Consider the following 65,000-nt stretch of genomic DNA (forward strand, 5'->3'; position numbering starts at 1 on the left):
GCAAGGCCCCGCTTGGGGAGCACAGGGAGCTAGTAAAAAACCTCAGCGGTGCTGTCTGAGGGTGTGTGCTCGTTTGCATTAAAGCAAGCAACTTGTAACCCATCCCGTGCCTGACTGAAAATGCATGTGTAATGCGCTATGAGTGTGCAAGTGGTCTGCTGTCCATAGTGCGTACCCTCGAGGAACTGGGTGAGCACGCTCAGAGGAAACATTCCCCCGTGCTCCCAGCACTGCCATAAAGAATGCCGGCCTTCTGAAACTTGCAAGCAAGTCTTAGAGGGTTTTTCTCCCTGACCGACTTTATGGTATCATTCCCACCATACTGGAGAGAGCAAATCTTTTTCTGTTTGGTGGTGAAAGCAGCTTGGGGAGCGTCACTGAAGTGCAGCACTTTTTTAACCTCAGGTCTAAAGTGCCACTGGTCCTACCATGGAATACATCCTTCCTCAGGCTTTCAGCAAACGGAAAGGATGCATCAAACCCACCCCACAAACATGTCCTGCGCTTTTTTTATCTTTCCTGGAACGTGGGGACATGACCCTGCTGGGCCATCAGGGCCACCTGCCTGGGAGCCAAGATGGTGCCTTTACATTCCAGGCTAAGAACTTACCTTCTTTTTTTCCTTTTCAGTGACTTTAGAGCCATCCTTAGGGAGGCTGGTTAAGCTGGTTTACTGCACAGCTGGTCGCCAGTGGAGGGAAGCGGTAAGCTCTGCTATCGCCTTTGGTGTTTACTTGTTACTGTGTTGCTCATTTGAGTGATCTTACCATGCCCTGGCAAGCAGAAGCTATCACTCCACTTTAGGCCTTGGTCTAAAAGCCATGCAAAGCAATATTGAAAGTCATTCTGAGATGTGGAACAGGCCCCAATGTGCATTTTATAAAAGTGCTTCTTGGCTGCTCTTTACCTTTGTATGGGTGTTTTTCCCTTTTCTCCAGACTGTTGAAGCTCTGAAAGGCGCCAATGAGCTGCTCTCCCTCAGTTTGCTCCTTTGCCTTTGGGGAGTGCGTTTCATGTTTTCTTCATGGCTTTGCAGAGGAGAAAATCCATGAATACACAGCCTTGCTTGAATTGATCTTGCTGGAAAGTGGTTGAAAGCTTATTGCTGCCCCATCTTGCAAATGGCATACATTCTGGTTCTGATTTGATGGGCAGCGTGTCGGCTTGTCGGATAACTGTAGAACGATTCAATTGCTCAAAGCAGCAATGCTGATAGGGAGAGTTTACGTACTTCCTTGCACAAAGCAGTTCTGGGCTTTTTTCCCTCTGCGTGTGTTTCTGTGCAGACATGTGCGTGAAACACAGGTGTCTCTCTGTGCCACAGGTGGGACTGATGACAGCTTTTCATTTCATTTCAACTAGAATTTAAACAAAGATTGTGCCTGCAAAAGAATTTGAGCAGCTGTCCTTGTTTCCCAGAGCAAGCATCCAAGCACTGGGGAGCAGTTTGCAGGATCAGAACCTGAGCCTGCTCTGGGTGGTAAATCCTCAGGAGAGGAAAGAGAAACCCCAATTTTTTCAATACAGATCTAGTTCCCTTAATATTTTGAGCAGCAGAGGGGGGTGAGATGGGGCGGTGTGGTGACAGGAGAGGGACAGGAGAGGGACAGAGGAATGAAGAGAACAGGGGTGGATCTGGGCAGGGAGTGGAGGAAGGAAACCCCTGCTGAAGAGTCAGCAAACCATGAAGTATTCCTATGTGCTAAATTTCATCACACTAGCCTGTTTCCACAGCAAAGACTCCAAAGTTGCCCAAAGAAACAAGGAAAAGAGCAATTGGTACTAGTGATGGCAAACACGATGGAGTTCTTGGCAGCATGAGGAAATAGATAACTACTGTAGGAAGTTCAATGACCTAAACTGATGGAAATAAATCTCTGAAACATTTAGGGCAGCTATTGCGTAATTTTTATGTCTGTCTGACTATATATCGATCGATCGATCAATCGATCTTGCAGAAGACCCAGTTGCAAGACCCTACAGTAATATACCTCTGTTCCTGGTAATAATACTTAGCCCTAAGACTCGACCTTAAGACTCAATATTAAAACTCAACCTTAAGACCTAACCCTGAGACCTAAATTTAAGACTTAAGCTAAGACTTAACCCTAAGACATAATCCTAATACCTAACCCTAACACCTAACCTAAAGACCTAACCCTAGAGACTGAACTCTAAGACTTAACCCTAAGACTTAACCTTAACACTAAACCTTAACACTTAAACCTAAGACTTAACCCTAAGACCGAACCTAAAGACTTAACCTGAAGACATAACCTTAATACATAACCTTAAGAATTAACCATAAGACTGAACCCTAAAGACTCAACCTTAAGACGTAACCCTAAGACTTAACCCTATAGACTTAACACCAAGACTTAACCCTAAGAACTAACCCTAAGACTTAGCCCTCAGACTTAACCTTAAGCCTTAAATCTAAGACTTAACCCTAAGACTTTATCCTGACTCAGTTCTAAGACTTAACCATAAGACTTAACCTTAAGAATTAACCTAAAACTTAACCATTAGGCCTATCCCTAAGACTTAAACCTAAGAACTAACCCTAAGACCTAACCATAAGAATTAACTCTAAGATTTATCCTTAAGACTTAATGCTAGGACTTAACCTTAAGATTTAATCTTAAAACAGCCAGAAGACATAATCCTAATACCTAACCATAAGGCCTAACTCTAAGACTTAAGCCTAAGACTTAACTCTAAGACTGAACTCTATAAACTTATCCCAAAGACTTAACCCTAAGACTAAATCTTAAGACTTAACCCTAACACCTAAACTTAAGATTTAAGCTAAGACTTAACCCTAAGACTTAATCCTAATACCTAACCCTAAGAGCTAACCTAAAGACCTAACCCTAGAGACTGAACTCTAAGTCTTAACCCTAAGACTCAACCTTAAGACTTAACCCTTTGAATCTATCCCTAAGACCTAACCCTAATACCTAGCCTAATGACTTAACCGTAAGACTGAACCCTACGACTTAACCTAAAGACTTAACCATAAAACTTAACCTTAAGACTTAACCCTAAGACTAAATTGTAAGACTTAGCCCTAAAACTTAACCCTACATATAACCTTAAGACTTAACCCTAAAACTTGACCCTAAGACTCAACATTAAGACTTAACACTAAGACCTAACCCTAAGACCTAAAATAATGACCTAACCAGAAGACTGAACCCTAAGACTTAACATTGAGACTTAACCATAAGACTTAACACTAAGACTTAACCCTAAGACCTAAACGTAAGACTTAGCCTTGAATCTTAATCCTACGACTTAAGCCTAAGACTTAAACTTAAGACTTATACTTAAGACTTAAACCTAAGACTCAATCCGTAAGACTTAACCTTAAGACTTAACCCTGAGGCTTAAGCTTAAACTTAACCCTGAGACTTAATTCTAAAACATATCCCCAAGACAACTCTAAGACTTAAACCTAAGACTCAATCCATAAGATTAAACTTAAAAATTAACCTTAAGACTTAAACTTAAGAATTAAACATAAATCTTAACGCTGACACTTAACCCTAAGACGTATCCCAAAGACTTAAACTTAAGACTTAACCCTAAGACTCAAAGCCTAGGACTTAAGATTTAACCTTAAGACTGAACACAAAGACTTAACCCTAAAACTTAAATTTATGAGTTAACCTTAAGACTTAACACTAAGACATAACCTTAAGACATAACCAGAACACTTAAATTTAAGACTTAACCTTAACACTTAACCGTATGACTTAACCTTAAGATTTAACCCTAAGACTTAAATTTAAGACTTATCCTTAAGACTTAACCCTAAGACTTAAATTTAGGTCTTAACCTTAACAGTTAACCCTAAGACATAACCCTGAGACTTAAACCTAATACTTAATCTTAGAGACTTAACCCTTAGACTTAACCTTAAGACTTAACACTAACACTTATAATTAAGACTTGAGCTTAAGACTTAACCTTGTGACTCAACCTTAAAAACCGAACCTGAGACTTAACCCTATAGACTTAACATTAAGACATAACCTTAAGACTTAACCGTAAGACTTAACTCTTAAGATTAACCTTAATTCTTACCCTTAAAACTTAACCCTAAGACTGAACTCTAAGCCTTAAGCCTTACACTTAAACTTAAGACTTTATCTTAAGTCTTTACTCTAAGGCTTAACCCTAAGACTTCATCCTATCTTAACTTAAGACTTACCCCTGAGACTTAAAGATTTTAACACTAAGAATTGACCCTAGGTCTTAAATTTAAGACATAACATTAAGACTTAACCCTAAGACTTAACCTTAAAACTTAACCCTGAGACCTAACCCTAAGACTTAACATTAAGACTTAACCTTAAGACTTAACCAAAAGATTTAACCTTAAAAATCAACCCTAAGACTCAACCTTAAGACTTAACCCTAGGACTTAACACTAACGCTTAACCCTGAGACTTAGCCTTAAGAAGTAACCCTAGGACTTAACCCTGAAACTTAACCTTAAAACTTTAACATTAAAATTTAAGACTTAACCTTAAGACTTAACCCTGAGATTTAACCTTGTACGACTTAACCCTAGGACTTAAATTTTAGACTTCACCCTAAGACTTAACCCTAAAAGTTAACCTTAAGACTTAACCCAAAGACACAACACTGATACTTAATGTTAAGACTTCACCTTAAAACTTACCCCTAAGACTTAACCCTGAGACTTAATCTTAAAGATTTTAACCCTAAGAATTATACCTAGGTCTTAAATTTAAGACTTAACCCTAAGACTTAACCCTAAGACTTAACCCTAAGATATAACCCTGAGACTTAACCCTAAGACTGAACCCTAAGACTTAACCTTAAGACTTAACCCTAAATCTTAACCCTGAGATTAACCTTGAGACTTAACCTTAAGACTTATCCCCAAGACTTAAAATTAGGACTTAAACTTATGACTTAACCATAAGACCTAACCCTGAGATTAAATCTTAAGACTTTAACCCTAAGACTTAATAGTAATACTTAACCTTAAGACAAAACCCTAAGACTTAACCCTAAGACATAAACCTAAGACGTAAACTTAAAGATGTAACTATAAGTCTTATCCTTAAGACTTAACCCTAAGACATAACTCTAAGACTTGATCTTAAGTCTTAACCCTAAAACTTAACCCTAAGACTTAACCCTAAGATTTAACCATAAGACTTCACCTTAAGACTTAACCTTAAGATTTAACCTTAAGACTTAACCCTAAGACATAACCCTGAGACTTAACATTGAAACTTAGCCTTGAAACTTAACCCTGAGACTTAACCCTAAGAATTATCCCCTGTTGCGACGGAGGGAAGACACAGTCACTCAATATGAGTGATCAGCAGACTTCATTTATTGTCCCTTACAGTCACCTTTTATGCCTTGTTATAATTAGCTCATACATATTACAAAAGTTAAGCTCATTATTGGTTAGTTGCCTAAATACCAAGCCCGCCCCTAGTTTCTCTTCTGTAGTTATCTGTTCCCACCTGCAACATTCTTTTCCCACTGCAGTCTTCCTGTTATTGTGTAACTTTTGCTTTACTTCAGATAAGCTGAGAGCGATGTGCATTTTTGTCCAGCCAGCTGGACTATGTCTATGAGACCCTTTTCAGCTAGCCAGTTATCCACAATTCCCCCGTTTTTATTTTGGGCGACATAGGCTTGGTTGACCATTTTCAATAACAGTGTTTTAACACAGGAAAATACACAGCCAACTTATAAAATCTCAGTTCAGAAGGATAATTCCAGAAATACTTGAAAAATAAAGTTAGCTTGAAGCTTTAATTTAGATGCTCTTTCTGTTCCAGTGATATAAAAAGTTTAAAAAATTCAAAGGTAATTTTAAAGTTCTGAACATGGACTAATGCAAGCTCAAAACCCAAAAAGAAACCAAACTGGTGTTTGACTAGGAATATTTGCAAATATTGTAGTGGAAAATCCCTGACCATTAACAATTTTCTGTCCAAATAACAACTGCCCTTATGCAACCAACCAGTCCATACATTTTCTGAAGAATACCTCATTGATATCAAAGAATTAACAAAGGGAAAAAATTAGTTCTAAGCTATATACATTCATAAGTGGATTTTTCAACAGTTACATACAGATTTACACACTAAGCCATAATGGCTTGTAGGTGATACACACAGGAAGAGTACCTTGCTTATCTGTCTGAATGTCTATGCTAAATTTGACAACTATGCCACAAGCCAAGCCTACATGGGTGCTGTATGTTATGCACGTTCCTTAACAAACAGAAGTATAATAGACAAATCCCCAAGATCTAGTCCCCAACCTAATTATATTATTTTGTAGCCAATTAAGGAAATTAACACAAATGTGCATATCTACGTGTGCACACACCTTTTAGTTCAGAACCAATCCGTGATAAAAGGCCTTAGCCTTATGGCATCATCGAATCTTAACAAGTACAGTAATTAAAAATGCAGTCTTACTGTAAGTGCGATTTATGCTGACATTCCCTCAAATGCTACACGTGAGTATTTCTCACTCAACTGCCTCAAGTTAAAATAGTAGTATTTGTTAATATGTATTGAAAAATCATTAATTCTCTACAATAGCAGTTGACTTCCATAACACTATGTAAGCAAAAGAGGCTTAAGATGGGTTTTCTGAATACTAACAATTTATTTTAGACTGTCTAAACTCAGGTCTTGAAAGATTTCACTCTGCCAGACATAGAAACACTGTTGCACTCCAGTTGTGATATCCCTTTTCCCAAGTTGTCACATGCACATCTCGCTCAAGCAACATTATTGTTAAAGTTTCTCTTTGCTACATAAATGCATATTGCACTTGTAGATATAAAAGACAGCACCCTTACTTAGATTATTATCTTATTACCTCATAACTCTTAGTATACCTTGTATCTCTGATTTCATCACTTCAAAAATTCACCAGGAGCAGATAAAACCACAGCATCAGACTAAACTACACCTTAACTGCTGATTCAAATAAAGGCATTCTCTTCAGATATGCCTAATGTTTACAAATAATTTTGGCTGGTTTTGATCAAAAAACTATTATTACAATAATGATCAAAAATAATAATCCCGTTTGCAAAATGCCTTTAAGCCAGCCTCCTAGTCCCAACCAATTTCCACATTCAGAATACAGCATAAATACAGAATACAGAATAAATTATCTCCATCAAGGCAAAAAGGCTTCATTTTAAACACAGAGATGTTTGCTAGTTCAAGGCAGAAACCCATTTCTTGTAGAGGACATCTGAAGCACTTTTTTTTTTTTTTTTTTTTTGTGGGTTTGTAATCAATTCCGTATTTTTCCTTGAGAAGCTTAAGCTGTTCCTCTTGTTTCAGGAGTGTTTTCAACTCTGATTTGTCGAATAGGTCCGTATTTCCCAAATATATCATACATTTCCTCCGCTGTGATTTTATACGGCAGGTTCCGAATATAGAGGATCCGATTGACCTCTGGGGGCAGCCAGATGTTAGCTCGCTTGGCCGCTTGCATCGCCATGGCGACGATCGGAGGGGGGGGGGGTGCCGCCTTGGAGAGAAACCGCGGCCGGGAAGGGGCCTGCCGGGCTGCGCGCCGCCGCTCGCCGCTGCCGCGGGGGTCCCGGATGCTATCCCATACGCTAATAACCCGGGTAATTCCTTTCTACAATCTATGTCCTGAACGCTCCGCTTTTCTAAAAAGCATATGAGCGAATCGTACGTCGCTTGTCTCTCCACACCTTCGTCAGCGCTGTTGCAGCCTTTGCGAGACTTCGGCGACGTGTGGCCGGCGGGACCCTCTGTAGGTGCTCCCGGGTGCGGGGACTGTGCCCTTCTGCCTCCTGCGCTGCTTTCAGGACTGGTACCCGAATCTCCGTCGAACCGTGGCTCGCAGGTTCAGCCCTCTCTAGGGTCCCTGTTCGGGCGCCATTTGTTGCGACGGAGGGAAGACACAGTCACTCAATATGAGTGATCAGCAGACTTCATTTATTGTCCCTTACAGTCACCTTTTATGCCTTCTTATAATTAGCTCATACATATTACCAAGCCCGCCCCTAGTTTCTCTTCTGTAGTTATCTGTTCCCACCTGCAACATTCTTTTCCCACTGCAGTCTTCCTGTTATTGTGTAACTTTTGCTTTACTTCAGATAAGCTGAGAGCGATGTGCATTTTTGTCCAGCCAGCTGGACTATGTCTATGTGAACTTTTTCAGCTAGCCAGTTATCCACAATCCCCAAGACTTAAACTACGGACTTAACCTTTAAGACCTAACCCTGACTCAACCTAAAGATTCAACCTTAAGTCTTAACCCTGAGATTAACCTTGAGACTTAAACCTGAGATTAAACCGTAAGACTTTAACCCTAAGTCTTAAACTTAAGACTTTAACTTAAGACTTAACCCTGAGATTTAATCTTAAAACTTTAACCCAAAGACTTAACCCTAGGACTTAACCCTAAAACTTAACCCTAAGACTTCACTGTAGGACAAGGCCTCAAGGACAGGAGTCCAAGTACTGATAGCCTGATGAACAGAGACTTGCTAGAACCTGTAGGGCACAAGCCCTGGGAACCAAGGAACAAGCCAACTGCAGACCCCTGAGCCGTTACAGCTGAGGAGGCAGCCAGGCGGACAGAGAAACAAGTAGTCGGATAAGGGAACGGATGGTGCCGATATGTAACTTTGTTAATCAAGAAAGCCGCCTAGAAAGAAACTCCTTAACTTTGGAATAGAAATTATTGCTATGTCAAGATAAACTAGTAAGTTCCTATTGTTCTAACGGTGTGCCTTAAATGTCAACCAATCAGTGTTTTTTACGCTTAAGATTTAACCAATCAGTGTGTAATATGTAGAAAGTAGAAACGTATACAAGTGTAAGAAAATCACTAATAAACCGACAACTTGCTTGCATCAAGCTGCGTCCCGTCTCTTCATTCGCTGCAAATTGGTGACCCCGACGTGATCTGGTGAAGGATCTGATGTGGAGGGACTCTCGAATCGCCTGACTGAGCAACATGCAATGGATCCCACAGAACTTTGAATGATCCGCTGAAAGGAAGCGGGAGCCGGCCTGAAATCCCTCCGGAGTTGAGAGGTGAGCTGTGGGAAATCCGTAATGGGGAATCAGGTTTCGTCCCCAGAAAGAGACGTTTATGAGCTTATGAAAGGTCTCCCTAACAAACATGAGAAAAGTATTTCTGAGCATGACCTTAAAGCAATGCTTAAGTGGGTGCAAGTAAATATGCCTGCAGTGACTGCAACTACAATTTTCACGCGGGAACTTTGGGACGACACAGGGGTGAAATTGTGGGATTCTGCGACAAAAGGCAATACTGAGTCCCACCATCTGCTCTCTTCGTGGAGAGTTATTTTTGAGACTCTGAAAGCACAAAAAGAAAAGGCAGAGGAAGGAGAGGAGGAGGAGTCGCAAGCTCCTATAGCCCTGTCCTTATCAGCCTCTAAATCACAGTGCTCCAAACCCCTGGGTATCAATGCAGTGGAGTATCTGCCAGAAAAAGATCCCTTTGACCCAGGACTGGTAGAGCCTGAACAAGAACCTGATTTATACCCTCCTGATCTACGTGATGTGTGGGCAAAAATAAAGAAACAAGCCTTAAAGGAGGGGGATCTAGAAATGGCTAAAACTATAGTTGCTCCGGTCTTGTATTCTCAGGGTCGGGCAGGGGGAGCACGATGGGGGGCTCTTTCTTTTTCGGTTGTTAAAGAACTGCGCCGCACGGTTACGGAACGTGGTATTTCTTCTCCCTGTTTTATAAGTCTGTTATCTTCTGTGTTTGATGCTTATATCATGACTCCTCATGATTTGAAATCTTTAGCACGATTGCTGCTAACCCCGACTCAGTACACGTTATGGGAGTCGCACAGGAGAGGGGGACTGCAAGCACTCCTGCTCACGTACGTTAACCATAATGATGCTGCATCAGCTGCGCTGGCAATAGAGCATCTTGCGGGCACCGGTGCACGTGCTGATCCGGTAGCGCAGGCTCAACACTGCCCCCGTGCGGCTCTCGAGGCAATTAGAGAAGAGGCGAAAAAGGCTTTTTTCCAGGTTCCTGACGTACAAAAGCCACAAAAAGCCTTTACTAACATCACTCAGGAGTCTCGAGAACCTTATATGCAGTTTATTGGTAGACTAAAACAGACTTTGGAACGTCAAGTAGATAATGCGGAAGCTCGGGATATATTGTTAACAAAACTAGCTGTTGAAAATGCTAATGTTGATTGTAAAAGGCTACTGAAGTCTCTTCCCAACCCGAACCCCACTCTGGTGGAAATGGTGGAAGCATGTAACCGAATCGGTACGGTTGACCACAAGTTTGAAGCTATGGCTGCTGCTTTTGCAGCGATGCGTGGTGTGGGGAATTGCTATGGTTGTGGTAAGCCTGGTCATCTAAAGAGAAATTGTCTTGCGCGGGCTGCGGGGAATAAACAACAACCTCCTGGTCCTGGAGTTTGTCCGACATGTCAGAAAGGGCGTGATTATGCTAATCGATGTTGACCTAAGTACGTCTTCCAGGGACAACCGATACAGGGAAACCGACCACGGAGCGCGGGGCAGCGACACGCGCAGACACAAGTGCCACAGCTGACATTTCAACATCCTTGGAGAGAAGCACCGACACCTCAAGTCTCTGTCCAGCAACCTCAGGCAGCGCTGGATTGGACCTGGCAACCTCACACACAGTAACACTGCTCGATTCCTTGGTTCATTTATTATCAACAAATGTCAAAGGACCATTACCCCCCGATACACAAGCTCTGTTAATTGGTAGATCTTCCACAACATTGTCTGGTCTCTTTGTTTTACCAGGTGTTATTGACTCTGACAGGGTGGACGAAATCAAAATCATGGCACGGACTCCATTTCCACCTTGTACGATACCTCAGGGTAGTCAAATAGTGCAATTGATTCTGATTCCAGCAAGGGTAAACTCTCTTACCACTGATCATCCTCCGCAGAGGAGAGGAGGTTTTGGATCCACAGGGTTACCTCACATTTTGTGGGTACAATCCATTTCTCCACAGTGGCCTATGTATCAGTGTACCCTTATTTACAATGACCAACAAATAGCACTGAATGGGATCATTGACACTGGAGCTGATGTCACAGTAATTTCTCAAGCCAAATGGCCTCCGCAATGGCCACTGACTAATGTCTCTCAGACACTGGCTGGGATAGGGGGGACCGGTAACAGTCGTCAGAGTTTGGAACTAATTCGAATTCAAGGACCAGAGGGACATGTGGCTTCTGTTAAACCTTTTGTGCTGCCTGTCCCTATGGTTTTGTGGGGATGTGATGTATTGTCACAATGGGGAATGTCCATCCGTACACATTTTTAGATGGGGCCATTGAAGTGCGTGACACCCTAAAAATAACCTGGAAAACTGATGTTCCTATTTGGGTGGATCAATGGCCCCTTCCTTTGGAAAAACTTCGTGCACTTCAAAACTTAGTCTCAGAACAACTGTCCCAAGGACACATTGTACCTTCTACTAGCCCATGGAATTCACCTGTTTTTGTTATTAAAAAACAAACTGGCAAGTGGCGCTTGCTCCATGATCTTAGAAAAATTAATGATGCTATGGAAGATATGGGAGCCCTCCAACCCGGGCTCCCATCCCCGACTATGATCCCTCGACATTGGCATCTAACTGTCCTAGATCTTAAAGATTGTTTTTTCAGTATCCCGTTACATCCAGATGATGCCCCGAAATTTGCCTTTTCATTTCCAAGCATCACCATGCAAGCTCCATTGCAGAGATATCAGTGGGTTGGACTGCCACAAGGTATGAAAAATAGCCCTACAATGTGTCAATGGTATGTTGCAAAAATACTCAGTCCTGTCCAAAATGCTATGCCTACTGTGTTATTGTATCATTATATGGATGACCTTTTAGTGGCAGCACAACATCACGAAGTCATGGAGAAAGCTGTAGCCCTTGTCACAGATGCCGTGAATTCGGCAGGTCTCTCTATAGCACCAGAAAAGGTCCAGAAGTTTCCCCCTTGGAAATATCTGGGCTGGCGAATAAGAGCACACACTATTGTTCCTCAACCATTGCAGATCAATACCAATGTAAGAAACCAGCATGATGCACAAAAATTACTGGGAACAATAAATTGGGTTTGACCACTATTGGGAATTTCTAATACAGACTTGGGTCCTCTGTTTGACCTACTAAAAGGGGACACTAATCTTTGTTCTCCACGTAATCTTAACTCTGAAGCAGATACATCTTTACAAAAGGTTGCCTCAGCTATCGCTTCTCGACAGGCCCACCGATGGGCTCCTGAACTACCTTTTTACTTGATTATTTTAAACCCTGCTCGACAGCCTCATGCCCTGATATTTCAATGGGACCTTCAGAACTCAGACCCCCTGTCGATTACTGAATGGATCTTTTTACCTAACCAGTCTACAAAAACTATTTTGACACAACATGAAATGTTTGCCTCTCTGATTGTTCAAGCTAGATCACGCCTGTTAACCTTATCAGGGAAGGATTTTGTCTGTATTTGTCTACCAATAACAACAGTATACTTACAATGGCTTTATCAGCAATCAGACACCTTTGCTATGGCACTTGCTGACTATACAGGTCAAATAACTTCTCATCCACCTTCACACAAACTGTTTAACATTGACTTTCGTCTGATGTTAAAACCCAAAAGAAGCAAACAACCCTTACAGGCATTTACTGTCTTTACAGATGGATCAGGCAAATCACATAAATCTGTTCTCCTATGGTGGGATGATCAACAGAGACAATGGGACTCGGACATAGAGACAGTCTCCGGTTCACCTCAAATAGTAGAACTGAATGCAGTTGTTCGTGTTTTCCGAAAATGGAATGTACCACTCAACCTTGTTACTGATTCTGCTTATATTGCAGTTGTTGTTACACAAGCCGAAGCTTCTGTGCTGCGGAATGTTTCACATTCACAACTTTTTACCCTGTTACAGGAACTTATTTTCCTTTTGGACTCTCGATCTGCACCTTATTTTGTTATGCATATTAGGTCTCACACCTCACTACCTGGTTTTCTTGCAGAAGGCAATCGACGAGCTGATCTATTGACGTTACCAGTTCAAGTATTGCCAGACCACATTGCACAAGCTAAACTAAGTCACTCTTTTTTCCATCAAAATGCTGGAGCTCTTAAACGACAGCTTGACCTTCCTTCTCAACAAGCGCCAAATATTATTGCTGTCTGTCCTGATTGTCAAAAACATTCTTTCCCATCAATTGCTGCAGGAGTTAACCCTAGAGGATTACAAAGCCTACAATTATGGCAAACAGATGTCACACATTATTCTGAATTTGGTAACCTTAAATATATCCACTCTTCCATTGATACATTTTCAGGTGCCTGGTTTGCCTCTTGTCACACAGGAGAAAAGGCACGAGATGTTCGTAGACATTTAATGCGTGCTTTTGCTACTTTGGGTATTCCCTTAAAGATAAAGACAGATAATGGTCCAGCTTATGTTTCAACAACTATAAAAACCTTTTTTGCCCTATGGGGTATAACTCATATTACTGGCATTCCTCATTCCCCCACTGGTCAATCTCTCATTGAACGGTCTCATCAGTCGCTAAAACATCTATTACAACAACAAAAAGGGGGAATGGGAATGGCTATTCCAGAGGAACGGTTACAGAAAGCATTGTATGTTTTTAATTTTTTAAATTGTTCTTTAATAGATAACAACCCCCCGACAGTTCGACATTTTACTGCAAATACCTTCTTCAAGGCACGGGTTAAAGCCCCAGTATTGGTTCGAGATCCAGAAACAGGTAAAATTATGGGACCATATCCTCTTGTTACATGGGGAAAAGGTTATGCTTGTGTCTCCACAGAAAAAGGACCCAGATGGATCCCAGCAAAGAATGTACGACCTTTCCGTGAACCTTTACCGCAGACAACTGATACCGACACCGACCCTACAGAATGAAATAAAAACTGTGTGAGGATTTCTGTTTTGCATTAATGTCAGGTAAACAAATTCAGGATGTAGCATCTAGATTTCACTTTTTACAGCGCTTGGAACGGACAATATCGCCCTGGATTAAACCACTTAACAAAGGTAATACGTTTGGACCAGTCCAGATCCCCAACGCACTGACGGCACCACTAGCAGATATTATCTTCCGTTACATCGACTTTCAACGACACTGTCATGAACCAGATTGGACAGCGTCTCGATTTCTACAGTTATGTTGCTATGAACATGGACCATCTTGTCGACCGTGGATCAAGGTTCATCGTGAACTCTGTGATCACGATCGCTGGTGAGTTGTAAGACTAAGGGACAGATGGGGTCATTGGATGTGTTCTGAGTGTAATAATCAAATATTAAGGTTTAATCGTATACAGTGGGCTGAACGTTTTATGGGAAAACCTCTTTTGGAATTAGAGGGAGTTACAGGGTTAGGTTCTGAGATTTTGCCAAACTTAGTTTTTGCAAATTTTTTATCATTGATTGAAAGCCTAGAAGTACGGGCTATTGCACAGTTGTTGTTTCAATATATTGTATTAGCAAGCAGAATTTATAATATTAACAAGAACATTACTGTAGGATTAGAGTGTGGACAATCAATTGCAGTGCCTCGGTCATGGACAGTACGACCAGAAGAATGGCTGGTTGTAAAACGACGATGGAAAAAGAAAAAGAGAAACAAGTGTTGTCAGTAATATGGATAATGATGTTCATACCTGGACCTTGGCCTATTGAAGGTGGCTCTTATCCCCCTTTTCTACCAAAGGTAAATGTTTGGGTCACGTTGGCGAACTTGACTGGACAGGATACTCTGTGTCTTGCTATGGCCACTCCGGATCAGCCTTTTCCCACATGTCTTGTGGGCTTACCATTAGATGAATGGCCTATACCTAGGGACCTTCAAAGTCTTTTTCCACCCAAAAACGTATCAAAAAATGTGACAGACAATTGGGATGTATGGATACCCCATCTCCCACTGGCCACTTTGGAACCACAAGAAATTGAACTCCTTGGTTCTGTAAAAATGGATTTTTGCATAAAATTTAACTACATGGGAAAGAATCAATCTAGGGCATGGGACGTTTCCCCTACTCATCCTGTTTTTAGAAATGCAAGTATCTGGTGTAATTACACTGCTAACGACTTGTCTAAATCTAGCAATGCTCCGCTCTCACTACCTGCTGGAGTATTTTTTATTTGTGGTGATAGAGCATGGCCTGTCATTCCTTCTCATATAAAAGGAGGTCCGTGTAGCTTAGGGCGACTTTCCGTCCTGACTCCTAACACATCTATGATTTTACAACATTGCTACTCTCGAAGGACAAAGCGTGGCGTTCATGCATTTGCCTCCGACTGTGATGATAACATGCAATTTTGGTCCTTTGGCCAACGCTTTATTGCATCTCTTCTGTTGCCTGGAGCTGCTGCAGGAAAGGCTCTGGCAACATTAGATAAGCTTGGCTGTTGGCTTGCCAAACAAACTAATGCCACAAGCAGTGCCCTGTCTGGTCTTTTATTAGATGTTGATAGTGTTCGCCACGCGACATTACAAAATAGAGCTGCAATAGATTTTTTGCTTCTGGCACAAGGTCATGGTTGTGAAGAGTTTGAAGGGATGTGTTGCATGAACCTTTCAGATCATTCGGAATCAATTCATGCTAGCATCCAAAGATTGAGGGATGGAGTTTCTCGCCTTCAACAAAGTGATACTTGGGATTGGTTAGATAAACTGTTCAGTGGTTGGGGCATTTCAGGATGGTTAAGAAGTTTAGTGAAGATGATTATATATGCTTTAGTTGCTTTTTTGTTTGTTTTATTACTTATACCTTGTCTTTTACAATGCTTACAAAAATTAATAACTCATTTGATTTCAGGGGTTCTTTTTGTGCAACAGGAAGGGGGAGATGTAGGACAAGGCCTCAAGGACAAGAGTCCAAGTACTGATAGCCTGATGAATAGAGACTTGTTAGAACTTGTAGGGCACAAGCCCTGGGAACCAAGGAACAAGCCAACTGCAGACCCCTGAGCCGCTACAGCTGAGGAGGCAGCCAGGCGGACAGAGAAACAAGTAGCCAGATAAGGGAACGGATGGCGCCAATATGTAATCAAGAAAGCCGCGTAGAAAGAAACTCCCTAACTTTGGAATAGAAATTATTGCTATGTCAAGATAAACTAATAAGTTCCTATTGTTCTAACGGTGTGCCTTAAATATCAACCAATCAGTGTTTTTTACGCTTAAGATTTGACCAATCAGTGTGTAATATGTAGAAGGTAGAAACATATGTAATTGTAAGAAAATCACTAATAAATGGACAACTTGCTTGCATCAAGCTGTGTCCCGTCTCTTCATTCGCTGCAGCACCTTACCATCCAGACTGGGTGGAAGCAGCTCCCCAGTGTGGCTCAATGCCCTTTCGTCCTCCACAGCCGCCATCCGGTTGTATTCCAGGGCCACATTCCCCGTGTTGGACAGCATGGAACTGAAAAGCAAGAAGGAGGAGTGAAAAGACAATGACCAATAAATACAAAGCAAGTAGAAAAGTAACACTGTATGGTGAGCTTCTGGTACCCCTTCCTTGATGCTCAGGAGTATCTTTGTCCCCAGGTAACTCTGCCACATCTAGACCACTGCCCTGGGCTACCCAGAGACAAAGTGTTTCAAAGTTTGGAGGTTAAAGAGGAAAGGGCAGGCATGGTGCCCAGGAGACTTAATCCAAGGGTCTTATTCTGGTCTTTACATCTCAGTTTGACATTATTTTGACTGCAAACCTGTCCTCGAGCAGATGAGGACAGGCAACACGCAATGGAAGCAAATCCATGGTTGCTGTCAGCAGAAAGGCATGGCAGAATTGAACCTTTCCTGGCACGCCTTGGCAGGACGGTGGCCACCATCTCCTGCTTGGCTTTACGTGCAGATACGCAGGCCCCAGCACCCTGCCAGGACTTGGACAGGATGAAACAATACATGATTTGTTTAAAGAGAAGAACAGCAGGTGAGACTGAACACAAAGCCCTAGAAGGGACTCGAGTCCACATGTGAGGCATCTCCAGGCACCCAGGATGTGTGGAAGCTGAAACCTCAGAACCAGCAGGCAGCAGCACACACACCCCTGCCCCCACCCCCCGCCAGGCCTAATCACCCAGTTAGAAATTAGAAGAGGTTTATTAAGTGGCCAAACAATAAACATGTCAGTGTTTTATTTTTTGCCTTTATTGGCACTTTATTGCCTTTATTTTCACCAGACCACGAGTAGAAGGAGAAGCAGAGGCCACCAGAGAGCACGGCACAGCTCCGGCGAAGCAGGCACCAGGTCAGCCCTGGGCAAAGGCAGCTCCCACGCACGGGTCCCTGCCTGGCCTCTGGCTCTCACGTGAATGTCCTCGTCTGGAAGGGCAAGGTCTCCTTGCACTGAATCGTGTCCGTATCCAGCTTGAGCTCAGCGTAGTCGACAACAGCACTGAGGCAAAGCTCCACCTCACGGCTGCTCTCCTCCAGGACAGTGTGAGCTGGTTCTGGGTCTGTCTCGATCACCTCCAAACAGGAAAGGGAAGAATCACTGAGCAGAGCCTAGAAAGCCCGGCTGAGCAAGAGGAGGCTTTTGGCCTCCAAGATCAGCCACGTACAGGGGCTAGAAAGGACCATTCCCATTTATTTCCCCGGGAAGGTGACAAAATTTAACCCTTCCATTACAGTGTTTGTTTCTACCGACTGAACACCATAATCACCACCATGACTGAGAATACACCCATGGGGACAATGACTGGGTCATAGGTACCTGTCCCTGTGTTTCAACCCTGTAGAGTGTCAGACCTTTTTCATGGCCCGCTACAGATCCAGCAGGCCTCTAAATTAGGATTAAGTTCCCCTGTGGGAGTTCTGTGGATGGAGAACCCCAAGACTGAACAAAACCAGAAAGCACCTTTTCCCTCTTGTCTTAGCGGGAGGTGCTTTCCAGACACCATGTGTGGGGCAACAGCCACGCTGGTGAGGGCTGGGGACGGGCATTTTGGAATGGGGACGAACTCACTAGGAAAGCCTCCGACTGCTGCTGCTGATGGGGAAGAAGTGTGGTTTACAGGTCTTAAAAAGGCTCAGAAACTAGGGAGGAACACGTGCCAGGTACGTGTGTGTGGCACTTTCTGGAGCGATGCTTCTCCAGACTGCTGCACGACTGCCACGCAGCACCTGGGCTGCTCCACAATGAGATATCCCACACAACATGGGCACCACCACCAAAATCTCTGCTATCGGTGTAGGCAGAGCTGACAGCTCACCCGCCATGTGCCGGTGGGCTGGCCAGCGCACACACAAGAGCACTAGTGTGGCTCTCCACTCCAAAACAAGAGTCAGAGTGCAGCGCCTTAAACTCCTTGTTGGTGAAAAGGCACTGAAGTCGACGAAGAAATTTTAACACCACAAAACGTGATAAAATCGTAAAATGTGCCCTCCCGTTCAACACAGGTTGCAACACTTCAGCTTTTGGCAGAGACCGGTAGTTTGCATGTGGCTAAACGTGTCTTGTCAAAAGACCTCCCCATTTTGTGTTGGTGTCACAGGTCACTGCATCTGCCTCTCCCCCAAAGCGCACTGCGGGTGAACCTCACGGGTGGATTAAACGTCAGGAGGACGCAGGAGCTGCTCAGCCAGCAGAGATGGTGGCCTGCCAGGGTTTTTTTGTAGCAGCTCCGTTAGCTTTTCCTGTTTGCGTTTCTTACCTTCTTCTTCACAGGCCACGTGGCTCCTGGGCCCCTCATGGTGGTATCCACCCACTTGATGGTGCGCAGGCAGTCATCCCAGTCTTTAATCTGCTCCGGCGGCAGCGGGAAGGTGATCCTAGCCACCTTGCACTTCACAGGGTGCATTTTGAAGGTGACCGCGACATCCGATTTCAAGGTCACTGTGATGGCCTTAGCACAGCCAGCATGGAGGTGTCCCACCTAGGGAGAACCAGAGAGCCAAGACCTAACTGGAATCACTAGCAAGGGCAGGACTGACAGCAAAGAGATCGATCGATGTGGTGAGCAGCTGTGCCAGGAATCTGCCTCTTACCGTGTATTCATCTGGGGTTTGACAGAGGAAAATACAAAAGATGCCACCTCCCGTAACACTGAGCCTTTTCTGTGGGGTTGACAGCCCCGCGCCAGCTAAGCCAGGGATTGCAGCTCCTTTGTGGCACTGAAACAGGCTCTCACCGGTACGTGGTGACTCCCTGCCAGCTCCTGGGAACCCGCCGGGCAGGGCTGGAGCAATGGGAAAAGGCAGAGCCATCCAAACTCACCTTGGGGGAGAAGTGAAATGGGGTGTCTGCCAGCCACTCAAACCGCATCGCCTCCGTCCTGCTGCGGTTGGTGATGGTGAAGGTCACGCTGTAGGGTTTCCCGATGTGACAGTCCCCGAACGGGATGTGATTCACTCTGGCAGCTGCTAGGAATGAGAGCAGGAGGTCTCAGTGTGCCTGAGGTCCATCCGCCCCCCTCACTTCCACAGAGACAGGCGTGGCCAACTCTTCCTTGCTCCAAGCCTTCCTCCCTGGGGAGACGCAGTTCCCCATCCTACCGCTTCCATGGAAGCGCCCTGCCACATCCCTAAACCCGTGGCTGTGGCTGTGCAGAGCCACGCAGCACAGCATGCACTGCCCCTCTGCACAGAGCCAGCACGCTCCCAGACCGCCAGGCCAGGGGGTGACAGCACAGGCTGTGTATATCGAGGGCACAAATCATTAGACACGGGCTTCATCTCCATAGCATACCATGGGCTGGCAGCCCTCCTTTTGGAGATACTCAGCTGAACGCGGGTATCTCTGACCCTTCCCTGCTAGCCTGCAAGCTTCTCCCTTGACAGACGATCTTCTCTTCTGCTCTCAAGCTGCCTCTTAAGCCTCTGCAGGCTACAAAAGGCAGCAGGATCTGGCTGCTAAAGCTGGACCGCAGGTGCGTGGCACAGGGTGAGCAGAAACGTCTGTTTTCCTGTTCCTTGATCCACCTGGGCAGCCTTTCCTCTCTTACCCTCAATTACGTCTTCCTCTAGATTGCCCTCAGCATTCTCCTCCTCCTCACTGTCTGCCACCAGTCCGTGGATGTTATCTAGCGTGAAGTCATCCTCGTAGCCTTCGCCCACCAGCTGAATGTCGGTCTCCTCATACGGGTTGTTCACCACCGACAAGTGGATCCTGCCTTCCACACGTTGGGCCAGGGTGGGTTTGAAAAGCACGTCAAACTCTGCTAATTCCCCACGGAGCAGGACCAGGAGAGCGGTGTGAGGCTTCCTCTCTGCACAGCAATGAAATCAGCGACAAGTGATACAGCTGTACCGCTGAAATATTTCTGTGGGGCGTAAGGGGTTGAAACCCAGCTACCTCTAAGCACAGGTTCTCCCACCAATGGTGCCAGACCCTCCTCCTATGTTCACAAGGCTACGACAGCACCACGCGTATCACTGCTGAAGTGCCTTAAACACAGGTTAACACCCAGCGCTCACTCAAACTGCAGTCAGTCAGCTCCTGCCACACGTAAAGCTGAGCCAAAGAATGGGTTTGGCTTCTGTTGGCTGGCTGTGGGCTCAGGGGCTGCCTCCATTCAGGCTGCTACTCCCACATGCAGCAAAGACCTCAGATGGTCCGCTGAAGTGGTGACAGCCCCCCGCAACTCAACCCACCATGTCCAGAGGAACAGAAAAAACTTCCAACCACTTTCTAGGAGGAAGCCGTGCGCAGAGTCCACATGAAAAGCTGGGGGTACGGAGAGCCCCAGCGAAGAAACAACATCTAACATTTGGCGGCTGCTTGGCCAAGCCAAGAGCAGGGCACACATTTCTCCCCTGTGTGGATGACCGCGCTTCACGCTTACTGGATTTACCTCCTGCAGGAGAGTCCTCCTTCACGCCCCCAGCTTGGTAGACGCATTGTGTGGTGGGCCTGGCTTTCAAGAAGAAAACTCCCGCTTCATCCAACAGGTCTATCGTCAACTGAGAAAAAGGAACACAGAGCACAACCACACTGCTGTGGGTACAGGGTGACACGTGGGTTGGCACCGTACTGGTGCTGGTCCAGCACGGGGCATCCAGCATGCTTCCCCGCTTCAAACACAGCTCTTAGCTAAACTTACAAAGTTCAAGTAAAACTAGACAGAAAAAAGAAGCGTTCAGAGGCGCTGGGATACAAAAGTAATGAACAGAATTTTTCATTAAAGTGTAGTAAAATGGGATCAAATACAATCTAATGCAACTAGGACATCACACGTGCCCACCCGAGAATCAAAGCGTGAGAAGAGAGATGGGGGGAAAACACCCCATCAACTTTCTTGCGCTGTATTTAACTGAAAAGGATAGGCTAGTCAGAAAAATCGCATTTCCAAGAGGAACTCTCTTCCTGGAAATTACAAGTCAGTCATTTGCTTAAAAAGAATTTCTGAGAGCTGTTTCCAGGTCTGCCATGCTTCCTGGGACCTTTTCTCCACGAGACAAGCACTTGTTCCCAGACCAGAGTGTTCCCTGAGCAGGTCCTCACCTGGACAGGTAGGGTGCCACCATTATGAAGGACCAGAGGGAGCTTTTGTGAATCACCCAGCAACAGCTTCTTAAAGACCAGCAGAGGGTTCCCTCTCTTACTGTGAAGTACTGGGCGCAGGACTGTCACCCGAGGCAGAGTCCCATCTCCACTGACACCGAAGGTCAGGCTTTGCGCTTTAATTGCTGCAGGGCTGCAGGAAAGGCAGAGGAGAGATCGTGACGGCCGGCACTAACCAATTTCCCACCTGGCAAGCAACAAAGAGGGGCCACCCACTGCATTTTCCCTGGCTGGTGCTCCTGTACCCCACGACACAGGTCTCCTCCGCCCCCCTCCTCCCAATCCAATCAGGGCCATTCACAAGAGCTCTGAAGAGCCAGAGCCTTCCAGAGTAGCAGTAAAAGAACATGTCACTGAATTGAATCATGCAGCACAGCAGGTAAATAATGAGGCGAGAGGTGAGACATGGCAAATTCACTGGCTGCGATGATATGAGACACATGCAAAAAGCACGAGCGCAGCATGGAAATAGTATAAAAGCAAGAAGGGAAAAATAAATGGCACCATCAGTAATGATTATTTCCAAGGACGCTAAAAAAGGAATTGCGTACTAGAGCAGAAAGCTGACTTGTCCTGACTCAGCCACTAAACGGCTGGGGAAGAGCCGGTCAGAGCCCTGGTACACACGTCCCAGGACAGGGGAACTGGGCTCCTCTTTTAGAAGGGCTCCAGTCGCTCCTTTGACAGAGAATAGCTTAACATACCCCAGGTAATCACATACAATCATCTCATTTTAACAGAAACAAGGAGGAAATAATGCACGCTGGCTGGCTGGCACAGAAACGGCTTCATCTAAACCTTTGTCCTTGGAAAGCCCCAGCTCAACTGTTGCACATCTCCATTTCTTGCTGATTCACTAACTCCCAGCTGGCCACCAAATGCTGCACTGCCTTCACAGTCACTCGCAGAGGCTAAGCTATAACCCCTTCTCTTTCTACTCTGTCTAGTAGTTACCGCCTCCTCTATTCTCTAATGCTAAGCACTCTGCCTAAGGCTACCGAGAGCATCAGGGTTAACAAGAGGTCGGGGTCCTCCCAGAGGAGGGGCAGCCATCAGGCAGGTCCCCCCGCCCAGATTTCACAGGGGGAGTTACCTCGCCAGGACATCGAGGGAAGCCTCAAAAGTGCACTGGTAGCTCTGCATCATCTGTGGAGTGAAGGTCACCGTAGCAAAGGCGTGGGAGCAGCTGGGCACGCACATCTGAACGGGATCCACCTTGAAAATGTCACTGATGGGGCTGTGAAACTTGGGGGAACCCACAGAGCCGTGTTAGGAGGAAACATCCTTCAGTGTTCCGTACGCAGTCTTATTCTTATATGCGTCACCGGGAACAGCCCCAGACAGCGTGTCTCCCTTCCTGCTTGCCCTGGGCAGGCTCCTTCCATCGCAGGGGTGACTCCAAAGCGGTGCTGACCTTGCACAGGGAGCCCAGGAGCGCAAAAGCTGGCTTTGAGCACTGGGCAGCCACCCCAGCACACAAGGGAGGGGGGCACTGCACGGAAACCCCGCAACTAACCTCAAACTGGCCTTTAAAGAGAAGGAAAAGGCCAGGGAGCCTGAGGGAATGGTCTGCTTTGAGCCCAGGCACGTCAGGCCAGTAAAGGCCCCCTCTGAGCGGGCTTCCAAGAGATGTGCAGAAGGGTTTGGGTCTCCCACCAAAGACCCAGCCAGAGCGGTGAGCCAAAGCCTTGCTCGAGACGTGCCAAATTCAGAACTGCCACCCTGGCACTGCTGCTCCCCCCTGTAGCCTGACCTGCACGGAGCTGGACTAGGGCGGGCAAGAGGAAGCAACGAGTCTGGAGAACAAGGCAGCGCAGCCTGTAAAGAGCAACGGTCACCTTGGCCTCTTGTTCTTACCTCACCGGCGATGGGTTTGATGGAAAGGACCACATTGCAGGGGACTTTGTTGACATTGTGGATCTCGAAGCGAGCTGTGGCCCGGTGCCCAACCCGAACGTCGGTGAAGATAAACTTGTTCTCATCTCTGACATACACACCCTTGTCTCGCATCGTCTGCGGGGTCTGGCAGAGGTTGACGTTGCTGCAGATTCGATGCTCCTCAAAGATGGACTCAATGTCATCAACCACAAATGCTGCGGAGCAGAGCAGAGGGAGGGCTGAATGCTGAATTCCTGATGAATTTTTCGGGACCCTGCTGGCCTCTCGGAAGGCTTGATAAACCCTTTCTGCCCAGGTCACTGCAAAACCCAGCCTTGGGCGGGGAGTCGGCTGCGAGGATGGAGCTCAGTCCCAGTCAAGGAGTATTGCTTTCCTTTTATCCTTCCATGCATCCCTCCCAGCCTCTCCCCGCTGGCTGACTTGAAAAGAACTGGAACCTCTGAGGATTTTAGGGTTTAGCTTCAAGGTCAGGGCGCCTCTCTAACCAAGCAATAAGTTCAGGTGCTGACCAGCAGCAGGTCTGGCTGTGGGAACCTGTGGACGGGGCGTACCTGGGAGGCAGGACTCAGCCAGCAGGGTATAGGGGATGCCGAGGGGATTGTCCTGGGGGTCTCTGTCGCTGATATCGATGCGCAGGTGCTCCTCGCACGTCCCCAGTGATTCCGCAGAGCAATCCACCGTGATCATCTGCTGGCCCCCAGGAGGGATGGAACCAAAGCCAGGGTACACCGTGAACATGCCTAGAGTGATGCGAGCCTGCAGAAAGAGTCCCAGGAGAGGCTGACGTCCAGCAGCCCAGCCTTGAGCATCCCCAGCAAGGAGTACGCCACCCCTCAACCTCCAGCCAGGCCGAGCCCCCAGTCCCAGGGCAGGGAGGGATGACTCCACGGCCCAGAGGCAGCCCCAGGACGAGAGGGACAAGCCAGGAGGAGCTGCAGGCCTATCCTGGCTGGCACAGAGGACGGAGTTTGGGTGTAAAAGGTGAAGGTGCTAGCTGGGATCCTCCAGCCTCAGGGGTAAAACAGGAGAGCAGAAATAACTGTGAGAAGTGACGGGAGGGAAGGGAGGGGACTGGGAAGACGAAAACACAAGGTCATCTGGTATCTATGGAGTGGGACTTCAAACAGGAACGTGCCCACATCTGTGGTATTCACAGTCCTATTTTGGCTAGCAGCCACCAAAACACGGGACCTGCTCCTCTCTCTTGACCCCACAACTCCAAGTCTGAGCCAGAGCACGGGACTGTCAGTGCAACTGAGCAGCTCCTGCCTCTGCTTGTGGCTGGGAGATGACGGACCTCCATCGTGCAGACCATGTCCCACCCCACGGTGATGAGCCCCCATCAGCGTCCTCCCCCAGCACCCGCAGCAGTGTGTCTTGGGGAGCGGGAGCCACCCACCTGCATGGAGGGGCTGGCAACCTTCTGCAGCGAGCGCTTGCTTTTCTTGGCTGAGGAAGTCCTTTGGTGTAAGTTCTCACTCTTGCCAGAGTGGGCAGATTTCATTTGACATCCACTAAGAGGAGAAAGCAGAAACATCCATCATGCTGAGCCCCCACCCTGCCTTCCTCTGAAGCCAAAGCTGACCTTCCCCTCCCCACAGAGGAAAGCCTCCCTGCCCCTCACAGCCCCGGCGGCACCTCCTGCAGCTTACAGACAGCTCAGCTGTATCACCAGCTTTGCCCGACACACGGGGACACTGAGGCACTTTTCCACTCCCTGTTCACAAGCAGGTGACGTGAACTGGACAATAACCCAGGTGTCTGGGCTGCCTGTCACACACCAGCCACGCTTCGTGCCTCCTCAGGCAGGACAGGTGATGCAGGTCTTCTCTCACCTTTTCTCTTGCAATCGGGATGCGTCCTGGTCTGCTCGGTAGATGAGGAATTTAAAGTCAAGGCTGCCTTTGTTCTCCAGCATGAAGGTGCAGGTTTTCCTGCTGCCCTTCACCATGGCACCGAAGTTGATGAGCGAGGCGGGGTGAATGCTGTACTTGCTGAACACAGCTTTCGCCGACACCCTCACTGGGATGACGGCGACGGTCTCGCCTCCTCCGCAGATGCTGGGCTCCATCACCTGCAGCCAGAGGAGGGCTTGGTAAAACCAGCAAAGAGGCCAGCCTCTGACTCTCTTCCCTGATCCCATCCCAGGTCCCCATCAGCTCATCCTCCCTGTTTCAACGCCTCCTCCGGAGCCAGACTTTCAGCTCCGCTTAGGAAGCATCACAAATGTTTTCTGAGACATTGCTGTCACCTACGAGAATTACCCAGCTAAAGCCCTCCTTCCAGAAGGCACCTGTCCTGCTCACGCTCCCAAGACGTGCTGTGCCACCGCTGCCTGGCTGGGGCAGCTCACCTGGTAGTGCAGGATGGGTTTGTCCTCGATATTCACTTCCGTCTTGGGGTGGAAGAACACCTGGACCTGCACAGGGCGCCCGGAGGCAGCCAGCAGGCCCTTCTGCGGCTGGATAGTGAAAGTGGCTTGCCAGGTCTGGTATGGTGGTGCCTGCAGCTTTCAGCTGGAAACTGGGGAGAAAGGGAAGGAACAAAGACCTCTGCAGTTAAAAGTACAAGTGCCACCAGCACAGCCAGGACTTGACATAAGACCATAAAAAAATTAAAAGGGAAAGAGTCCAGCTCTGCTTGGGGAATCTCAGATCTTGAGAGAGTGCAGACCATCATGAGTGTTGCAAACTAACTTCGACAGCCAATTTTCTCATCCCCTCCTTTAAAGAGTCATAAAGAGAAAGGAGCTGCCCCTCAGAGGAAGGCAATGGATCTCAGCAGTGAGTGGCTTCAATTTCAGGGCCTCTCCTTCTGGTTCCTGCTCAGCTGTGAAGGACTTCTGGTGTGGGGCTGCATTCTCCCTTAAAGTCTTTGAGATTAGGGAGCCCGGGCTTTTTATTTAACCAGACCACGAGGCAGCCAGCACGGGAAGCGGTTCTAGCCATGGGCAGGAGGAGAAGGCAGGCCTGGGCAGATGGTGGCACCACGCGTTCACAGACCAGGCAGCTGGACCCACCTGTACGCAATCTCGTACTTCCCCTTGTTCCTCAGAGTCAGCACTTGCTTCGCATCACCCAGGACTTTCAGGACTCCAAAATCCACGGTGCCACCTGCACCTGCAGAAAACCCGCAGAGCCAGGCAAGAAACGGGGAGTATTTGTGAGCTGCTACAGACCACACCAAGTGACAAGACAGATATTTCAACACTTCCAGGCCAATTTCAATTGGCCTCTCAATACTGAAATGGGGCTTATAAGAAAGGTGGGGACAGGTGTTTCTTGGGGGGCTGTAGTGACAGGACAGGGGGCAATGGCTTTGAACTGGAGGAGGGGAGATTTACATGAGCTGTTGGGAAGAAATTCTTCACTGTGAGGGTGGCGAGGCACTGGCAGAGGCTGCCCGGAGCAGCTGTGGCTGCCCCACTCAAGGCCAGGTTGGACGGGGGTTGGGGCAACCTGGGCTAGTGGAAGGTGTTCCTGCCCATGGCAGGGGGGTTGGGACAAGACAATCTTTGAGGTCCTTTCCAACCCAAACTGTTCTATGACACTTGGAGTTCTCAGGCAGCCCAAAACCCTTCTCAGGAAGTTTCTGTTCTTGGAAATTTGCTTTAGCTACTTTGCTGCCCTTGCTCTTCTTACTCGGAGAATATCTGCAGGGTTTAGCAGGTGAGGAGCTGGGTTTCTGTCTTCTTGCTTCCAAGCACTGATCCAACAACTTTATGTGCCCTGCTGAGCCCTCAGGAGCTGCCAATTGCTCGCTCACATCGCTGTGGTTTCTAAGCCCCCAGACCAACCTGCACACTGCAAAGCTCAGGGGCGAGAGACTCGAGGCTGGCTGTGCCCTGACAGCCCTTCACTCCACTCAACTTGCAGGATACGCGCTTTATGTGACCGGGCCACGCTTGCATGCTACCCCATCCCAAGCGCTTTGGTTGCTCACCTGCCAAGGCAAGGCAACGCACCCAGACTGCTTTGTTTTGGGGCGTCCACTGACCTTTAGGAATGTTGATGATTGGAGCAACATCATAGCCCTCTGCAGAAACGAGGATATTTTCGGTCTGGACAATCCCCAGGATGTTTTCTGCATCTGAAACCTGAGGCAGCGAGAAACGAACAGTGCTTAGACCGTTCTCTTAAATTCTTTTGGTAGACAACATACGAGTCCTTGTCTCTGCTGGCTGCTTCCACCATGGCCTCCCCTGCTTGACAAGCACTTGTGGATTCCCAAACTCTCCCAACCTGCTCATCTCACGGGCTGACCCAGCGAGATGCTGCTGCAGTAAGAAGCCCTACCAGCCCAGCTCGGCACTCCTTCAGCAGGGAGTGCTGCCACGGAAGCACCCGGGGAGACACAGCGATGGAAAAACAATCTCAAGAATTGTGAGGTGTCCCAGAGCAGGTGGCATTGACCGTCAACCCTCTCCCCTTCAATCACCCAGCATCCTCACTGAAGTGCAGCCCCCAAACCACGGGGAACAAAAGCCCAGGGTGACAGCTTGTTGCTCTCCGTTAAGAGCCCCGGACAGGCTCCAGCATGGGCGCAGGGAGCACGCCGAGGTCTGGACAACCAAACAACAGCATTCAACCACGCACAGCGGCAAGGTGGCTGTAACGCGGGCTCAGGACACAGCGCCTGGTTGTCTGGGCTGACGCAGATGCTCAGGGATGCACCATGTGCTCTGGTGAACCCAGGCTGAGGCAGCAGAAGTTGGGGTCACAGCAGCCTTGTGTCCCTCAGGTGCAGCTCTTCCTGGCCCGGCAGCACACATGCCCCCTGAAGCTCAGCTATAAGAGCAAGTTCCTTGCCGCTAAGGGCCTGCCCCCCCGGCGATGCGGGTAGAAAGGAACCTCGGGAAGGCTCATCCTTTGTCCCCCTCTTTGCAGGGAACCCTTCAAGCACAGCCTCCACCCCAAAGATCTCGTTGCCCTGCCAGGGAGGGCACAGTCCCCCTCACCTCCAGTCGGATCTTCTTCTCAATGTTGAGAGCCTTTGTGGGCTTGAAATACAGATGCACGTCAAACTCCGTGCGCGGACCAACGATGCCCTCACGTTGTGACACGGAGAAGTCCTCGCCCAGGTTTTCCAGCCCACAGAGCCGCCAGGCCACAGGCAGCAGGGTGCTGTTTCGCAGGACCAGGGTCTTGCTGTCCTCCCTGCAGAGGCAGAAAGACACCCTGCACCAGCTGCTCGATGGTCAGGATAGGCCTTGCAACTGAATGCATCTTGGAGCAGCCCTATGCATTAGTTTATATATATATCTTTATCTATACACATCCAGTATTTATAGTATCCATAACATTAGTTAAATGTCTTCTCTGTGTCACAAGTCTCAGAGGTGAGGTCCTGGGGAAGGGCTGGGTGCTAACGGTGTATCCAACAGAAGGGACATAAGGAGGAGCAACTGCACTGCTCTCCGAACCAGCAGACGAGATACAAATGAATCAAGATGCCCATTGCACCACGTTGCTGGGGGGCTACAGAGCTTGCGGCTGTCCTGAGAGAACCAAGCCAGCAAGGAACGGTGAGCAAGAGACCGGGAACTGCTGGCAGAAAGAGGGACGCCAGCCCAACATCCAGCCTGAAGGGCCGTGCAGCCAGCCAGAGAGGCTGAAGGGGAGCTCACCGACAGCACCCGTCCCCAGCAGAGGGGCCGCGGGATGACTGACCTGTGCAGAAGCAGCCTGTTGAAATGCACGTGCTTGGGGCTGACCCTCAGCTCCACCTTCACCCCCTGGCAGCACAGGGGGAAGACCACCGGCTCTGGGTTCTCCTTAATGCGGCAGACGAGCTTGTCTTCCACCAGACCAGCTGAAGTGGGGTACGCCCAAATGCTCAGCTTCTAGCCCCGTCCCCGAAACAAGAAATACAGAAGAGCACTCAGTGAGCAGGAGGAATGGCTCCTGGGCACTTACACCAGTGCCTGCCCTACCTGCTGTCCCCTACCTGCTTCTCGTTCGGTTTCAGCCTCATGCTGGGAGGTTCTACAAGGAACGTGTCCGCCTTGAGATCGCGCTCAAAGGAGAAATGCGCCTCTACTTCCAAGGGGGTGACGTTGAGGATGGTTATCGTCTCACAGTTGCTGGGATAGTCCAGTGCCTTGTACCTGTCCGCAAAAGGGGAGAAGGCTGCAGAGGAGACCGTCGCCTTCATCCCACACCAAGGAAAGCGCCATGTCCTGGCAGCGGGAGGCTGCACTGCAAGACCATGTTCCAACAAGCAGGCCAAGAAAAAGGATCATTTTCAGGGGCACACTGGGTGCTATGTGTCTCCATCCTTGCGTTACTTTGATGTCCACCCCTGTACTTGGTGCCTGCAGCCCAGACACGTGATGATGCACAGGCCACTTAAAGAGCATTTTACAAATTAGAAATTCAAAGATGCCTGGAAAAACAGAGGTACTGCAGGCACGTGGGTTCTCCCCCTTTCTTTGTTGGGTTTCCTTCCCTGCAGGGTAGAAAGAAATGCTCTTGGAAAGAGCTTTTAAAAATAGTTTAGCTTTTGTCTTCCAAAACAGTCACGAGATTGCCTTGTATTTCACAGGTTAGCTCAAGGTCTGAGGGAAGGAAATAGAGAGGATTCATTCCCAAGAGGAATGCTGAATTTAAAAAAAAACGTCCCTTCCCTCGGGTATGGAGCAGATTTGGGAGTTAAAGGGTTAAAAAGCACAAACAGAAACCCAAGGCCATGCAGCAGCCTGACTAAAGATCCTCTTTTGGTTTTTGAACTGTTTTGATTTCATTTGCTTGGGTTGTCAAAATACCACTAGCTCTCCAGAGCTCCCATGAAGAGGAGAACTTAATTTCTAATACTGAAAAAAAAAGCTATGTTAAAAATAGAAATGCGCCAGCAGCTACAATGGCAACTTTTTCAGGCAGACTTTGTCCAGCATTGAGGACGGGGAAACAGAATTTCCATTTTCATTCCTCTGCAGATCCCCCACGCCCCCATATCGGCAGGTCGAATCATAAGGCCTTACTAATATTACAAACGGATGAATGTTTTACAAAACCATCAGCAGAGTAATTGCTTGTTCAGTCCACCTGTAGAGCTCAAAGCACTTTTAAAAAACACCATAAAGTTCATTTCGTAGGTGGCGAAGCTGAGATGTGGCGGGGGGACACAAGCTGCTCCAAGTGACCTTCAGGCTGGAAGCAGCACATGGCTCTGGCCACCAAGGCACCCACCAGGGAGGAAGATCAGCTCCGTCTCTCCCCTGCTCCTCCAGGACTCACTTGCCCATCATCTGCTCAAGTTCACACATCTGTGGCCCTTCAGCCCCCTGCATCTCCCAGGCAGGTCTCCACCTGGAAATACAAAAGGCATTTCAATTTCAGGTCAGACTGTCTAGGTGATATTTCCATGCATTTCTACAGAAGTAAAGAAGCTAACAGACAAAAAGCCCAGATCAAGCCATATTAGTCAGGCTGATTGGTTCTACCAAGTTAGATCAATAGTGATTATGAACAAATGGACCAAGTGACCAAAGCCTGAGGCTGAGAATACCACTTTTTGAGATGTGGTTTCTTTTCACTGTACTACCCATAGAACTGGAGCACTCTGATAGAAGTATCTGCATTTGTAGAAGCCTCAGAAGCATCTGACCCGCTAGTAAGTGTGTATTAGAGAAATGAAGGTAGTTCTAAATTAAACTATGTCAACAGAAAAGTAGTTGATAGAATCCCTCAGGTTGAAGGAGAACTCAAGGCACTTCATAACAAGAACATTGAACCTTTAGAACAAGTGAACCTTTAAATATTATTACTGCACCGTGAGTTTACAAGAGTGGATTAGGACTATTTCCCAGAAAAATGTGTCTATTTTATGTCTGTTTCACTTCAGGATTAGCCTTTATTAGTACTGCTCTGCAACTGCTAGCACTAAGAATTTAACCCAGTTTTTGTGCCAACAGGTTGTTTTAGCCTAACTTTCACTACAGGTTTTCAGTTTTGTATAAAGTGGTTACAGGGGAAACTGTTTCTGAGTTTGGCCATTTGACCAGCAGCCTCTGATATGGAGAAATAGTGTGAAATGGGGACAATGGACACCGACTGTGATTGCATATGTCTGCCCAGGAATGTGGGTATGGTGACTGGTCATGGGTGCGGTGTCTGGTCACATAGGCACACAGCTCTGAGGAGACAACTACAGTTTTGAGGAGACGCCTGCCCCTCTTCCTCTAACAAAAGGGGAGATGGGGAGATGCCTGCCCTTCTTCCTCTAACAAAGGGGCTATTTAAAAAAGAATGAGAAAAGGATGAGAGATATTCCAATGCTATCTAGAGGGAGGGAGTGCTAAGTCTCCTTGCTGGAGAAGATGGGATGGTCACAAGAACATGAATCACCTACAAACCTGCAAGACCACCACATTCCAGCAAACGGACTGATAAGCTAAATTAACGTACGAAGCGGGGTTTAGGTAACGAATATGTATAGGCGTTAATTGAATATTCATTTGTTTCATTGTATAAATGTAGGATGGTTCGTCACTTCGGGCATGCACGCTTGTGGAGGAGCGATCCCCCGTGCATCTGCGCGCAATAAACATACCTACTTTATAACTTTCGAGTTATAGAGTCTAATTCTGCACGTCAGCCTCAAAAAGACTGACTGAATTTTGCTTTTTACAACTCAGAAAATTAAGAACAGGAACCAGTTTGTTCTCACACCCCCACCCCCACCCCCCTTTCATCCCATGATACATTGTCACTTTGCAGCGTTGGACCAACATTTTTGGAGACCTTTAGCGTTAATCCATTGGGGACAGTATTGGGCTACTGGACAACCAATGCAAATATTAATAAACCAAGAGAAATCCTTAGATTTGATTTGTTGAGGGTCATTTGTACATAGGAGCTACATCTCCAAAATGTGCTTTATTCTACCAGACAGCTTCCCAGCAGTTAGTGAAACCCTTGCCTAGAATGGTTGCTTTACATAACTGATCTATTAAAACATGGAATGTGCGGCGAATGAAGAGACGGGACGCAGCTTGATGCAAGCAAGTTGCCGATTTATTGTACACAATCATGAGTTTATATATGTTTTCAGAAGCTGCGTGCTTTAAACAGATTGGTTCTTTAAGCTAAGAATTACATACTAGGCAATCCTCGATTGGTGGTTAACTACCAGCAATCAACAGCAAGGTGTTACCTTTCCTTGGCGCCATCCTTGGCTCCATCCGTCTCCCACTCCCCTGTGCTCTGCAAACATGCCTCATCATGTTAATTGTTGTCTAGACAAGCTCGAGCACATTCCCCTCAGCTAACTGATTGCCACGCATGGTCCTAGTTTGCAGACCGCTCCTGCAGGAATGCCTGTAGAGTTGTGGCACTGCATGACATCTACACGGGACGTGCTTCAAAAGCTACGACCAGGGAGCCTCCTGGCTTCTCAGCAATGCAAGCTCGGGTCAGGTCCTCTGGCCCATTTGCTTGGCATTCATGCTTTATGCCTAAAAAAAGAGGCAAAACGCTCAATGTGGCATTCCAGCATGCTAGTAATCAATCAAATGTACTTGGTAGTAACATTAGAAGAGGCAATCGGGTCACCAAGCAGGTAAGCCCTGCCTTGGCTTAGGCATTTGGATGGTTTTCTCTGACGTGTGTCAGAGCAGACATCTGGCTACACGCCAAATAGCAATGCAGAAATACCGGGGAGAACGTTTTCACTACATCCGTGCTCAGACTGTTCCCCTTTTCACTGCAGGCTCTCTCAGGAGCGCATCTCTCCTTTCTAGGGCTACCCTGGGTATGGCGGGTGAGGAAGCTACACGCAGGCAGGCTCCAATGGCTGACTCAGCTCCCGCTGGCTCTGGAGAGGTGGGTGGAAGAATCAGAGTGAGAATCTGGGCTGTAGAGACCAGAAAGGCTTTGCTGCTCCAAGGGGTCAACAATGGATTCTTTTTTTGGAGATCAGGGAGCCCAACCCAAGCCCATCTGATGTGGAGAAAAGCTGAATTTCTTCAGGATTTCTTTTTTTTTTTAACTTCCACCTGTGCAGCACAGCCTCCCTGGCTAGTTCCAGTCCACTGGCCAGCTGTCGTGTGAAGGCTGGCACTGCTGCACAACGATCCTGTCTGTCTTGCAGGCTGTGAGATTTTGGCCCAGTGCAGCAGGAGGAACTGAAGGGGGTCAGCGCTCTCTGGCTACAAGCCACGCCGACTGAGCATGAAATCTCTGAATGCTGCAGCAACATGTTTACTCCTTGGTTAACGGTGTCTGACAGGCTGAACAGAACTTTGCTTCTCCACGTGGAGATGCAATGCCCTTTGAAATGAGTAATCACAACCACATCCCTAAATCAAGCGCATTGTTAATTACTACTGTTGCACAGGATGTTTGAGATCGTGTCTTTCAACAGACACAGGCTTGAACGTCCTCTGCCACAGCAGCAGCTCTAGAAGGAATCTAATGGTTTCTAGCCTGTACGGTGCAGATGTGCTGCTCTGCATGGTACAGCTATGGTGTCACAGACACTGCAAAACCTGCTCTTGTCCTGCGCACAGTTCTAGTGCCTCTAAAATTCAGTCAGACAGTGTAAGTTTTAGCCAGAGCTCATTTGAGCTGCATCACAGGGCATTTCACTTGTGAAGTTCTCATCTCTCACTAGTATCTCAAAAAACCCAGCCATCCACAACCAAAAACCAAAGGCCAGTCCAGCATCCAGCTGCTTTGGGAGGTGGCGGGAGCAGCTGACGGGGCTGGAGAGCATTTGCCAGCCGTCAGTGACGCCCTTGCCCTAAGCTGGTGTGGCGAATTTTGATCTAAGTCTGACGTGGTGGCAGTGTGAGGTCAGCAGCTCTGTTGGTACCAGCGCATTGTTGGGGTTGCCAGGTGAGGAATGCAGGGCGCTCAGCTCCGCCCCGTTCAGCTCCGGGGCACATTGGTCTGGCCCTAAAGCCAGCAGAAGGACGTGGGTACATGTTCTCTGGACCCTCGTTTCTGTTTCCTGCCAGGAAGAGGAAATCCATCCCTTTTCACCCTGCAGGTTAGGAATAATCCCTCTGTCCCGATGGGGACCATCCCAAAGTGATGCTGCGTTGTCAGGAGGGAGGGGGCTGGCACCAGCTGTGCTGGGATGGAGCCGGCTGAGGCCGCTGAAATCCCAAACAACCGGGACGGACCAGGATAGCGATGCCTGTAGTATCAGCTGGGATCTCGCGCGGTGCCCTGGTGTAGAAAGTTGGTCCTGCCAGGGGAGGCTGGTTCCAGCTGGCGTTGGCAGCCTGCCCGCCTGCCGGCTCTCTGCTGCTTTGTCTGGGATGCTTGGCGAGGCGGGCAGGGAGAGCTGGGCTGCTGATTGAAACAGCCCTCAACAACCCCCCTGGGGGTTGGAGACGACGTTTCCATTGCACTGTCACCCCCTGGCTGCACCAGTGCAGATTCGGCTGTGAGTGAGTTCGCCGCTGTCGGCTGTGAGAAAGGGAAAGGCTCTGAGGTCTCTCCCTGTGAGCACTGAGGTTTTGAAAAGATGCTGATCTCCTTAGTTTTATTCTTATTTTTGCCTCCTCCCTTTCCAACCACTCCCTCCGTCCCCAGCCCACAACCTCTTAAAGAGGAAATTCAATGATGTTTACAGTTAAGCGCGGGGATGGGAACTTCTGATAGCCGAGGGCTTGATGCATTGATCACAAGAAAGCGCAGCCTGGCACCTCCTGGGGAGTGCCCCTGCGCAGATGAACTGCCTGACTGCAGCATCGGGGGGGTTGTGAGCCACGTGGAGGTGATGCCCATGGGGGAAACGCACGAGTGGGACAGCGGGGAAGACTGGCTTCCAGACTCGGGACGGGGTTCGGTTAGCGATTAAGAAGAGTGGAGGCAGCAGCATCTTCCTCCGCGTGGGGCTGCACCCTGCCTGCCAGGTCTCAGACCAGGCAGTACAGTCTCCGTTGCGGCTCCGTGTGTTATGGGTGGAGAACCTGAGCGTGGAGAGGAGGGTGGGAACGGATGCCCGCCAGTTAACAGCAGAGGTGGAAAGAGAAGCACCACATCCAGTGCTCCCTTTGCAAGTCTCGTTTCTTCCTGTGGGCATCTGCTGGGGAGATGAGATGGTTAATGACCACGCTTTTGCTTTTTTTTGGCTTGAACTTAGGCCTTTTCCTGGTGTTTGCATTGCAAGGAGATGGTAGCGTCTTGGTTCTCTGTGTGGCGTCTGTAGCATCATTGCTGGGGTGGTTCTCATCACTGGAGGCTGGGAGCAGCGACCCAGTGGGATGTGGTCGCTGTGTGTCCTCCCTGCCAGGCTGGGCAGAGGCCAGCAGTGCTGCAGGGTGCGGGTGGCAAAGGGAGGCGGCCAGGGCTGTTGCAAAGCTGGGGAAAGCTCTCCCGTGCATGCTTTCCCCTTCCAGGGGGGTGTTTTATTCCAAAGCTGAGACCCTGGATGCACTTCCACCTGCGCCTGGGTGCAGAGATAAGGCCAGGTGGCCCAGGGAGAGCCCAGGGCTTGGCCAAACTGCACCAGGCAGTCTGGAAACGGGCTCTCTTACTGCCGCAGGGCTGCAGGTATTGCCCAGGGTCGTGCAAAAGCGTCCCATTGGACATGGCATGGGCACTTTGCTCGTGGCTGTCTCTGATTGCATCCCTGCTTTTTTCTTCCCCCTCTTTGGTTCTTCTGGAGTTTGCTGCAGCCAGTGCAAGCAGCCCCTGCAGTGCGGCTGGAGCACCATGCGCAGGCAGCGCAGCGGAGGAGCGCAAACCTGGGAGGGGGCGGGGGGTGTCAGCAGGTTGCCCACACAACACAGATGGACATAGGAAACTCGCTGCTCACAGAGAGGCCGTTGCGCCTCTTTGTTTTCCCCACTAACTGTTGTTCTGGTGTCTTGCAGGCACAGAAGAATAAGGCAGGATGGATGTCTATGACCCTCAGATGCTGAAGGTTGTGCTCTTTGGAGGTTTGATGCTGGTATCGACCATTGGGATCTTCCTGGTGTTCACCTTCGTGGAGAAGGTCCTCCGTCCTTCTGAGGAAGCCTTGGCCAAGCAAGGCAAAGGGCTTAAGAAGACTCAGCAGAAGGAAAAAGAGAAAAAGAAGAAAGAGGAAGCTGTTGAGAAAAAAGGAAAAGGAAAGAAAAATCAAGAGAAACCTAATGGACAGGTCCCAGAGGCGCACCAAAGTGCTCCAGTGGTCAGCTCTGTCACCATAAAGAAAAGCAATTTTCTTCCAGCCCATGAGGAGCAGAAGCATAATGGACCTGTCAAGAAGGTGGCTGCATCCAAGAAGAAGAGCGAGCCAGGTAAGGCCAAGTTCCTCTGCATATATCCCCGTCGGGTAAGCCGGCAGAGGGATCGGAGAAGGGCTGGAGTCATCTCGTTCCCTTAGCAAAGAGCTGGAACGAACCTGCCTGGTGAAAGGCAGGAGATGACCTTGCTGCTCTGCATCACTGGCACCGCTGCGTGGAGCGACAGTCCCCCAGCGAGGCTGTGTCACGATGGAGTCCAGCTTCTGATGCCCACCATGTCTCTGCTCCCTGGCTTTAGCAAAGCGTGCCCAGCTCCGTCTGGAATCGCTCAGTGTGATGGAGGGCGGTGGCAGGGCGGCAGGAGCAGTAGCAGAGCCAGGCAGAGGTGGCAGCTGGCTCAGGGAACACTTGTCTGTGGTGGGCGCCGTCCCCAGCGCTCGTCACGTTGCTTTCAGTTAGAGAGGTATCAAACTTGGCTGTGGAAATCTGGGCGGTTGCTGGCGTGAAATGGCAGTTATGGGGTTGAAGTCAACTGAGGTGATGCTACTCAGCCCTGCCGTTGGCTCAAGCGCTCCCAACCCCTCCTCTCTCCTCCCCAGCACCTGCGGACTCGGATGGGCCCCTCTACCTGCCCTACAAGACGCTTGTGTCCACAGTCAGCAGCACGGTGTTCAGCGAGGGGGAGGCCCAGCAGCTCATCGAGATCCTGACGGAGAAAGCGGGCATCGTCCAGGACACCTGGCACACGGTAGGGCTGCCAGCAGCGTCGTGTCCACCAGGGCTGGGCCAAGCCTCCGGGGGTGCGGAGGGGCGAAGGCAGCCCGTTTTCGGGCAGGCTGTCCCCCGAGGGTCAGCCTTAGAGACGGGAGCTGAATTTTCCCTGCAGCAGAGGGCAGGACCTTGTGCGTGTGGGGTGGAGGGGTTGGATGCGGAGGTGGTGGTCCCCGCTGATGTGCCAACCTGTGCCGGCAGGCCAAGCAGAAGGGTGACCCTGTCACTGTCCTGAAACGCCAGCTGGAGGAGAAGGAGAAGCAGCTCGCCACTAAGCAGGAGGCTGCAGCCGCTGCCAGAAACAAGGTGGAGGAGCTGAGTCAGGTAAGTGCCGCGCAGCCCTCCCGGCACGCCTGGCACAGGCTCTGCGCCTCACGGCTCGCCGTGTGCCTCCCTCTCCCCGCGTCTTACCCGCCCTTGGAGGTGAAGCCCAGGGGTTCTCTGGGCCCTTCATCCATTTGCTGTTTTCTCCCCAAAAAGGGGAGGAGATGCCCACCTGAGCTCCTCTCCTGGGCCTGATCCAGCCCGGGGAGGCACGTGCCCTGTTGGCAGCCGCAGCAGGAGCGGGCTAAAGCCGTGCCCGTAAGAGACTGCAGCTTTCTGCTGCTCTACGGAGGACAGTAAAGCCCTTCTCATCTCTTGGCAGAGCCCCTGAGCTGAGAAGGTGTTGAACAGTCCCTTTTTAAGGAGCCTGGTGCTATTTACAGCCCCTTGCCTGACTCAGCCCCTTGCCTCCACCTCTCGTTGGGTGTTGAAGTCAGAAGGGACCCCCGGCGCGTCGTGCTCAGCACCTCCTGCCCCGCAGCCGCCAGGACCCTGCTGCAGCAGGTCCATCTGCCTGCAGGCAGGAGAGGAGAGGGCGAAGCCACCCTGTGCACTGAGTGCTGCGCTAAACCCCGGCCTGTGCAGGCAGCCCAGGGCAGCGGCACGGCATCACCCAGCCGGCCAAGAGAGCACCCCTGCCTTGGCAGGGGGCGGAGGGGGAGTCTGTGTTTGATTTGTGGGGGTGTTTTCTTTTTTTAGTTTTCCTGCTTTGCCGCAAACTTGATGTGATGATGTTGATCCTGGGGCCGGGGAGGGGAATAAAATTCCAGGCCCTCACTCCTGTCTCTTAGCTGGCCCAATGTGGAACAACAGTGGCATCCAGTGGCCACTGAGCCCAAAGCTTAATGCAGGAGGAAATGTAAGTGCGGACGGTGTAGCTGAGCCTGGGGGCAGCGCCGAAAGGGTTACACTTCTTAAAGTCTTCTGAGCTAGGAGGCCACTTGGTTCGAGTCCCCTTAAAGCAGGGAAATTCCTAGGCTGAGGACTGACCGGGTGGCTTCTCTCCTCGAAGGAGCTGGCGGCCGAGCGGGCCAAGGCGACAACCCTGGAGGGCAAGCTGAAGGAGCAGCTGCTGGCCCGCGAGCAGGAGATGGCAGCGGTGCAGGCACGCATGCAGGCCAGCTACCAGGACCATGTCAGCGAAACGCAGCAGCTGCAGGGCAAGGTGAGCCCCACGCGGTGCTCTGCAGCTTCCTCCGCTGGCTGCCGGCTGGCCCTCGGTGGCAGCTGCCTGGTCTTTTGGAGAAGACCGAGGTGGACGAGGGGACCAGAGCCTCGGGGAGGGGCGAGAGCCCCGCAGTGCTCCTGAGCCGTGGTGCTCACGCTAGAAGAGGGATGTGGGAGCATCCTCACGGGATGCAGCAGCCGCAGGGGCTGTCAGCATCAGCAGACACCTCGCTGTGGCTTCCTTGCCAGTCCCTCTTGCCCATGGAGTGGGCTCCTCAGGGGAGAGCTGAGGGGCTGGCAGCGGCGGCATTAACCCCTGTTGGTCTCTCCCTAGATCCGCACCCTGCAGGAGCAGCTGGAGAATGGCCCTGACACGCAGCTGGCTCGCCTGCAGCAGGAGAACTCCATCCTGAGCGATGCCTTCTGCCAGATCAGAAGTCAGATGGAGAGCAAGTAAGACTAGGGGTGGGGGTGGGGGGCAGAGCCTGGGGCCGCCCTCTGGCAAGCCCTGGGGGTGGCTGTCCATCATGATTGGCCACCCCCTTTCTTGAGGGTGCTTCTACAGACGCCCCAGCTAGCTGGAGGTAGAGGAGGGAGTGAGGAAGAGATTGCCAAATGGCTTTTGTGGGCCTGGCAGGGGAAACAAGGATGCTTTTCCCAAGTGGAAGGGCAGGGGAAGCCCTCTCTGCTTTGGAGTCACCTGTGCTGATGCTAGCGGAGGGGGCAGAGGGGACCAGAAGACGCTGCAGCATTTCTCCACACTTTGGAGAGCTTGTGCTCACCAGCTTCAGAAGAAATGTCGCTGGCTCTTAGATGGGAGCGGTGCTGCAGAGAACCGAGACCTGCCTGGTGCATACAGAGCAACCAGGAGCTAGGGGAAGAATTTGGCACTCTCTTTTTGTAGAAAGTCTGAAATGGCTGGTGATTAACAGTGGTCAATTAATTACAGAGCAGACTCCAGCTGCTTAGAGTGCTTCCTCCTGTGTCTGGGAACACAGATCCTTGCGTCTTCTATTTCATGAGAAAGGAATGTCTCCTGTGATGGAAACGGAGCTTTTGAAATTGATGTGTCAGCTCCTTCCACCCCATCCCTGAAGGACCAGGCGTGTCCGAGAAGCAGGCCAACACAACTGTTGAGATGTTTCAAGCCCTGTTATCAGGCCCACAGGAGGATGTGTTCCCCCTGGGTAACGCCAGGGATGCTTGACTGGCCTGCGGGCTGGAATAACGCTGCTTCTGTTGGTGCAGGCAAAACGCTGAGGTGGCCAGGTTACAGGAGTGGTGCGGCAAGCTGATGAACGAGCTCTCTGAGAAGTCAGAGGTGCTGCAGCAAGAGAAGCAGCTGAGGAAGAGCTGGAAGATGAAAGTGGCAGCCTTGGAGAGGCAGATGCAGCAGCTGCAGGTCAGGCAAGCGCCTGCAAACCTGCTCCCCCCGGGTGTGAGGGTGGGGGGGGAAGCCTAGGTGGTGCACCGTGCTGGGTGGTAGCCTCAGGTGAGAGAGGAAACCCAGTGGCCCCTGCCAGCGGGTGCTCATGAGGATGTGGGTGCTCCCTCTCGACTCTGAAGCCCTTGGTGTGGCTGGTTTTGGGTTTTTTAGGGGTGTTTAAAGGACACCTCCCAGGTAGAGCCTCTGAGCACGCCGCTGGAGCAGTGGCGCATCGCTGGCATGTGGCTACCGAGGCAGCTCAGTGGAGACCTGAGGTGACCCGAGATGTTTTGGAGGGGGGAGTGTCACCAGACGGCCAAGGGAGACTCAGGCAGATGCCTTCTTTTGACTCCCATGTAGGAAAAACTAGGAAAAAAAAAAAAGAAAGAACCGGGGCCAGGCAGCAAGCGAACTACAGGAGCGGCTGAAGGTTACCCAGGACCAACTGGCCAAAGGGAGAATGAAGAAGTGTAAAGAACAGCTTCAGGAAACGGTACTGGTGGTGGCCGCAGCCATCCCTCCCCTTGGTGCTGGTGGAGGGCAGGGGGAAGCGCCTGTCAGGCAGCGGTTGAAAACCGGAGACAAGGTGGCACTTGCTGCCAGAAACCATCTGGGTGGCTTTTGGGAAGCTCTGGGAGCACAGGAGATGGTGGTCATGGTTCTCCCTTCTCAAAAGGCAGGACCTGGCCCATCTGTGAAACGCTTTGATGCTTGAGCTGCCATGAGAATAAGGTTGAGACCCAGTTGAGTAACCCACCTCTCTTTTCCTTCTCCAGGGGGAAGAGGACAGTTTGAAGGAAGGGACTTCAGCTTGATGAGTCTGTGACCTAGACCTTACTGTCAGCTTGCCAAAATGCCTTACACATTCCTAAAACTAAAACTAAAAATATATGCCTGATTTACTGTAGAAAAAAGTTGCAAGCCATTTGTGACCTAAAACCTAGTTTTGAAACTTAAAAAAAAAACCAAACACAAAAACCCAACCAGTAAACACTGCAGGCATATGTTTGTAAGAAAATCTTCATACTGTTTTGTACAACTACCGTTTGTTCCCAAGGGCACCGCACTGACCACATCGGGGCAGGCAGAACCCACAGATCTGTGAAAAGGGAAGACTCTGTTTGTACATCAACTGGTGAAATTATTTTTTTTCTTTCTTTTTTACTTTTTTTGGTTTGTTTTGGGGTTTTTTTGTTTGTTGGAGTGCAAGAAGTGTGAAAGTGAGACCCAGCATGGAAGGAAGCCTCTCTTTGATGGGTGGCTCTTGGCACGTATCTTTTTGTGTATTTCTGGGTGTCGATGCATTTACAATGATGTAGTGAAAAGAGCTTATCCTTGCTTCATTTTCCCGGTTATTATTTACTAATTTTTTATTAAGTTTGCAAGCCAGCCAGGTGTTTGGGGTCACTGAAGAAGGACCCTGCTGTGGCCGGGAGCAGATCCTTTATTCCCCGCCTTGCTTGCTGTGCTGCAAACAGCCATCCCCTCTGTTTTTTCTCCAAGATACGCAAAGGAGAGAAGCCTTCCCTTCCAGCCACGAGTGTCCTCACACTGGCTGCACCCCGAGGTCCCCTGCCATGGGGTCAGGCTGAGCGTGGGGACAGGGCACAGCAGCGTGAGCGTGGGGACAGGGCACAGCAGCACAGCCTCGCCAGCCCAGCGCAGGCTGCTCCTGCTCTCTTAAGCCTCAGCGCACCCCTGAAATTCTGTCCCTGCGGGTGCTGTGTGGTGGAGGTCCTTGGGCACTGCCTTCTCTCTCCCCTTCTTGTGGCTTTCCTTTTGAAACTCCACACAAAACCACCCTTTTTTCCCCAGGTTTTCTTCTTTTTAAATAATTTTTCTTTTTTTTTTTTTTTTTTATTTCAAGTTGGTTTATTGGGAAATGGCAGAGACCACGTCACAGCTTGGTGCCTGCCTCCTCACAATAAAGCTGCTGAGCCTGGCGCTGACATCAGTGGCATTTGAGGAGCTGGTGGGGGGACAAGGCCCCCAGAGTACTTGGTACCTCTGGGGTGTGTGAAGAACCAAGGCCAGGAAGGGGGATGAAGGCCAGACCCGCCTCCATTTTGTTCCCAGAGAAGTCTGCGTGTGCTCAGCCTCTATATTAGACACACCAGAGATTCCACGCAGGCAGGACTGGGTAGACACGTGTCCTGTCCCCCCAGCACTGCAGCTTTGGGGGTCATGATGGAGAAGGGATGTGCAAATCACACTTGGGCTGTGCGGTATGTGCATGACCTGTCTCTGGTCAGGCAAGAAAAAGGGGTCCTGCTGAATTCTGGCTGAGGGAATGGCAAGCTGAGAGCCCACCACCACCACCACCCCTACTGCCTGGTGATTGACAGTGGTCAATTAATTACAGAGCAGACTCCAGCTGCTTAGAGTGCTTTCTCCTGTGTCTGGGAACACAGACCCTTGCGTCTTCTATTTCATGAGAAAGGAATGTCTCCTGTGATGGAAACGGAGCTTTTGAAATTGATGTGTCAGCTCCTTCCACCCCATCCCTGAAGGACCAGGCGTGTCCGAGAAGCAGGCCAACACAACCGTTGAGATGTTTCAAGCCCTGTTATCAGGCCCACAGGAGGATGTGTTCCCCCGGGTAACGCCAGGGATGCTTGACTGGCCTGCGGGCTGGAATAACGCTGCTTCTGCTGGTGCAGGCAAAACGCTGAGGTGGCCAGGTTACAGGAGTGGTGCGGCAAGCTGATGAACGAGCTCTCTGAGAAGTCAGAGGTGCTGCAGCAAGAGGAGCAGCTGAGGAAGAGCTGGGAGATGAAAGTGGCAGCCTTGGAGAGGCAGATGCAGCAGCTGCAGGTCAGGCAAGCGCCTGCAAACCTGCTCCCCCCGGGTGTGAGGGTGGGGGGGGAAGCCTAGGTGGTGCACTGTGCTGGGTGGTAGCCTCAGGTGAGAGAGGAAACCCAGTGGCCCCTGCCAGCGGGTGCTCACGAGGATGTGGGTGCTCCCTCTCGACTCTGAAGCCCTTGGTGCAGGAGGTAGAGCTTGTGGCTTTGTTGTTGTCACCGGGGTGTGGCTGGATTTGGGTTTTTTAGGGGTGTTTAAAGGACACCTCCCAGGTAGAGCCTCTGAGCACGCCGCTGGAGCAGTGGCGCATCGCTGGCTTGTGGCCACCGAGGCTGGTAAGATGCATGGAGACGTCAGGTGAGCAGCGTAGTCCCCAGGAGGAAAAGGTACCTTGGGAAGGGGGTTTGCTGACCAAGGGGTGGTCGCTAGCGATCTTGAGGGCAGATCGAGCAAACCAAGGTTACTGCCAAATCCTATTAAAAGCCCGGAGGCCTCGCGATGGAAAGCGGGGGGCAGGACGGAATAAGGCAGAATCTCACAGTAATAAGTTAAAAAAAGGGGGACCTCATAGCAGAAAGTAAGGGAAACTTTGCGTCGGGAAAAAGGAAAATAGGGGAGTAACAAAATCTTAAATAATTCATTACCAATAATCGTTTTTATTATCTGTTACATATTCTGCACAAGGCACTCCAGAAGCAGCCATGGCCCTCACGGAGCCTCCTGGCCAAAAGGCTTCAGTCTTGAGGGCAAAGGCTGAAGAGTGCACGAAAGTGAGAGAGACACAGGGGCAAGCACTTGTCCCACCTTGTAACATCACTTGTCGGCATCTTCTCATCTGACCCCAGGCTGCAAAGGGTTGCAGCTCCGCTTGTAAATGACTGGGTACCATTACAGCGGTATTATCAAGCAAGGAACAACGTTAGAGTAGCAAAAAGACACAGCTTTGCCCTCGGCTGGGGAGGCACACTGGGACAGCCTCCAGCGCCAGACCATTTTTAGCAAAACAATCACAAATACAATTAACTTCTTAGCTGACTTGTCTACAAAGAGGGAAAGGCTCCATACGATAAGCAGCACTCACTATTACTCTGCTGCAGAATTTAGTTCTTCCAGAGGTAATATACTCTGTTTTGCCAGCATCTAACAGCAAACCATGTAACACGAAGATGCGGAGTTAAGGTACCTGTAAATGCACTGGTTTTGTTTCCTGGCTTTTGTGCTTCCCAGGGCTGTCCTGTGTTGTGCAGCTGTGATATTTTCCAATGTTTTTATATTTGGATATAGTAATTGCTAACACAGAGCCTAAGGCTAGCAATCATAACATCTATTTACAACATGCACACTGGCTGTGTGCACCTGTTCCACCAGCCTCCCATTTGCTTCAAACATGTCAGTCTCCCTGAGGACACGTTCAATGAGAAACCACCCCCCTACCCTGCAGAGCCCTGCTTTACTTGCTGCCAAGCCTCCTGCATCCCCCTGGGCAGATTACTTTTGGAAGGCTGGCCAGGGAATATTTACCAGCTATTGAATCAACAGAGTTCAGCCACATGCCAACGTTTCATGCTGTTACCTAAACGGTGTCGGAACTCTCAGAACTCCATCAAAACAGAAGTGGTTTGCACTTTGGTATTAAAAGTTATGTCCAGGCCTGAACACCTCGTTGGGAGCTGGGCCACACAGCAGGCTCCTCTGGGCAAAGATTTCTTTTCTAAGCAGCCATTATGCAAGTACCAATCTGTGAAAAAATTTTGAAACTCAAAGAGAGAGAACCTTGATTTGACATAGTGCTCTTGCTGCACGTTCCGTAGAAGGGAAGTCACCCACATCTCTAGATCTAACGGAAAGTAGGAAAGAGGCACCAAGTGCCAGGTTCTGCGTGTGGGCTGGGGCAATACCAAGCGCAGGCACAGGCTGGGCAGAGAATGGATGGAGAGCAGCCCTGAGGAGAAGGACTGTGGGGTGTTGGTGGATGAGAAGCTCAACTTGGCCCAGCAACGTGTGCTTGCAGCACAGAAAGCCAACCATGCCGTGGGCTACATCCCCAGCAGGGCGAGGGAGGGGATCCTCCCCCTCTGCTCTGCTCTGCTCTGCTCTCGTGAGACCCTCCCTGTGCAGTGCTGTGTCTTCTCTGAGGCCCTCAACATAAGAAAGACATGAAGCTGTTGGAGCAAGTCCAGAGGAGACCGTGGAGATGCTCAGAGGGCTGGAGCCCCTCTGCTGTGCAGACAGGCTGAGAGAGTTGGGGTTGTTCAGCCTGGAGAAGAAATGGCTCCAGGGAGACCTTAGAGCAGCTCCCAGTACCTGAAGGGACTGACAGGAAAGCTGGAGGGGTGTAGAGGGATTTTTAAAGGACCGAGGACATATGTTACCGTTGTCCAGGTTGGACAACCAAGGCCTGTTAGTTGAAGCTGCAGAGCAACTTTAAATTGTCCTTGGAACAAGCAGTGTGAGAAATAAAACAAGCTATGCACGAACAAGAAGCCAGGTGCAGAGCAAGTCCTGGGAACCGCAGAATCGACACACTCATTGGCACACTCTGATCAGGTGCCTGCAGCATGTGACACGGGTGCCCACATGGCCAGAGTCTTTTATCCAATCACCTGTGTGTAAAGTCGGGTGGGCGGCCGGTTTAAGTTATAAATACGACCTGTTTGTTTAATAAAGTGAGCACGGCACGTAGCCATATTGGTGTGATTGTCGTGAATTGGCTGACTCTCCACGGGGGACCTTCTTCGCCTGGTGTCACCCGTCTGGAGATGCACCAGGATCCCTGGAGCTCCTGACCCCCCCCAACCCTCCCATCTGTTGCCCTCATCCCCACTCCCAAGCAGTGCAAGTATGTCCCAAAAGGCGTTGCCTCCAGTTAATGGCGAGAGGAGAAAAGAGACCGCTATAAACTTGTAGGATGTGTCAGGGCAGCGACTGTTACAGGCAGGTTTAGAGAAACACGCATGGAGGGGCCCTTGGTACTCTGGAGGCAGAGGGGACTGCACATGCAGGTGGGGAGGCCGGGGGAAAATGCTAATGAGTGAGAGGTGGTTAGCAGCAGTCAGAAGCTGCTGATTATCCCACGCTCCAGCTTGTTCTCAGGAGAGCTGGGAAACTCTCTCTTTGATCCTCCTGCATTTCATCTGATAATTGGATGGGGGTTCCAGATGTTACTGCTGAGCATTTCAGAGAGCTGATGGAAAGACATATCTTGAATCAAGGGGCCTTGGACAATCCCAGAGGTATTTTCAGTGCTTTGCTAAAGGAGTGGGACACCATTCACCTTCTTGTCCCTGTTGAGTTATTGCTAGGGTTCATTTGTATTGTCCCCTGAATGGCCTTTTCTTTACCATATACTTCCATAAGCTTCCACCCTTTTTTACTCAAGTTTCACAGAGAACAGAGCTGAATCTTTATTTCCTTCTGCTTAGAAGAGCTTTGAATTGGATTGAGTTTGTGTGTCATTGCTGCAGCTCTGTATGACTATTTCAATAAATGGATTTACTGATTTAGTGGCATTTAGTGGTAGCGACTGCAGCAGCAAGTCTGAAGATGCCTCCAAGAACATCAATGGAAAGGGAATTTTGAATTTGTCATTGCAAATATGCATGTTGAAAGCCTGATTCTGGCACCTAGATCTTTTCATGAACAGTACATCCAACCAAAGCAAAACACCTTGAAATACAAAGATGTAGGTTTTGTAATAAGTTGCTCATTGATGGGCCACAGATCAAGGTATTAGCAGAAATCAGCTGGGGAAGATTTTTCCTGTCTAGTCCAGGAGGAGACAAATCCAATCCCAAAACGCCTGGTCTCACAGAAGCTCAGATTACAGACTGTCATTGCAGGTTTCTTTGGATTTCCAGAATTTCTCCTGTGGCACAGTACTGGACGAATGGAGAATGACAGAGACTGAGAAAGGTCTGTTGGCTTGAAAAAAAGTTACAACAGTTATCAGCGTAGTTAAAGTACTGTAGGTGTAACGGCATGATCTCTATTATTATTCCAAAGAATAATGCCTTTCCCCAGTTGAGTAACACAAATAAGATCAGAAAAGTGCCTCTTTTGGAAAAGCATCCCGAGTGGGAGTTATGCAGTATGAAATGGCTGTATAATTTTAATGGTAAATTTCTTAGTGCAGACAAGCCCCGCTCTTGTAACAGTCCCGGGGCATGTCACAAAAGAGGGCATTAGTGTTACTAAAGGGCCAACAGTCTTCTAGGGAAATGTTTTCCATAATCAGCTATAATGTGAAATTATACAGTGCCTAGATACCATAGTGACATAGATAGATAGATGGGATGTGTCAGCTACTCCCTGTAACAACATCTTGAAGATCTCTTTATGGATGAAAACACCCAGTCACACACTTATCGTCAAGGCTTGTAGCTCCAGATGGAAGAAAAAGCTGCATTCACCCAGGCATGCCCATTCTTGTCTGTTTTACTTGGTGGTTGACCACGGGCACTGCATGGAGCCGTGTCCACTTCCAGGACTGCTGATAAGCAGGAGACTGGGACCCATCATCCCTGTGTTCTCATGAGGCAGAACAAGAGCACAGAGGGGAGAGAGTGTCTCTGTCCTCTGTAAAATGTTGTGTTTGCCTCCTGAGATAAAGGTTAAAATGCACAGAAGAATCCTCAGCAAGAGGTACCAAAGGTAACATCTCTGGTGGTGCTGAGACACCCAGGGAACAGGGATGGGAACCTCTCAGCCCTGAGCCACTCTGGAGTTACAGTTGAGGAGGCAAGTGGTGGAATCTAAAACTGGTTCACACTGCAGAGTCTGTGAACGCACTATGGGTACCACAGTCCTTGACTTCTTGAATACGAGCTCTGCTCTGCAAAGAATATGACAGGAAGCAAATACTGAGGAATTTTCAGCATGGATGGCTGGAAGTTAAACAGACTTCTGTGCTGATCTCCATAATCAAGGGCAGGCTGTCTTGCTCCTGCAGCTGAGATTTGGGGCTGGTTTTATGCATTTTTTTGGGAATCTTTTTTTCTTAGATGATGTGAATCTTCATGTCTGGGCACTGGAGCACAAGCTGTTTCTAGTAGGTCATGCAGATCTCTTTCCCTGCTTTGTCTTGATACAGGCGTTCCAGCTGCTGAAGCCATTTTGGGGCTTTCATGCAGCAGGGGCTGCCATCAGCTCAAAGTGAAGATAAAACTGCACTGCTGAACGGGTCTAAAATGTGCAAAAAGGTGTGGGGCATGCACAAAACTGTATCTTAGTTTGAACGATGTGCTTGCTTGCTTATTTTCCTGCCACCACAATAAGCAGGATGGGGCCTATGCCTGTGCTTGATGAGACTCCTCCAAAGAAACCCCCTTGGTGATTCATTTAGTTTAAACCCCTTTTTCTCTCAGTAGAATTAAGGATCTGGACAGATGTCAGCCGTTTTGGAAAGGACTCCTGAGTTGCTGTCCCAGAGTTGGCCTTACGACTTCTAGTATCTAGAACCTCCTCCTACTGTACCACACCAGATGTCCTGACAGCAACAGCATAGGATGTTTCTTCTGTGAGGATGGAAGCAAACGGTAGGGGCATATGCAGACTATGAGCATTAGCCATGGGGACCAGGAAACTAAGGGAGTGAAGGGAGGAGAAAGAATGGAGGCTCAGCCCAGAATAAAGTGGATATAACATCCCTAACCAAGCCCATTTACCTGGATTTGCACTGTGTCCTGGGCTTCTCAAGGTTGACGCTAATAGGGTCACATTCATGTTACAGAGAGAAATGAGTGGCCTGGTTTGCATTACTGTATTTCATGAAGCAAACTACAAATCTGATCAGAATGAGGTATAAAATTGCAGATGTATATAGCCTCTCTGTGTGTGTGTGTTTATGTGCACGTGTGTACAAACACACAGATTACTTCCAAGAAGCACAATGTATTTGTGGTAGTCTGAAGGTTAATCCAGACTGGGACTTGATTTCCATATTCATTCACTGAGAACCCATACAATCTTTGTAGTAAACAACAAAACCCCCAAATATATTGGAACAATGAGCATTCCTGCAGTCAAATACAGCAAATTCCCTGATGAGTTATGCTAGGTCTACTCTCTCAGGTATTAGCAGGAGAGAGAGGGAGAATCTTGCACTCAAAAACTTAAAGATCCATAAAGATTTTCTTTTTTTTAGCAAGTAATAATTCTTTGGAAATTAAGGCTATTTAAAAGCAATACCATCCCAATAAATGCATTCAGTTACTTTGTCAAGACAATTTTATATTTGTTTCCTATGATGTTGCCATGTGCATCCTAATCAGTGTTTTGCTGTAATTGTAATTAGAGACCATACCTCAGAGGCAGACTCCTTAAAAACTGAATGAAAGTAACAAGCAGTGGGTGGTAACAGAACTGAGTGTCTTCTGCATATTTACAATGGATTAGGCTTTTTTATTTGAGGGTCAGTGCAGCCTTAACCTATATGCAGTGGTTTATGGCTAATGCCAGCATTGCTTCTGGGTGCAAAGCATGTGTGAGAAATTTCTGCATGCTTGATGTACTTAAAAGGGAAGACAGGAACTTAAGAAGATCTCTTTCCTGCCCTACTCATTTTCCATAATTGGCCCCAACTTCCTCCTAAGTCTTTTCCAGGTAGTGAAAAATGAAATGTGTGTTGGAACCCAGCTTTTTGCCCCTTCAGCTGTTGGCACATCTGTTCATCTGCTGAGGATGAGATGCACGTTACCATACGGCTGAAATGTTAGCGACTGAATTTCTGATGACTGCTTCCATAAAGCCAAACTAATGTTTCAGCAGCATGTCTCTTACCAATTGATATGCACAGAACCTCAGGTTTGATATTTTAGCTCTTCCTCTCTTTTTCAGGGCACAAAAAAAAAGAAAAATTAGCCTTCTTGTTTACCCAGAATCTATTCTCTGAGTGCACATGCCCGTGCATCTCTGTGTGTCTGTGTCTAACACGGGATGGCCCTTGGTGCCAGGCTGTCACTACTACTGCGTGTGTCAAGTGCTACAGGACTGTAACTGTTCCCCTCATTTTATCCGCAGCTATGGCTAACTCTGTGCTACAGACAACAGACGAAAGGAATAGTTTTTGCAAACAGCACAATGTTCAAAATGCCTTTTTATCCTTTTCTTTTGGTGCAAAACTTTAAAGTTTTTGACTATGTACAGAGTAGTTTTCTAAGTGTGTGCTGACAACGTATTTATTTGCATGTGTGCCTGTTGAGTGTGAAGAGTGAGTGAAAATGCTTTGTGCCGTGTCTGGATGCAGATTAGTTTTGGCTAAGAAAAGGAAGATGTATGACAAACAAAATCTTTTTCTCCTGCTGTGAACAAAATAGTTATTTCTAAGTATTTTCCAAAGAGTTTAGATGAACAATTTTAGGCATCAGGCATGAAAATTATGCGCAAACTGCATGCTCTGACATTTCTGCATTTGCTGCTTGTGGTGCATTGTGGCTCATAATTACTTGGTTTTGCTCAGTGACTGAGCTATTGAACTTGAGAGAAACAGAGCTATAGAAATCTATAGTATGAGATGGAAATGAATGAAGAGTGTGAGCACCTGAAGAGCAGTACTTCCCCGCTCTGCTTTACAGAGATGTTTTCTCTCTGTTTCATGAGTGAAGAACCTGAGTTTGGAGTCACTAGGTGAATTGCTGCCGTCACACAGTGATGCAAAATAGGCAGAAATAGAAATGGGAATGCCTGACTCCACATGTAGAAAAGTTCAGGTTTGGAAGTCTGACAAACAAATAAAAGTTGGTGCTAACTAGTTGCAGCAGGCAGCTTCTCTTGTCCACAAGCATGCTGCATTTGCTATGAAGCAATGCAAAGGAAGGAGCAGAAAAGTTGCTCATCTTCCAAGGAACTCAAATCCCCATGAGAAGATTCAAACATGTAAATGCCTGCTTACATATTTTTTTTGAAATTCCCTTTATTTAGTTTTTGTTATTCTTTTCTTAATCTCATCTAAGTTTTTGTTTGATTTAAGCACTCTGTTGCAGTGTAGTCACAGCAACAAGTTTACTTCATTGAGTCTCTTTTTTAGGAATGTAAGATTTAAAAGAAAAGAAAAACAAATTCAGACAAGATAAGCCTTCATGTGGTCCTGACCCAGCATTTATTCATAGTCATGGAGGAGGTGTGAGCGAGGAGTGAGTGCAAAGTTGTTCATGTGCATTTGTCTCCTTGAGTTCACTGGAGGCTCTGCTTGTGCCTGTGACTGTTTGTAGGTATGCCTTTGAGTATGTTGTGTCCAATTACGATGTACATGGTAGAAGAGACCATGTAAGAGTTCTGGTCACAGTGACGCTGAAGTTACAGTTGCCTGCCTGTACCGGCGTTGATCTAGGTAGTCCATGAAACAATCACAGAGAAAGCACAGCAGCACAAACTTCAGTGAGAATTCCCTACACAAACGTAGGTCCGTGTTGATGGAGCTCCTATGTGATGTCTTCTCAGAGTACCAGTGTTAATTTAGGAACATTGAACTATGGCAGACGGGCACTTGCAGTCATATCTGAAACTGCAGTATAGACACAGCTCTGACTAGGGCCTATCTGTACACAGTTTCACATTGCTGTAACAGTAATTGTTCAGAAACATTCCTAGCGGCATTTGCACAGCTCTCTCCTGGGGTGCAGTTATACTAGTGAAGAGGTGATGCATGCTCATCCCACCATTAGTAGGGCAGTGACTACACTACATCAGTTTCTAGAAGAGGAGAATAAGAACAATACAAAACCTGTCTGCAGAGATGCCCAGTGAACGATTTAAAGACTTTTGAACGTGTCAGCTCTAATTAATGTGTTTGACAGCTGTAAGCCAGCTCAGGTGGTGTGTACTTTAGCACCCCCTAAATTGGTCAAGGCATGTTCCACCTAGTGTTTAATTTGATCTTTCTAGCATGTATTAAAAGCAGTCACACCTTGATTGCACTAGACTCTTCTGAAACACTACTTCCAAAGGAGTAGCTAACAAGGTTCACCTGCCTATCCTAAAAAAAGTGCTGTTTGTCCACATTTGTATATGCATGTGAATTAAGGGAGAGACCCATGGCTTATTTGTCTGTGGCACTGTTTGATGTTGGGATGGCATGCCTAATGTTATCATCTTTCCAACGGTCACAATTTTTTAATTGTTTTAACCCAGCAACAGATTCCAACCATACCCAGATTCTTGGATAACCAGTTTTTCAGTGTATCTTTTTGTTAGTGTGATTGTAGGAGGGAAGGCAGGCGGGAAGTTAGGGAAGTGGAGTAGCACAGAGTATATACACAAGTGTTGGGACACAGCCAAGCTTTAGATTAATACGTGACTGTCGTTTCACCATCTTTTGATACACGGAGTTTTTCTGAGCAGTGGTGCAGAGTGGAGTAGCACAAACAAAGGCTTTAAGGGAAAGAGAGAATCTGGTGGAGGCTTTCTTCTGCATTACATCTCTGGTATCTCAAGTCTTTCACAACAGTTATGAATTAGCAATAAATAACCTCTGAGGACAGAGGAATAGAGAAGGATGCATTTTTAATTGCAGGATGCACAAAGAAGTATAGTAATAAGTACAGGGAAGCTGTCCAGCAACTGGGACTCCAAAGGTGGCAGCTCTTGCCTTACAATGGTCAGAGAGAACAGTTACTATAACAGCAGCTTTGATACTTAAAGCCTTACTCCATTAGTGATTTCTGTAAATGTGTTTTTTACATCATAGAGACATCACTTGAGTGTAGCTAAACTTCTTGTTTCCCAAAACCTTTGCAGAGAAGGGCAATCTCTTGCTCTATTGTGGAGGACTAGAACACTGAAGTGTCACGTCAGTAAAAACTTGCTGTTGGTTTTAAGAGAAATCGGATTGTGCCCTTTAAACTTCTTGTACAGATCTCAAGGTTGATTCTGATCTACATAACCCCAAGACAGCTGAACTTCAACCAGTAAGGAAGAGCGGCGCATCAGTCCTCCTACCATCTCATAGGTTTTCCAGTGCCATGTCCTTTGACAGCACATCACAAAGCAAAATGGTCACTTGGCGCACAGCCAGCCTCCCAGGGCAGTTGCAGGGTGATTCTTGCTGTGCAGTATGTGCAGCAGAGTACAAAGGTCTCTGAGCTGTGGGCCAGGTGACTGTTTACAGTGTAACCAGTATACCAAGTCAGAGAGAGAACAGAAAACGCGTTCCCTGCATGTGAAGTTATTCATGATTTAGAAGAATGGAGCAGCTAGTTTAGAGTTAGTCCTTGTCTCCCAGATAAAACTTCCTTCACTTCTCCCCGACATTTAATTCCTCTAGGGTTAGAGTACTGATCTACTGAGACTGGTCACACAGCTATACAGGGCACTTGTAGGGAAGGTGGTTTGGAGAAGACATTTTGTGAAAATAGTTTGATGAGGAGAGAGTTCCTTAAAGCACCATTGACCACCCCCAACCCTGACCACGCCCAACGTCTGACCCTAAACCCGACCCCGACGTCTAACCCTAACCGGCGCCTAACCCTAACCAAGCGCTCCAAGCGCGCGGCTGCAGTACCCAATTTCTGGCCGCCAGGTGGCAGCAGCGCCCCACCAGCCCCGTGCTGAGCAGGGGCCGCGCGAGCACTGGGCGGGGTCTCAGCCCAGTTTACGCCACCGGAGCCCGGGAGTGCCCGCTGCGGCTGCGGGGTGCCCTGCGCTCTGCCCTTCGCCCACTCGCAGCCCAGCCGCTATTACCCGTTGCCTCCGTACTAAAAAGCACCCGCGTGGTTCGAGTGGCTAAATCCTTTGCATCTGACAGCTTTACAGTTGGGTGGCTCTTTCTGCCCGTGCCCCCGGCCCACCAGGAGGGAGCAGCAGCAGCATGGGGAACCCCTGGCACAAGGTGCAGGGGGGGCGGTGCATGGTGGGGCCCTACGGATAAGCCCCGGCGATTGCTGTTGTTCCAGGAGAAATTTAAACAGATGCGGGTACCACTGGGCTTGCTTTAGTCACAACTCAGAGCCGGGCTGCCACCCCAGCGAGTGGCAGGAGCAAAGGGATACAGCACGGCTTAGATATGCTTCTCAAACCGTTGGGATACAGCACGGCTTAGATATGCTTCTCAAACCGTTGGGATACAGCACGGCTTAGATATGCTTCTCAAACCGTTGGGATACAGCACGGCTTAGATATGCTTCTCAAACCGTTGGGATACAGCACGGCTTAGATATGCTTCTCAAACCGTTGGGATACAGCACGGCTTAGATATGCTTCTCAAACCGTTGGTCAACGTCTGAAGTTTTTAGGAGTTTCCTTTGGTCCTGTCAGTTCTGCAAATCCATCACCTGACTGTCCCAGGTGATTCATCTCCTCAGTTCCAGGCTGCTCCTCAGATCTTTATCTTCTTTCTGCCTGCTTTAACTCACACACTCCTTCGAGTACACTTAAGTCTTTGAACAAGCAATTACTATTCCAGTAGACAATTTTTTCCAAAAACACCTGAATTTGAGAACACCTGTGTACACAACTTGATCATCTGTTGTTTCTCTGCTCTCCCACTGCTTAACTGGACTGGGCTTTAAACCAGCCTTGGATTAGGGCTACACTAGGGACAAGGCGTGGTTCTGCCACTTAGCTGCTTCAGCACTTGACATTTCCTAATTCAAAATACTTTTTCTCTAACAGACAACACAGAACAAAATGCTAAACCTCCAGGTGTTACAACAAACAAAAAAGCCCCAAACCCTAAACAGTGCCTCTGAACTGTTTCCCTTTCCATCCAACGAGTGGAAACTTCCTCAGTAAATGACAAGTGTCCATGACCACCCGAGTGACCTGTGCTTACTGAGCAGGAAAGCAAACAATACCTTTTCAGCTGGCACATGTATCCAAATATATACCCAAAGAAACTCCGTCAGCGTAACTTGCAAAGAGCCCTGCGATCTTACAGCCTTACCTGTAGTGAGTGCCCCTCTAGGGAACTGCAGAGCTGTGGACTCTCAGACGTACTGGAGCACATCTCTTGCCTGCCTGAAACGTTCAGGAGGCTCTCGGATATCCAGGCAGCAGCAGAAAGCGTTCTGATTTTACAGCAAGGCTGACCACACTGGCGAGTTTTCTTTTGCATGCTCACACCTGGAAGCCAAACCAGAACAGCTGCACACACAGCAGAGCAATTACTCAGCACACCTACACCAACAGAGCTCTCCTAAAGCACACCTGGAGCTATTCATACCCCAAGTCAACATCTACACCGGAACTTGGCCACAAGCTTTGACACAATGTCATTTTGGGGTCAAACTGATGCACACCAAAAAATTAGTAAAATGCACCTCCTTCTCTGCCACGTCAGGTATCGTGCTCCTTCAGTTCAGCTGTAACTGTTACATTATTTCCCAAATGCAAAGCCAAACAGAGAAAATATAACCACAGCATGCTCCTTAAAAAGCAGCTCTGCATAGGCAACCGTTCATTGTGTGTGACCAAGGGAAGATGTGACCACGGCCCTTCAAACTTTCGGGATGCCTAGGCAGGACTAAACGGTGCTTGCAAACAAAGAACATGCCTGCTCATTAAGACAGGCTGGTCAAGTTTACCACCAAAACTCTACATCAGCATTTGCCACCCCTGTCCAGCTTTGGGTAGCCAGAGCTGCACTCGGATCACTTGAAAGCGTCTCCCAGTAGCGGCCAGTACTAAGCTCAGAACTGTACCTCCCTGACACCTGCATGGAGGAAAACTCAGACTGTGCCCCCTTCTCCTTAAGGTGCCTTAGAGCTTGTGACAGGAATTTCATCCACTGCTTGGAAAAGCTCCAAGGTTGCAGCTTAAGGGAACCAGAGTTCCCTGGGTCTCAGAGTAATTCCAGAGCTAAAGCGGTGACAGACATCAGCTCTAGGTCAGATGATACATGCCAGCACTCACCACTGACCCAGGGTGGCAACCTGCTCCCATCCGCTACCTCCTGACCTAGGAAGCCCCTTAGGGAATTACAGCAGCAGTTTGCCAATGGAAAAACCACAACAGCACGACACGGTGACTCAAAGATCTAAAATAGACCCCTTGCGCCTACAGAAGCTGGTGCTAAAAACACAACAGGTGAACGAGAGAACATTAACTGCCATGACTGATACTAGAGCAAACCTCACTGGGCACTTAAGGAGAACAGCAAAACCAGAATAGTAGCAAAAGCCTGCATGCCCAGGACTGTAATAAAAGAAAAAACCCTGCCTGGAGATTGTTATGAGCACAAGTAATACACATCCTCTTCAGTTGCGATCTGAGTTAAGACAGACAACAAATATCACAACACACCCATATTGATTAGTTGCAACAGCTCGCCTCTCACCGTGTCTGTTATGGGTCACAGGTTCTCCCGCTTGTCTCAGCTACGTTGGGCACCAGTTGCTGTAGCTGGAGCCCAACTCAGGCAGCCTCACACAGGGCACCCGCTGCTGCAGCACAAGCAAGCTATCAGGCTGCAACAAGGCTTTTACCATCAGTCAGATTCTACTGTCTGTGCTGTTTCTCCTTCCTCCAGGGATGGGATGGGATGGGATGGGATGGGATGGGATGGGATGGGATGGGATGGGATGGGATGGGATGGGATGGGATGGGATGGGATGGGATGGGATGGGATGGGATGGGATGGGACGGGATGGGATGGGATGGGATGGGACGGGACGGGATGGGACCCCCTCCATCCAACCCCCTCTCCCACAATCCTCAGGGCTATTTAACTACTTAGCAGGAACGAGCTACAGCTGCTCATCATCCATGTCCCTCAACCCACTGCCTTGGAGGCAAGGTCACAGCTGCATGTTATCAATACTCATCAACCCTCTGCCTTCACTCCTCTGCACTCCAAGAAATTGCAGGGAAGACAGTGACAGAAACCTGTGTTGGAACTAAGTGCCTGGTCAATGCCTCCAAGTAACAGCAGCTGTGACATCCAGACAGACTGTGAAGGGACAGATGGATCCAAGAATTAAATTAGGGAATGAGGTAAGTAAAAGGCACAGAGAAACAGAGACCTCTGAGTTCTGGAGAGTATATTTTGATGTACCCAATTTCTGGTTTTGTGGCTCAGAAAGAACAGAGCCCAGGTTTTGTCGCAGCAGTTATATGGCTGCAAAGGGAAGGCGAGAGCCAGCAGCAGAACTTCCTGGCACCTTCTGTGTAGGAGCAGCGGCCAGACGTTTTCAGTTTCGGAGCAGGGCTCCGTGGGAGTGACAAAGTGAGGGGACTGTTTTGTGGCCGAGAAGGAAAACCATGACACCACCATACAGGAAGCAATTCCATTTTAATAGTCTCCAAAGTGTCACGGTTCGAAAGGAAGAACAATAGGGTAAGAGCACGAATATGCAGCCAATACCGACAGAAGCAGTGTTGGTAAGCTTCTCAATATTGCTTTTTGGTATTTCACAGGGAAAAACATTGAGCCTAATATTTCTCATCTGTAGAGTTCTTGGGGGCTTTGGGGAGAAGGAAACTGACACTCTTACTAGGTTGTCTGAGAATCACAGTTTACGGTTACTCAATGTCTTCTGGTCTCACAGGATGAGGCAGAGGTATAATTGATTTCTTCTCTGTAACTCTGCAAAGAGCTTTCCTCGTACCTATGGCAAAAGAAAATAATGCTATTATGAAAGACAGTCATTGCACAAAGCCACGTTAAGTGACTTCTCTATTATGTTAAGATCATTTTTCAAGAAGATTTCCTAGAATATCTTGAGTTGCAAGTGACCCATAAGGATTCATCAAGTCCAACTCCATGCTCCTTGCGGGACTACCTGAAACTAAACCATATGACTAAAAACATCATCCAGATGCTCCCTAAGCTCTTGACAGGTTTGGTGCCCTGACTGAACGCCCTTTCAGTGGATAAGATTTTCCTAATGTCCAACCTGAACTTCCCCTGACGCAGCTTCATTCCGTTTCCTGCAATCAAGTTTCCTAACTGATGTACTCTTCAGTAGGAAAAGCTATCTAAAGCAGAATACAGAATCCCATTCATCAATGACTATCTGAACTTGTACAGGCCCAGGAACCCTCAACACAAGAACCTTTCCATTCAACTTAAGGCACAACAACCACTTACCGTAAGCATCTTCATCTGGCTCTCCACTGCTAGCAGAGTAGCGCTCCGATACTGTCCGGTACACACGGCAGCCGAGCTGCTTATACATATTTACTGCAACCCGATTTGATACTCTCACAAAGAGATCGACGAAAAATCCACCGTTTCTTTGGAAACATAAAACCAAAGAAAAACCACAGTAAGGAACAGCAGGTGAATGTATTGCTAAATAACCCATAACTTGTAATCTGACCAAGAGCAGGTCTGATGATGTCATATGCTAATCAAACACCTTTCACACTGCAGTAACAGATGCACTCCTTTCCCAAGGGACAAATCTGGTATAAGTTCAGATTTTATTCTATTTTTGTCATATAACCATTCTTTTATACCAGCCTGTAGGTTCAAAGTTATGAACAGAAAGAACAGGGCAAGCTAAGCACTCGCACAGGTCTCATACACATAAGAAATCTTTAATTTTAAAAAAAAATCATCTAAAAATCCACATTTTCAATTGCATTGGCTTAGGGACTGCCTCCTTCAATGTGTGTGGCAGGGGGCAGTGGCGGAACGGGTCACAAAGTTCAGTCACCTAACACAAGGCAGCCCTTCTCCTCACAAGGCAGATTCCTCAATGTGCAATTTTCCCATTTTACCGATTACAATGGGGTTGCCCTACCACCATGAGTTCAGGACATTTCCCTGTGGGTTCATTTGATGCTCAATTAAATCTTCAGCAAGTACAAGCAGCCAAGCATGACAAAAAGTAAGCTAAGGTACTGTCTGCCATACAGAATTGGTTCCAAGGCTGCCTGCAGGAACTGCAAAAATCTCACGATCACTGAACAAGCACGCTGGAGACCCTACGGGAAAGTGTTGACCCTCCATGAAACTCTCTTGCTGTCAAGACAAGGACCTTTTTCTATCCAGTATCTCTATTAGAATTCAGGCTACATGCGGCGAATGAAGAGACGGGCCGCAGCTTGATGCAAGCAAATGTCAATTTATTGTACAGAAGCACGAGTTTCTATACACTTTCAGAAGCTGCGCGTTTGAAACAGATTGGTTCTTGAAGCTAAGCCTTGCATACTAGGCAATCCCTGATTGGTGGTTAGCTGCCATCAATTAACAGCAAGGTGTTACCTTTCCTTGGTGCCATCCTTGGCGCCATCCGTCTCCCACCCCCCTGTGCTCTGTAAACATGCCTCATCATGTTAATCGTTGTCCAGACAAGCTCGAGCACATTCCCCTCAGCTAACTGATTGCCACGCATGGTCCTAGTTTCCAGCCCGCTCCTGCAGCTACACCCTACTCATTCTGGCAAGTTAGCTTTCATAGAAACCCTGAGATCTTACACCGCCACATGACAGTTTTAGTCTTGTTCTCTAATTACAGGGAATCCTCAGTGAATCAGAACACTACTTAAAGCAAAATTCTGGGTCTCTTTCATGCAAGTCAAATACCTAAGCCATGTCAGTTGAGAGGTTACTTTTAGAAGATTAAAGATAAGCATGGTACTCACACTTCTGAAATTTCTCCCAGTAGTTCCATCAATTTAGCAGCCAAACCCAGCTGTTGAAATTCCGGTGCAACAGAGAGAGCAGCAACATGTCCGTGCCACTCTTCCCCAGCCACAGAGCCTTCCGCTTTACCCAGTACTGCGAACGTACAGAGCATCAGAGCAGTAAGGAGCACCTTGGGAATAATGCACCACACGCAGCCACACGACTTTACAAAAAACCAAGCAGTCTACAAACAAACATTGCGATGATTGTGGTAAAGGCTTAAGCAGCGATTCTATGCTATTACTCAGTGATTCAGCAGCCACTAAGTTTCATTTTGACACAGTATTACAGTTTTTTCTTCAATAGTATAAATAAATAAATTGATCTCCACAAATTCATTGTTTGAGGTGTGACTTCCAAATGCAAGTTTTAAGCAATTCTCTTGAGTCTTTAACTGAGCGGAATTCACAACCGAAGGAATGGAGGGCTAGAAGCCCAAAAGTCACTCGCCATCCCAGCAATTACTGAAGGCTTTTTTTGACTATGGGGCAATAGAGCTTGGGACGCTTTGCCAATGTGGCAAGAGAAAGCAAAGGCCCTGGAAACACTGGACGTTTAGGGAAAAATAAAAAATAAAAGCAGGGATGGGTGTGTGTTCTTCATAGTTCCTCTCCTTTCTACACAGAGCCAAGCTCCTGTTAGCTCGTTAATGAATATGCAGACTTCCACAGGGCACTGCTAAATAAGCAACTGATGTGGTGGGTACAGAGAAACCTTCCGTACAGCAAACGCTTTAAGCTTTACTGTTAAACACTTCATTTCCTGGGTCCCTACAAAGACTCCCATTCTGTGCCCACCTTCTCAAACCCCCCAAAAGAAGGGGAATAAAAACAACTGGAAGGAACAAATACATATATATATATACACACACACGTAAAAACACGGCGAATCTCTGTAATTAAAAAAATTAGGAAAGGATGCAATCATCCAAGTAATGAGGAGTTAACTGATGCGCTGCATCGGACAGTCTTGTCAAACTCATGCTGGTGAAACTAAGCTCATACCAGTTGGTTTACTGAAACACTTGTCATTTTGATTCAAGTATATGTATGCTAAGACATTTGGCTATAGAGTGAGTGCAAGAAAATACATTTTTGCACACTACAGCAAGAGACCTGCAAAGGGCCACGGTATAATATGCTTCAAAAGAGTCTGTGGTACAAGAAATTCAGCCTCATGGGCTGCTGGCTCAAACACACTGGTGGAACACTGTATAACTGGCCATACGCACGGTTTACACGGAGTGTTGTATGCAATGCACATGTTTAACTAGGTATTTATGGTTTAAGACCTTTTTTAGCTCCTAAGGCAGGCAGCCAGCAAAGATGTTTTCAAGAGTTAACAAGGAACAGAAATTAAAGGAGTTGCTGGTTTTAAGAAGCTGACTCATCATTGTTTTGAAAAATGGCACCATATGGATCACTGTTAATGCGCCTGTAGACAAAGCGAAAGACCTTGGGTTGCGGGCGGCTGTGCAGCTCTGTCTGAATCTTCTGAGGGTAGGTATCTTCTGTCAGTTGCTGCCGGGTGTCATCAACAAAAAGAAACAGGCTATAGTCTTCTGGATTCTCCACTCTAAACTTTTCAGCACAAAGCTGACATACATCTGCGGTAGTGATGTAGGGTCTTACTAGTAAGGTCTTTCCTGTACACGCACTGTTAACTTCCTGGAATGCAACACGAAGGTAGTTCTGTAGAATGAGAAAACAGACATCAGAAACAAAACCTCCAAACCTCATCCTCTGAAAACAGGAAGCTCAGCAACAAACAGCAATCCTCTCTATGTTCTAGTTGTGAAACGCACACCAGTGATTCCTGTACATTACAGCCACCTTGTGAATTGACGTTGGTGATAAGACTGTGGCAGGCATAACAAATTCATAAGTTGACATCCTCCTTTCCTTGGCTCACATTCTAACCCTGCAATTACAAACGAACAGATAGCAGTCTTAAAGCCCCATTGAAAACATCAGTGGTTTTAACGGGACTGGGTGTTTGGCCTTACTAGGAAACTAAATGCTGTGAAGCAAAATAAACATCAGAGGCTGTAGGACAAGGCCTCAAGAACAAGAGTCCAAGTACTGTTAGCTTGATGAATAAGACTTGTAGGGCACAAGCCCTGGGAACCAAGGAACAAGCTAACTGCAGACCCCTGAGCCGCTACAGCTGAGGAGGCAGCAAGACGGACAGAGAAACAAGTAGCCGGATAAGGGAACGGATGGCGCTGATATGTAACTTTGTTAATCAAGAAAGCCGCCTAGAAAGAAACTCCCTAACTTTGGAATAGAAATTGTTGCTATGATAAGGTAAACTTCCTATTGTTTAAACGGTGTGTCTTAAATGTCAACCAATTGGTGTGTAATATGTAGAAGGTAGAAACGTATATAATTGTAAGAAAATCACTAATAAACTGACATCTTGCTTGCATCAAGCTGTGTCCCGTCTCCTCATTCGCCACAAATTGGTGACCCTGACATGATCCAGTGAAGGATCCAACGTGGAGGGGCTCTTGAATCGCCTGAGCGACTTGCAGCGAATCCCACAGAACTCTGAATGAACCGCTGAAGTGGGAGCCGGCCGGCCTGAAATCCCTCCGGAGTTGAGAGGTGAGCTGTGGGAAATGCGTAATGGCGAATCAGGCTTCGTCCCCAGAAAGAGACGTTTATGAGCTTATGAAAAGTCTCCCTAACAAACATGAGAAAAGTATTTCTGGGCATGACCTTAAAGCAATGCTCAAGTGGGTGCAAGTAGATATGCCCGCAGTGACTGCATCTACAATTTTTGCACGGGAACTTCAGAACAACACAGGGGTGAAATTGTGGGATTCTGCGACAAAAGGCAATACTGAGTCCCACCGTCTGCTCTCTTCATGGAGAGTTATTTTTGAAACTATGAAAGCACAAGAAGAAAAGGCAGAGGAAGGAGAGGAAGAGGAGTCGCATGCTCTTTACCAGCCTCTAAGTCACAGTGCTCTAAACCCCTGGGTGTCAATGCAGTTGAGTATCCGTCAGAAGAAGATCCCTTTGACCCAGGACTGGCAGACCCTGAAAAAGGACCTGATTTATACTCTCCTGATCCACACGATCTGTGGGCAAAAATAAAGAAACAAGCTTTAAGGGAGGTGGATTTAGAAATGGCTAAGACTATAGTTGCTCCGGTCTTGTACACTCAGGGTCGGGCAGGGGGAGCACCTCTTTCTTTTTCGGTTGTTAGGGAACTGCGCCGCAAGAGGCAGCATGCCCAAGAGATGATGCTGCAACTGCTGGTCAATACTATTGAAGAGAAGCTTCACACAATATGTTCATCATAAGGAAAAAGAAAAAAACCCAACCCTCTGCCAGCAACACACAAGGGTGTTGATCCAGAGGTTGCTGCACGATAAACCATTCACACTCTTTATGCTGCAGCATGCAAAAGGCAATCCATTTTCATGCAGGACATTTTCATCACATTAACCGATGGCAACTTAGTGTCTGAGCCTGATGTAACCAAATTTCATCTAACAGGCTTAGAGGGAGGCAGAAAGAAAATTTACTCTGCAACATTAAAGTAAAACCGTATGATCACGAGGCAAAAGCTGGATCTTTTTTCTCTGCTGAAATTCACACATGTGCACAACTGATAACATAGATTAATTCTAAACAAGCCCTACAAGGAAACGCAGTTCTATCTTTCAAAAAGTATTTAAAAAGTAAAATAAAAAGCAACTGGAAAAAAACACACCCAACCACAAAACACTTTTGGACACATGAGCAAAGCAGCCTGCCATCACGTGCAAAAAATTGCAAAAAACTAACTGCAATTAGAAACTAAAAGCAGTAAAATGAAAGGAGATGGAAAAAATGACAGTAAGAAAGACCTGTTTATTTACTGAGCTGATACTTACGTTTGTACGCTGAATAAATTAAGCATGCTAAATCACAATGGCAAAAATTCACGTTTCCTAAGAACAAGCTGTTAAAAGCTAAGACTGAGAAGAATGCTCATATGACTTCAGTTCCAAAGAGCACTCTGGGTTTTTAATAAACTTTTGATAGCTTGCAGACTGAAACACTGGAACTTTGCAACAGCTTTTAAACCATTAGGACTGAGCAGAACTAATCCATTTTTGTTAGCCGGTGTGAAGAAAAAATAAATAAAAAAAATCAAATCAGCTCTAAATAAGGCAAAGCACGCTACAGTTTCAATTTCTAACGTAGCTAACACAGAGAAGACCTGTTTTTCGATGCTTCTAGATGGACAGGATTGCTTCAAGGAGAGGCTGAGGTTTGTGCAAATGCCTGTAACTCATATAGTAAGTATCAAAATTCTTTATGCAGTATCAGCAAGTTGTATTTCATCATCATCAAAATACCGGATTTTTTGCTTTTCCATCCTTTTGAGGGAGGGAGGATGAAGGCCTTTCCAGGACCCAAAAGCTGGTGGTAAGGCTGTGAGACAGCACCACAGACATGTAGTGACCACATCCTGGTTCAATGTGGGAAAGATGAGTTGAGCTGAAGCTGTGTTACACATACCTTGTAGGGAAGGTGCTTCATGTCAGGACTGCAGATGTGGAGAAGGGAGATGGAAAACTGGCATTCTGGGCAGGCAGCAAAGTGCTTGAATTTGTGCCAAGCATAGCCTGGAAGCGGAGCGACCTTACTGATTTGAGGCTCTCTTTCAAAGAGTCAAAGGAGCAGCCCTGGACACAGCTGGTGCCAGCTCTTCCTGTGCTCCCCTGCATCTTCCAGCATCCAGCACGGCGTCCAGCTGTACAGGTAGCTTGGCTGAAGTTCAGTTGCTGAGGAAGAGAAGGTGAAACTGAATACAAGATCCTGCTGAAAAAAATCTTCTGTCATTTAGTCATCCAGCAGAAATACAAAGGTGATTAATTTTCCTATTAAGCGTAATATTTTGCTAGAAAGAACAAAGACTCAAGGTACTTGAATGTGACACCTAACTACAGGTAAGCAGAATATAAAATGGATCCCAGTAAGATGGACTAGCTTTGTGCGCTTGCCACAGTTTGGAATTTCTGTTTGTCAGCTCTCCTCTTCCTAAGAGAGGCATATTGTGGGAGACTGCTGCTTTTCCCAGCTCCTTCCTGTTCAGTGATGTGCTGTGGTTGTTTGCATGGACACTGATAAAGCAGAAGGAGCCGCAAGTGAAAGGTTTAATTACCTCCTGATGACCCCATACCTTCATTTATCAAGCTCTTAGCTACATCATAACTCATTGACGGTTGTTGTTAGCCTCTCCAGCAGCTTTGCACTGTGGTATGGACTGTAAA

At 47.9% G+C, this 65,000-nt stretch overlaps 3 protein-coding genes and 1 long non-coding RNA gene across 4 annotated transcripts; 1 reads left to right on the forward strand and 3 right to left on the reverse strand.

The window, feature by feature from the left end:
* Positions 1 to 15,733: 15,733 nt before the first annotated feature.
* Positions 15,734 to 26,212, reverse strand: LOC308057660 (hydrocephalus-inducing protein homolog; the record flags this gene model as incomplete). Its single annotated transcript, XM_080411719.1, has 13 exons — positions 15,734 to 17,563; positions 18,748 to 18,969; positions 19,311 to 19,456; positions 20,038 to 20,301; positions 20,887 to 20,995; positions 21,537 to 21,729; positions 22,690 to 22,841; positions 23,454 to 23,689; positions 24,047 to 24,251; positions 24,895 to 25,009; positions 25,331 to 25,569; positions 25,849 to 25,998; positions 26,192 to 26,212. The coding sequence occupies 13 exons, from the start codon at positions 26,210 to 26,212 to the stop codon at positions 17,399 to 17,401; spliced, it is 2,217 nt and encodes a 738-aa protein (XP_080267845.1). The 3' UTR covers positions 15,734 to 17,398.
* An 899-nt stretch (positions 26,213 to 27,111) lies between these two features.
* Positions 27,112 to 29,770, reverse strand: LOC308057658 (hydrocephalus-inducing protein homolog). The gene is made up of 4 exons (XM_080411718.1): positions 29,442 to 29,770; positions 29,165 to 29,337; positions 28,453 to 28,651; positions 27,112 to 27,591 (listed from the first exon to the last, which is right to left on the reverse strand). Exons 1-4 carry the CDS (start codon positions 29,646 to 29,648, stop codon positions 27,274 to 27,276), a joined length of 897 nt encoding a protein of 298 aa, XP_080267844.1. The 5' UTR covers positions 29,649 to 29,770; the 3' UTR covers positions 27,112 to 27,273.
* Positions 29,771 to 36,392: 6,622 nt separating this feature from the next.
* Positions 36,393 to 39,711, forward strand: LOC308057661 (ribosome-binding protein 1-like; the record flags this gene model as incomplete). The annotated part of the gene is made up of 5 exons (XM_080411720.1): positions 36,393 to 36,729; positions 37,275 to 37,423; positions 37,648 to 37,770; positions 38,783 to 38,935; positions 39,272 to 39,711. The coding sequence occupies 5 exons, from the start codon at positions 36,393 to 36,395 to the stop codon at positions 39,392 to 39,394; spliced, it is 885 nt and encodes a 294-aa protein (XP_080267846.1). The 3' UTR covers positions 39,395 to 39,711.
* A 17,656-nt stretch (positions 39,712 to 57,367) lies between these two features.
* LOC308057659 lies at positions 57,368 to 60,009 on the reverse strand. The gene is made up of 3 exons (XR_013925383.1): positions 59,686 to 60,009; positions 58,185 to 58,330; positions 57,368 to 57,702 (listed from the first exon to the last, which is right to left on the reverse strand). It is a non-coding gene; the product is annotated as an uncharacterized lncRNA (long non-coding RNA).
* Between the last annotated feature and the right edge of the window lie 4,991 nt (positions 60,010 to 65,000).

This window comes from Falco punctatus (genome assembly GCF_963210335.1).
Source record: "Falco punctatus genome assembly, contig: scaffold_223, whole genome shotgun sequence".
NCBI classification, from domain to species: Eukaryota; Metazoa; Chordata; class Aves; order Falconiformes; family Falconidae; genus Falco; species Falco punctatus.

Excerpts from the sequence above, each read along its gene's own strand:
- LOC308057658 (XM_080411718.1), bottom strand. The coding sequence starts at position 29,648 with ATGAAGGCGACGGTCTCCTCTGCAGCCTTCTCCCCTTTTGCGGACAGG. Across the intron at positions 28,652-29,164 it reads AACAGGCTGCTTCTGCACAG|GGAGGACAGCAAGACCCTGG; the intron begins GTCAGTCATCCC and ends CTGCCTCTGCAG. Across the intron at positions 27,592-28,452 it reads AGAAGAAGATCCGACTGGAG|GTTTCAGATGCAGAAAACAT; the intron begins GTGAGGGGGACT and ends TCGCTGCCTCAG.